Source organism: Muntiacus reevesi, chromosome 5 (genome assembly GCF_963930625.1).
Source record: "Muntiacus reevesi chromosome 5, mMunRee1.1, whole genome shotgun sequence".
NCBI lineage: Eukaryota > Metazoa > Chordata > Mammalia > Artiodactyla > Cervidae > Muntiacus > Muntiacus reevesi.
The window spans coordinates 35,641,501-35,713,189 of NC_089253.1; the positions used below are offsets into that span (position 1 = coordinate 35,641,501).

At 47.8% G+C, this 71,689-nt stretch overlaps 1 protein-coding gene across 2 annotated transcripts; it reads right to left on the reverse strand.

The window, feature by feature from the left end:
• Positions 1 to 20,930: 20,930 nt before the first annotated feature.
• SNX19 (sorting nexin 19) lies at positions 20,931 to 53,377 on the reverse strand. Of its 2 annotated transcripts, XM_065937425.1 has the most exons (11): positions 51,246 to 53,377; positions 49,153 to 49,291; positions 47,750 to 47,850; positions 47,527 to 47,646; positions 45,520 to 45,650; positions 44,034 to 44,130; positions 43,362 to 43,542; positions 40,193 to 40,322; positions 23,250 to 23,434; positions 22,440 to 22,527; positions 20,931 to 21,729 (listed from the first exon to the last, which is right to left on the reverse strand). In XM_065937425.1, exons 1-11 carry the CDS (start codon positions 52,917 to 52,919, stop codon positions 21,573 to 21,575), a joined length of 3,003 nt encoding a protein of 1,000 aa, XP_065793497.1. In that variant the 5' UTR covers positions 52,920 to 53,377; the 3' UTR covers positions 20,931 to 21,572. The 2 variants fall into 2 exon arrangements, with proteins under 2 accessions (XP_065793497.1, XP_065793498.1); XM_065937426.1 differs by lacking the exon at positions 23,250 to 23,434.
• Between the last annotated feature and the right edge of the window lie 18,312 nt (positions 53,378 to 71,689).

Consider the following 71,689-nt stretch of genomic DNA (forward strand, 5'->3'; position numbering starts at 1 on the left):
GGCTGTCCCCCGGCCCCGTCACAAAGGCCCCAGTGAGCGTGGGGACCGGGGCAGGACAGGGCCTCCAGGCAGGTCAGACTTGACGCCTGTCTTGACCCCACTGGCAGCCGGAGTCTGATAAAGACCGGATTGAGCTAGGGGTTTCTTCCTGACAGCTTAACGGATGGTGGTAATTAGGGGCCTGCATGGAGGGTGTGGAGACACATAGACTCCATTGTTGGGAGGCTGAATGCTAGAGAGGTCAAGGCCAAAATGTGGTATGAAAGAAGCTCAAAGTTTTCCAATGTGAGTTTACTGGGCATGACCAAGCACACCCATTTCCTGTGGGTTCCTGACCCAGGACCGTCCCCGATGGTGTCTGTACTGGAGCTTTGGTCCTTCAGGTTGAAGCCTCAGAGACCAGCCCCATGGAGGCAGAGGCTGAGCGGTTACCTGTGGAAGGTCTCAGCAAGCCTTGGACTTTCTTTCCTTCTCTGAGAAACCTCTTCCCCAAGACTAATAATCAGGCCGATGACAAGAACCAAAACACAAGCATAGATGTCTAGAGTTGCATTTAATCAGTATTTGTTAGGTCTGTTTACGCTTCGTTGTCAAAATGGTGATTAATGAACATGGTTTTAAGCCCAAGACACTTTCTGAGTCTTTTTAGGCCTTTTTCTTAGAAGCTGGAAGTCACAGTGTGCCAGCCATAACAACGTCCAAGTTAACGATGATCAAAAATACAGTGAGTAATGGCAGTAATGTCCTCATCAAGGAAAACAACAGCTCACGACTTGGACAGAAATCCAGGGAGTCAGCAAAACTCCCAACCACGGAGGGTTAGAGGCTGGACTTGGCAAGAGCCTTACCTGGTCTCAGCACTAGTGAGTTCATTTCCTGGGGAAGTGGGTAAAGCAGACACCTCGAAAGAGATTCATTAATCAAAGAATTAGATAATTCCAGGGTTAGAAGGGATTTTGGAGGGTACAGAGTCCAATCCTTAAACTGTGCCTCCAATATTCCTGCCAAGTAGCTGACCCTCTTCTGCTGTAAGGAGGCTGGTGTCAGAAGCTCTTCCTGTTCATATAGCCTGTTCCATTTTGGGCAGCCACGAGTTTTGAGAACTTTTCCTAATATTGGGCTAAAAGCTGTTTTTTGTTTTTTGTTTTTTTTTTTACCTCCCCTGGATCAGATCTAATGTATCCCATGGAGTTACATAGAACACATCTAAGTCCCTGCTGTCTATGTAACCAAAACCATCTATTTGATTTGCAGGGCTCAGGGCAAAGTGAAAACTTGGGTGAAAGTGTTTAGTCACTCAGTCGTGTCCAACTCTTTTCAACCACATGGACTGTAGCCCACCAGGCTCATCTGTCCGTGGAATTCTCCAGGCAAGAATATTGAAGTGGGTTGCCATTTTCTGCTCCAGGGGATCTTCTCCACCCAGTGATAGAATCCAGGTCTCTTGCATTGCAGGCACATTCTTTACTATCTGAGCCACCAGGGAAGTCCGAAAATTTGGGGCCTCCAGGTAAAAATTATTAAGAATTTGAAGATGGTGCCCGCAGAGCATTGAGCCCCATGTAGCTGGATTGGTGAGCACAACTGTATGTAACTGTCTTACCTTATTTCTGAAGGACTGAACATGGCAGAGTACAAATAGGAGGGGACTTTTTTGCACTTTGTGTTGAATTCTTTCTCAGTTCCCTCTTCCTTCCTGCAGATCCCATAGAATATTCAGGTCATTTCCATTCTTTTATCAAACTCTCATCAGATGGCTCCCTCTGCCTCCCCTGCCAGGCTGGAGGCTGGGAAGCCTGCAGAGACCTGAGCCCTACCATACTGCCTACTCGAGTCTTCCTGTCCTTCTCAGGCTTCTTGTTGCATCAGCTTTTTGGGGGTGCAAGGCGGTGGTGGGGTGCACATTCCCTATGTGACAGGTGCAGCTGTGATGGGACCTTCTGTGCTGAGGACCCGAGGCTGCCTCTCTCTCTCATGGGGCTTTTCTAGGTTCCTCTGAGCCACTCCCACTGGGCTCAGTCACTGCCACTTTCTGATGTGGGTGTCACCTGCCTTGGCTGCCGTTCAGAACATCTTCCCAGCCCGTAGCTGGAGGTTCAGCTCGGTCCTCTTGTGCCGAGGTCACCCTCCTAGCACCCCTACATGGGTGGCCCCCTTGGGTAGAGAGGCTTTCAAGCCACTTCATGGCTGGCTCTGTCCTGGGATCTGTATTTGGATCTTGGAAAACTCCTCTTCTTGTCCAGTCTCTGGTACCACTCAGGTCACTGCAAGCTTTCTCTTCATCCTCTCAATACGGCCCTCCCCATCCCCAAGCCAGGGATGGCCTCGTCCTGTCAGACCTTCTTCCACATTCTTCCCTAATCCAAGGGGTGTGTGTCGAAGCCACTGGGAACTCTCTTTAAGCTTATCTCAGTTGGCCTGAGCAGCAGTTAGGAGGATACATGCACACATAGCATTTTTTTTTTTTTTAGAGAAACCTCCAACTTTTTTGCTCCCTTCTTAAATCTTAATCTTTCCCATCATCTCAAGGAACTAAGACCATAACAAACACCCCACTTTGACAGCCTGTTGCACAACTAATGCCCTGTGAAGGCCTGGGCTGTTATGATCTGAGGTGTCCTCCCAAATTCTCAAGCCCTAACCGCCTTGCAACCATGAAATTAAAAAACACTTGCTCTTCGGAAGAAAAGCTTTGACCAACCTAGACAGCATATTAAAAAGCAGAGACATTACTTTGCTGACAAAGACCCATCTAGTCAAAAACTGTGGCCATCTGATGTGAAGAACTGACTCCTTGAAAAAGACCCTGATGCTGGGAAAGATTGCAGGCAGGAGGAGAAGGGGATGACAGATGATGAGATGGTTGGATGGCATCACCAACTCAATGGACATGAGTTTGAGCAAGCTCTGGGAGTTGGTGATGGATAGGAAAGCCTGGCGTGCTGCAGTCCATGGGTTCGCAAAGAGTTGGACACGGACTGAGCGACTGAACTGAACTGAACTGAACCCCCTTGTGCCTGTTTGTATGTGTGCTCAGTTGCTCAGTTGTGTCTGACTCTTTGTGATCCCATGGACTGTAGCCCACCAGGCTCCTCTGTTCATGGGATTCCCCAGGCAAGAATACTGGCGTGGGTAGCTGCTTCCTTCTCCAGAGGATCTTCCCCACCCAGGGATCGAATCTGTATCTCCTGCATTGGCAGGCAGATTCTTTACCACTGGGCCACCTGTGAAGCCAAACATAAGGAAAGGGATTCCACGGACTAAGAGAGCCTGGCAGGCTACAGTCCATGGGGTTGCAGAGACTTGGATACAACTGAGCATGCGCGCACTTATGTTTACCAGGTTACTAAAGAAGGAAATGACTCGGGAGTTAGCACAGAGAAGAGAGGTATTGCAGGGTGTGGGGAGGGGGAGCAGTCCCTCTGAGTGTCCACTTCCCCCAAATCTCTCATAACCCCATCCTTATGGGTTTTCTGGAGGCTTCATTACATAGTTGTGATGGATCAGCCCACTGGCCCTGCCTGCATGCTCAGTCAGTCCACTGACATCTGGTGATTAAGTTCAACCTCTAGCTCTCCTCCCCTGCCTGGAGTTAGGGTTGGGGGGAGGGCTGGAAGTGACAAACCTCTAATCACAGAGTTTGTTGTCCCCCACCCCAACCAACCCCCATCCAGAGGTCAGAGGTGACCTGGGGCTCTCCAACTGTCACCTAATTAACATAACAAAAGACACCTCGACTGCTTTCATAATAGAAAATTCCGTGAGCGCTTTAAGGAGCTCTGAGCTAGCAATGGGGACCAAGACCAAGTACATATTTCACATTATAAATCACAATATTACAGCCAAAAAAACAAAACAAAAAGGTGAAATTCAAATAAGGTCTGTAGATTAGTTAAGCATATTGGATCAAATGATAATATCCTTTCAATCATTTTACCATGATTTTATAAGATTTTCCATGAGGGGAAGCTGGGTGAAAGATGTATGGGAACTTGGCATTCTAAACGTCTCTTTAAGCACATCATTATTTCACACAGAAGCTTAAAACATAGATTCACTAAGCACCTATTCTGGGCTGTTCTCTGGGCCAAGGAGACCCTGGTGAACAAGACCAGACGCTTCCCCCGGAGGCTGGGAGCTTGCTCTGCAGAAGGACAAGTAAGCAGGTATTTTTAGTAGAGACAATAAGTTAAAACAAGACTACAGACTCCGCGCTGCGGGCTTTCCTGGGGGCGCAACAGTAAAGAATCTGCCTACAATGCAGGAGACGAGGGTTCAGTCCCAGGGTGGGGAAGATTCCCTGGAGAAGGGCATGGCAACCCACTCCAGTATTCTTGCCTGGAGAATCCCAGGAACGGAGGAGCCTGGTGGGCTACAGCCTGTGGGGTAGCAGAGTCAGACGTGACTTAGCAACTGAGCAACTAACATAAACACACGGACGCCGTTCCATGAAGAGCAGCACAGAAGAGGGTGACAGCACATTGGAAGTGACTTCGAAGATGACCCTGAAGACTGGAGTCGTTCAAATAAGAGACAGGGCTGTGGGAGTCCGGTCTGGGGCTGGCCAGGCAGAGGGACTAAGCGTGCACAGGCATGTCCTTCGGAAAGGGCGTCCTGCGTGCGCTGAGGGGCAGGAAGATGGGCACGTGTGGTGGGGCGGGGCGGGGTGGGGGGAGAATGTGAAAGCGAGATGTGTTTATGGGAGAGAACGTCGGGAGAGCAGGAACATCAGAGTCCTCGGAAATCCCTGCGGAGAGTGTGGGCACAGGAGCCCTTGGAGGGTTCCCAACGGGGCTTTGAAGTAAGATTTGAGATTTGCTAAAAGCACTGAGGCTGCCAAGGAAGGGAAGGGAAGAGGGCAGAGTCGGAGGAGACAGAAGGGCTGAGAGGTCACGGAGGTGAGAGGACCTGCTGGAGTCAGCAGGTGACCACCGTGTCTGTCCACCCACTGCTGTCCCCAGAGAAGCAGAGGGATAGATGGGGTGCCTCCTGTGGGTCAAGGTCCCGCTGGACACGGGACACCCAATCTGTACTCTAGGCCTCCAGGAAGGGCATGTGAGCACAGGCCACACTGTGTCACCCGCAAGGGATGGAAGCTCTGGGGGGGCTGCAAGGTGGGCAGGGGAGGGTCTCCGAAGTTGACTCCCCAGTCCCAGGGGAGTAAGCACCTAGGTGTGTGTGAGCCCAGAGCTCATCCTTCCTTTATGGGAAAATGTCACAGGTAACCTGACATCTGGACGGATGCTGAGCACAGGTCAGCCTCACGAGCAACACCCAGAGCAAGGGGGGATGCCTCAGGGAACATGGGGACAGAGAGTCTGCTGGTCCCAGTCACATGCTGCTCTGCTTAGGGATTTAAGGAATGGTTTGAAATGATTTCTCTTTCAGATGTGTGCTCAGCTCTTTTCCACACTCAGCTGTGTTGCATGTTCAACTTAAACCCGGGTTCAAAGTTTTTCACAAGATGTTCTTGGATTATAAAAACTAAAGAGACCCAGAAGGCAGAAATTCAAAACAAATTAGCCTCAAATTATGCAATTTCACGTCAGGGTTAAGCCTACAAATACATTCCAGCATTTCTGAGAGTCATCCTAACACATCCCTGATTTTCTAAGTGAGGTTCTGGGTATCTATCTTCAAGTCATCTCTCCTTGAGCTTCGATGACTCACTTCCATCCTCATCCATAAAGAAACCCCTCTTTCCCTCTGGCCATTTAATCCTCCCCTTCCAGGCTACATCACTTTCCAGATCTTTTCATCACTCATTCTTCTGCAGGCTCTTAGCTGTCTCTCTCCATAAAGGTACCCTCATGGCCCTCTCAGCTCTCCACAATCCACTCAGCCTCAGAAAGGAGTATGCTTCTCCCAGAACCACCTGTATCGACGCTTAGGGGTGCATTCATCTCCCAGAGCCTGCCCGTAACAGACCCTGCCGAAGGGGATCTGTGTTCTGAAGGGGATCTGTGTTCTGCCCAGGGTAGCATCTATTCTTATCCACTTAGTCCTCCTGAGAATGCAGGCCCCTGGCCTTCCCCAACCCCAAACACAGACGGTAACAATGAGTTCCTTTGGGGCCATGCCACTTAAGAAGAGAAAGCCTTGGAGAACATGTTAATTCTTATAACTGAGATATGTATCATCGCCAGGCTCTTCGGGGTATTTCAGCCAGACCTCAGTGCTGGGTTGAGCGTAGTTCTCAGGCCAGTCGTTTGAAAGCAGGACAAAACCAGACTTTATCTGAGAGTCTGAGAATATCCCAGGGAGGAGGAGAACCCTGTCTTCATCCAAAGGAAGAGATTTTTAGAGTTTTTGTTGTTGTTGTTGTTGTTTGTTTTTGTCTGTGCCTTACAGGGATCATAGTTCCCCAATTAGGTATCAAGCCTCTGCAGAGTCTTAATCACAGGACCCCCAGGGAAGTCCCTGCAGGAAGAGATTGTCAGCAGTGAAGAGTTCAGGTACCATGTTAGCAGAGAGTGGAAGTCTTTGCAAGAGGCTCCTGCTTGGGAGGGAGATCTTCAGAATTTTCTGCCACTTCCATGTAGTTTGGCGCTGGTGGGCATGTTTGTGGACTGTCCGACATTTAGTGGTGAATAAAGTGTGGTTTTATCAAGGCACACATTTATGTACTCAGATGCAAGTAAGATAAGAGTCCTGCCTTTGAAGCATTTAAACTCTATCAGAGAAAAACACATTTTAGTGGCAAACGAAGGACCACTCTACAGCTCTAACCAAGGCGGCTGCATCATGTAAGCCTGCCGTGATAACACAGAGGAAACAGCATGCCTGCTCCAGGGCCATGAGCAACTTCCAGGAGGAATTTTAAAAGTAGGATGACACTGTTGCCAGAGGCAAGATGAGAGGTGAGGCGTGGAAGGGGGTGTGTCACGCAGGGGTGGGTGACCAGCCGGCCTGGGAGAGGGGGCTGAGGGGATCCTCTGCGGCTAGGATGGACCCAGGTGGCAAGCAGGGACCATCTGGGAAGGGACACAAGCAGGGGATACCTTGGTTCCTCCCATTTTCATGATAACCGTCTGTTCTGTGCATCAGTGTTCTTTCTTTTTAGGGTCCCTTTTCCCTTGGGTTTTGTTTATTATAGACTTTTTATAGTGAGAGCTTCAAGATTTGCTTTTGGTAACAAATTATACCTCATTTGCTCTTGTAAACAAATGCAATGCTTTGGAGAAGGCCTTAATGGGAAGAGGAAAATTGAGCTGCTGTTGGCATTCCTTCTCTCTTTCCTTCTCTTGACCCCTCCTGCTCCCAGTCTCCACCTTCCCCTTGAGCCCCCAGGACCTTCCATCTAACAGGTCTTCTGAAGAAGCAGCGGAGGAGCCCATCTGATCTGGAAAACTCTGTTTCCAGTTCTGGAAGCAGCAATACAAATATTCACCTAACGGGCACGGAGCAAGTTGGTTAAGAATCTCAAGAGGGAGGTATCATAATCCTGCTAATCATGACAGTATTTTGCTTTCAGTACTCCAAGTGCTTCACCCACATTAGCTAATCTCCTGTGGCAGGAGGTGTGATTACACCCAGCCTGGAGTTTATTTTCAAAGCCATCAGGCCACAAAAATTCCGCTGGCCACAGTATTTACAGTGGCTGCTTTTCAGTGTCTGAGTCCCCACCCCTTCCTCTTAAAAAGCCTTAGAATTGGTGGAAATATATCTGTCTCCTCTCTCTTTAAAAACTAAACGTGAGGGTTGGGAGAAGAGGGCTTCTCGTCCATGCACCACTTCCCATTTAAAAGACATCTGGGCTGTCCTTGCAGATGCTTATCCCGTCACCTCAGCGATCACTCCACGAGGTCAAGTGGCACTTAGGGCAGATGAGGAATGGAACAGCAGAAAATCTCAGAAGTCATGCCCAAGAGCACGTGGGGGACCTGAGATTCGCCTCTTGAGAACTCTCGGAGCAAACGACTGGCCACTTAGCCTCTGCAAGGGTGGCTGCTTCTGTCTGAAACATGGAAGGAGTGGGCTTTGTGGACAGCCTGTAGGTCCCTGAGAGGGGGGAGCTGCACCCTCAGCTCAAGACCTGGCACATGGATGGACCTCACTGCATATTTGTTTACATGCGTGTGAGTGTGCAAGCTAAGTGGCTTCAGTCGTATCTGACTCTTTCTACCCCATGGGCTGTAGCCTGCCAGGCTCCTGTGTCCCTGGGATTCTCCAGACAACAATACTGCAGCGGGTTGCTGTGCCCTCCTGCAGGGAACCTTCCCTACTCAGGGATCAAACCTGCGTCTCTTAGGGCTCCTTCATTGGCAGGCGGGTTCTTCACCTGGGAAGCCCACATATTCGTTTACCTCATTAATGAGTCTGTAGGAGGAAGGAATCAGGCTACAGACCAAGGATTCTAACTCTTCAACATGCAAAAATATGAACCGGGACAATGTGGTTCATAGATCATCCCCTTCATATCCCCTCTGCTCATGGGATTCTCAGGACCCCAGCACCTTCTTGACTCCCCAAAGCTGGGGTACCCTACAAAGCTTCTGTTTTCCAGGAAATGGCTGGCATTCCCATTTTCCTATTTCTTTTTTATTTAATACAGATTTGGCAGAGTAAGAGCAAGTGAAAGTTAGTGTCAAACACTCCTGACTTCCATTCCTGGCTGTCACTTATTACCTGTGTCATCTCAGGAAAATCATTTAATGACTCAGAGCCTGCTCTTTCTCTGCAAAACAAGGACAGCACAGAACACCTCGCAAGAGTTCTGTGTGGAGACTGGGAAAGTGGGGTCTCCTGCTCATCTCAGTCACTCGGGGACTCGGGCTAAGGCTGGCAGGTGGCCGTGTCTAAAGGGAAAGAGAGTGCCCATGGGTCTCTCATTGGAACATTAAGTGGGTAACAGATCCACTTGGGTGTGATGGGCTAGGACCAGTCACATGGTATCACCCACCCACCCACCACCAAGCGTCTGGGAAGAGCCCTTCCCATGGGTGCCAGGAAAGCAGAGAGCCAGAAGCAGAAGGCAATTAGTGCAGCGTGTAAAGCGGCAGGTGCTCTGATGGGCATGATGTAAGGACCACATCCATGCCAGCTCTATTTCAGTTTGGATCTCATATATAAAATGTTGTATATGTGTTGTTTAGTATACTCAGGAGTGTTCGTGGCTGAAAATTCACTGAGGTATTGTAATCTCCCTTTCAGAAGTACCCACAGTTTAAGCGCAGATTTGTGGGGATGTGATATTAAACCTCAAGGAACAAATCTCTCCAGGAAGTGGAAAGATTCAGAGTGTCCAGAGGAGGCAGGGTCTGGCCAGGTCTGGGTGTAAGAGTGGCATCTAAGCACGGGACACAGAGCACCCCAGGTCTTTGCTTCCAGCCTGTGGATTGATCTGCTATTTGCTCGTCTGTTTATTCATCGACTGTTTACTGAATGCTCTGATGTGCCGGGCACCAGGGCGCTGGCATCGAGGACCATAGAACCTGCCTTCAGACACTGCACTTTAGAGAAGAAGACACATGAATGGCAAGTAAGTGGTGGTAACTGTTATCTGTGAAGAAGCAGAGAAAGGGGCGTTGGACATGCAGGGGTGCACAGGGTGGGAGTGTGCACAGGCTCGCTCTGTCTGGGGTGCAGAGGGCAGAGAAGAAATCTAGGGAGCAGGTCCTTGGAGACCGGAGTGAAGAGCACCCCTGATGGAAGGGCTTCAGTACCAGGGAGGAGCACCGTGGTGGAAAGACCAGGAACTGGGGGCGGGGTATCATAGCTTCGTTGGTTCTGCTAGGAATTTGCGCTGGTTTTGGTACTGGATGACAAAAAAACGTGACTGTGGGGATGGGTTAGGGGCTGGAGTGCCTGGATTTGAACCAGCTCTGTCCATAACAGATAGAGGAGCCAGCAAGAGTCAGTTAGCCCCTCCAAGCTTCCATCATGCCACCTTTAAATATGGGGAAGAACTCATCTTTCATGCCCTCTTTGGGAGGATTAAATGAGTTAATTTATGTAGAGCACTAAAGACCCGGCTGGACCTCCTATGAGGAGACCAAGTTGACAGTAGCAATTTCTATGAGAGCAAGTTGCTTCTCCTCTATGGGGTCCACGCCCCTCCCCACCCTGCCCACTGCGACGTTGTCCAACATAGGGCTTGCCCTTTTTGTTCCTGAGTCCTAAGCCCATCTGATCCCACAGTATGGCTTTAATTTATGTTAGGTAAACACATGGAAGGTCGAAGAAGCTGTGGGCAGAGAGAATGAATGACTTCCTTCCAGGCCTCCCAGCAAAGCATCTGTGCAGTGAGAACCCGAACTCGAGAACCCGGTTCCTCATCTGGGGCTTTCCGCAAACTCAGGCTCGTGGGGCCTGGCTGTGCTTGTGGGGCGGGGAAGCTGCATGTGGTGGGTCGCGGCAGCGTCTCCTCGGGGATTGCTCTCCCCACGCAGGGACGTCACTTGCCCAGGAGGGGTGCTGACCACCTGCCCAGCGGGGATCGCTCCCTGCTGGTGGGTGAGCTAACAGTGCCACCTGCTGGCCTCGAGGCCCCGGCCATGGCCTGACTCCGGAGGTCTGGGGCTACCTCTGGTGGGCATTCAGAAGACAGCAGCGAAACGTGGCCTGGCTATCCCCAGGGCACGATGCACCATCATGTCCCTGGGCTCTTTGCCATCTTTGATGTTTGCGTTATGCTGTGGGCCCATGCTGGAACCAAGCCTAGAAAGCAAGGCTTCATAGCAACTTAGGAGGCAGGCGACCAGAGGCACAGGATGGAATAAGATTTCAGGCACAGAGAACATGGCATGCTCCCTGGTGACAGAAGGTCCTCTCCGAGTGGCACACACAGTCTTGGGAATGGTGATGATGCTAAGAACGGTCGAGAATGATGGATAGGAGCTGGGAAGTGAAAAGAGGAGGAGGGAAAGGAAGTGGTGCTCTTCTGACTCCTCCTCCAGGACTGAAATCACTGACGCGACATTGGAGAAGAGCAGGAGCAATGTAGATGGCCTCTCCCCAGGAGGGAGGTCAACAGCAGTCACCCTTGTCTGAGCTGTTCAGGAGACACTCGGCGCCGAGTCTCCCCTCCTGGCCATAGGTCATTGACCATCACTGATGGCTCTGGCTGGGGCTCAGCCTCCCGAGTCAGCCATATTAGAATCTCCAAGAGGCTTGAGAAGGCCAACCCAGCTTGAAAAACACTTCCCTGAAAGGCTTATTTTGTTTTGGGGCAGGTCTCATGCCAATCTGTCCTGCCAAGAGATGATTGCTGTTGAACTGTTGGTTTTCATTGCTGTCAAACATAATTTTACATGTAGAGCAGAGGGGGCAGTCACCCTTCAGGGTCAGCTGGGAGAGAAGGCTTTGACAGGCTGGGAGTCTCTTAGAAGCCTCTAGAGAATTTCTTTAAAAATGAACATCAAGAATGGCTGATATCCGATGAGCAGAACAGGTGCACCCCTTACTGCAGAACTGAGTGGGTTGCGTCCGTCTGCAGTGCCCACAGTGAGATTCCACAGGTGTCTGGGGAGAAGGGCAGACGAAGGGTGGAGCCCCAGGCACAGCGTAGCTTTTGGCATACGCTTGCATTTCTTCTATTCCAATTGCAGACAATCTTGCAGGGTCCTGCCGGACATACAGAGGTGGGGAAGAATGCAGAAAGAAGACTGAGGGCAGGAGGAGAAGGGGTGACAGAGGATGAATTGTTGGATGGCATCACCGGCTCAATGGACATGAGTTGGAGCAAGCTCTGGGAGATGGTGAAGGACGGAGAAGTCTGGTGTGCTGCAGTCCGTGGGGTCGCAAAGAGTCGGACACGACTGAGTGACTCAACAACAACAAAGCTTCCTGAAGGGACTCCGGGCAGTACAGAGGCTTGCTTTTCAGTCAGCATACATGGAGGTGATAGGAGGTGAAGTGTGATGCTGCTGGCCTCGTTCTCTTGTCTGTTTTGTTTTTCATCTTAGTAAAAATTATTTGAATGCAAAACCAGTAGAAAATTGACAGATCAGAATCTGTTCAGAAGAGTTGTCATGTCAGATCCTGTTTTAGAAAAAGCTGACGGCTGGAAGTCAAAGACACTGATTTTGTGAGTGTTCACTGTAGTCCTTCTCCCTCCCTGGGACTCAGTTTCCTACTCTGTACAGTTGGGGATTGACCAGTTTTCAAAGACCTTTATAGTTCTTATGCTCTTTCGTTCTTTAAAAGGAAGCCTTAGATCATTTGGTGGTTGATTACCCATCACATTAAGAGATAATTTATATCGATTCTTACTTTACAAAGAAACATTCATCTGCTCATGCATTTTCCCACCCATTCGTTCAGCAAGGAGTGAGTGCCTACAGCATTCCAGCACTGCTGTGGGCCAGCACAGAGGACCAGCTGGGGATAAAGCCAGGTCTTGGCCCTCCTGGAGCTTGCAGTCTTATGGGGGTCGGTCACACACAATAAAAAATCGAAACATTTACAGTGTCATATAGTAACCTATTGTGCGAGCTAACGCAATGACTGCCCGTTGGTAGTAAGTTCTAAGAAGAACAATACAGCAGGATGGGATTATGGGGTGAGGACAGCTATTTTTTAGCCAGCCTGCTCAGGAAAGTCCTCTCTGAGATGAGAAGGGGGCATTTGGTGAGAGAAACGATGGACAAAGGAATGAGCCCTGGACATCCCAGCAGACACGCGGGCAGAGACCCGATGTGAGCACGGGGCCCGTGGCGGAGGTGAGGAGTCTGTTGGAGGAGATGAGGCTGATCCTGGGATCCCACCTCAGGATTCCAGGCCAGGTGTGACGGGCTGCAAACGGTGAGTTCTTCAGAGTCAGTGCTCAGAGCACCCTGCCTGGCACTGGGGGCGCTGGGAGGTAAAGTAGAGCCTCCGCGGGGAAGGGCCTCGAAGCTGGCCTTGTGCCCACGTGTGGTGGCAGAGGACAGTGGCAGGAGCTGCGTGGGATGGAAGTGGCCATTCAAGACAGGAGCAGCTCCGGGACCTGGAGGCTGGGCTTCCTACATCTGGCCCGGCAGAAGGCGTGGATCCTGGACCATGAAGAGGCTCGAGGGGACGTCCGGAGGGAGTCTGCGGGGGCTGAAGCAGGAGTGGGGGCAATGGCTTGTCTGCCGCTGCATTTCTCATAGCGGAGTTGGGGAGCGAGGCTGGCCGAGTACAGGGCCCAGGCACCCTCCGCCCCGGGCCGCTCTGGAAGGGCTCCTCCTCAACCCAGGAGCTCACCAGGCCAAGTGGCCACGCCCTGCTGCCCTCTCTTGCACACGAGCAGTGGATGGTCCCCCTTGAGGCCTCATCCTCACCAAGAAAGGGGTGGCTCCTTGTTGACCCCCAGGCCCCACCTGCGAGTGACGCCATCGCCCCCGGGACCTGCTAATGAAGGAGAGCGGCTCAGTTCGGCTGTGAGCCGTGTCTTCTGTCGTGTGACTGGCTGCTCGCCGCCCTCTGACCTCCAACCTCCAGAAGCTCAAGAGCCTCCCGCCAGGGTCCCCCTTTCTGCAAACCGACGTGATTGTCCCCAAGCGAGCCGGTGGCACCTCGGCCTGTGCTCCCCGTCTGGTCCCGGTGGGAGGGCTCGCAGACCCCCGTTTACTGGGCACAGATTGGAGCTCAGGCCATCTCTCCACCGAGAGCTGGGACATGTCAGGCTGCCCGGGGCCCGGGCCCGGCCGCCTGAGCCGGGCCTGCCAGCGCCACCGTCTGTGAGATGAAGCCTCTCCATTTCGGGACTGTGACATAGTTCCATCAGACCTGGACGGCCGGGGCGCACATTCCAGGCTCAGACCAGGGTGGCAGCAGAGAAACCTGAGCTGCGGGGAGACATTCTCAGGCTCGAAACTCACAAACCCGGGAGGGAAAGGCACTTGATCAGAAAACGACACCATTCGGGTTATTTTAATGCCCCGGATTTGTGCTGCCCTTTCAGCGGGGCCCCTTCTGCCGCGGGGCTCCGCTGCCAAGTGACCCTGGGGCAGGTGACGTTCACTTGTTTTTCACTGAAGAACAAGGTCATGTCTGGCTCCCGAGCTGTGGTCTGTCTGTGGTTTTCGAGCACACGCCGTCCGCTAGGACGGAGGCACATATCGGGCTCTGAGGCTCTGTGGCTGGCCTGTGTGGCTGCCGGCCTGGCGTGAGCATGCGGAGAGTGCTCTTCCCTCCCCTGGGACAGCTCCCCCAAACTTCTCCCCGTGTCAGGCCCTGTGGTCCTGGACACACCATCTGGGCAAGCTCTCAGACTGTTTGAACTTGCAACCAAGGGGAAGGGATGGTGGTCCCCTACTCGGGGAGCCCACCCCAATCTTCCTCATAGAATACCAAACATGGAGTCAAGGATAAGAAATATCACCTATTTAAGGATTACATATAATCTTAAGTTGATGTCCACTTTGATTGATCAAAGAGACAGTTAGACTAGGGACAGCCAATTGGTCCACAAAGACTGGTAAACTGATACAGGAGAAAAATTTAGGGGCTAAAGAGAAAGCAACTTTTGAGTTGCATAAGAAAGGAAAAATGCCAGAGATATGAAGTCTTTTTAAACCCTTTTTTCCCTGTTATTATTTAGTTGGTTTTGTTTTTAAGGAAAGGGTTTCAGAAATAAACACAGGGAAGGAATTGGGTGAGGCAAACAACTGGTTCAGGCTGTCTGCTATGAGCAAGACTAGATGAGGAAAATTTCTGTCTCTTGGGAAGCTGCTATAGAAACCCTAATCTTGTAAAGCTCTCAGGTCTGTCCACCCCAGCAGTGGGCGTTCCTCCAGAGTGCAGGCCTGCTGAGATGCAAGCTCTGGCCTTGCTCCTCTCCAGACTGCTGCAGGGAAGTACTCAGCCCCGCGCTTCAAGCCTCCAGGCCCCGACGCTACTGCCATCTCTACACACACACTTACTGCCCCCTTATCTCTCCAGACAAGCTCTTGCCTGGCCAGTAAATGCCACGTGCCACTCACAAGCCCACATCTGCACAAGGCTCTGCGCGAGGGGATGACTTATGTCTCTAACATTAGGACAACATCTTCTTCTATGTCGTCCAAACAGAACGCTGGAAAGGAAACACTCGGGTCCTCACACTTATGCAGGACGTAGGAAGTGCGGGGAACAGATCTGGTATTAATTACCCAGGGTTCTACCCTGAGTAAGTGGTTAATCCCGAGGAGGTTTACACTGCAGGCTGCCCAACCCGCCCCCGGAGTGGATACACTCCAGACTGGCTCCTGAGACTGTCTCACACCACGTGTCGTGCACATGTGCACTGGCCCAGGGGCAGACTTGGTTCCACAGCAGACGGGGGCCCCCTTCCACGGGCCTGCTCTGAGATAGCACGTGACCCAAGCACTAGGTTGTCTAGGGTTTCCCCCTTTCCCTGAAATGCGTCATTGTTTAATCCTCAGGCTGAACTTCCTCCTTCACCTGCTGTTGCTCTCTTTCAAGTCATGGCCTAGAGGCTCCTACTGGGGCCCAGAAACAGCAGGGGACTTTATCCCCCAGGGCCGACACGCTGACCTGGAGCTACTCCGGACGTCTTAGATTCCTGAGTTTTCATTCTGATGGCAGCTGCCCAGTTTTGATTTGTGCTTGGGCTCACAGTTGCAGCAGTGAATGTGGCGGGGAAGACAGCAAACACCTGTGAGAGTGACGCGGCATTTCCGTAGTCCTCCTTCTCTTGTGGTTATTATTGCGTCTTTGAAGGGTCTTCCTTGCAGCATCTTAAGACGCGACTTAAACTATCAGAGAAGGTATGAAATAAAAAATTTTAGATCTGGGAGCAAAGGATTTCCAGAAAGCAAATGGAAGAGAGAGCTGTGTTTGTCCTCACCATAATTGCACTCCTTACAAATTTGCATCTGGGGCAGGAAGCAGTTGAGGCTATTTCTTGCAGGCAGAATTTTGTTTTGTCTTTCAATCCCAGTAAGGTAAAGAGCAGGTGAAGGTGGAGGACTTGGAAAGTAGACAGGGTGTGCTGGGTGTTTTTGTGGCTGGCTAATTTTAAAAACCATTTTCAAATCAGGACCAATTTTCTTGAAGAAGCATATCGCTTTAGAACCTTACGACAGCCTACACACTTAGACCACAAACAGTACTGTTATAAAACTGTGTGGGTTTTGGAACAGGAAATAGGAAAATGAACTTCTTTCATGTGATACTTGCTTTAGAATAAAGATGTAAGGTCCTAAAAGTGAAAATTTGCTTCCCCCCCCATTCCTATTTTGTCCCCAGCAAATTCTTCTTTCATTAAACTTATTCACATATTCTGCCTCCTAAAAGTTGATGAGTACAATGTCCTTAATTGAATGAGCGTCAGTGACAATCATGCAGCAGGTAGACAGGAGGGTTGAGGAGGCACCAGTGTGTAACAGGAGCAGAACAGGAATGATGCTCCTTGACCTCAAAGAATTATAACCTCTCTCTGAAGACCCCATATCTATGCACATTGATCTGAGAGGCAGTGTAGCTAACTCGGAGTTACCCAATCAGATAAAGCTTCTAAGAAGAGGTGGCATGTGAATCGGCTCTCATGATGGAAGGTGCCCACCTGTGCAGAGTTGGAGCAAGGAAGGGGACACACCTGAGCAAAGAGCATGTGCCAGAGGACAGAAGTAGGCAAGAGCAGGGAACAGGCCCCCAGACTCCTGAGAGACCATCTCCACAACACACTCCGTCCCCGAATAAGAGACCTACCACCCATCCAGGCCACACAGTTCTCCCAGAGACACCCTGAACCCTGATGAAAGGGCCCCTCACTGTTCTTGAAAGAACCTGGCTTGCCACCCCCGGGTTGACTTGGGATTCCATGTCTTCGTAAAGGACAAAAACTCCAAAGAAAGGGTTGCTTTTGTTCTCAATAAGTTCTGTCCTCCCTAATGGTACGGTTTGAGATGAAATGCAGACATTTTGCTAAATCAAGGCTCATCTTTTTGATAGCAACAAGCAGCAGAATGATTCTTTATCAAGGGGCATAGGCAAAAGGGCTGATGCCCTGGGGTGACGGATCACCACGCAATGCTACCAGGCACAGAGATATCACAGCTTCTGTGTCCATGTGAGTGGCTTTATCTACAATCTCAGATTTTTGTGTTTGTCTATTTTGGTCTTCACCCTCATGGATTAATCCAAGTATCTGGCCTGCTTGAATTGCCACTCTCTCTTGCTCATAATAATATAGTGCAACAGTAACATGGAACACACAGGGAAGAAAGGATAAGTCAAAAGCATGCACATGGCCATATAAAAAATAAACAAGGAGGATTGTATCCCTCTTCTGTCCATGGAATTGTTCAGGTAAAAATACTGGACTGGGTTGCCATATCCTCCTCCAGGGTATCTTCCCAACTCAGGGATTGAACCTGGTCTCCTGAATTGTAGGCAGATTCTTTACCATCTGGGCCACCAGAGAAGCCCTTACTGTATATCACAGGGAACTGTATTATCTTGTAATAAACTATAACGAAAAGAATCAAAACCTAAAAAATGGATGTATTCATATAACCAGATCATTTTGCCGTACACCTGAAACTAGTAATATTGTTAACCAACTATACTTCAATTTAAAAATTGTCAAAGTGTGGACTGCTTATGTAAAAGCTGCAGATTTACCTTCTTAATCCTTATAACACTTTAATGCTAAAATTAGTCTGCATCTCCTAAACAAACACTGACCAGTGATAGTCCTATTTGGGATTAGAATAAGTAGACAAGGTCACTTATGGTTTTCTGAGTCTTGATTCTATTGTTTTCTTTCATTTTTTCCCTCCCAACCCTCTACATCCTGGAAACGGTGTGCTAGTGACTCATACAGAAGCGTTTATAGGTAAGGTTTGAAGGATCGAGATGTGTGGAGAAATCAGATTTTGTCGTGTTGGTGAAGACATCAGAGCCGAGTAGTTCTCTGTATCCTGTCATGTTTGTTCTCGTTTCCAAAAAAGTCGAGTTCGAAAGTACTTTCAGACCAGAGACAGGTGAGAAGCAAGAGGGACGTGGTAGGAGGGCTCAGCGGGACTGAGACAAGTGCAGAGCGTCGGTCCGGGTGACTGTTGGTGCCCACACTTCCTCCACTGCATTGAGCTTGCCTTGCTTCCAACCCTGCTGCTGGGTCACAGCAGGAAAAAGGTGTGATGATCCACATTTGTTTCTGGCTGGACACATTCCTCTGGATTTGTTTTTCTGCCCCCACCTTTAAACCAGACTCTGCCGCCTTTGCATTCTGAGTATCAGGCAAGTCTGAGGGTCTAGACATGATGTTTGGGGTGCCTCCCCTCACTGGCTGTCTCCTAAGAGATATTGTTTTGTGTGAAGCACACCCTCACCCTTAAGGCAGGTTTGCTGTCTGGAATTCACCCTGCAGCAGTTTTGTTCTCTGGTCCACAAAGGCAGTGTTCAGCGAGCACTGCCCTGTGATTTCTGGCTCTCCCAGTGGAAACAGAGGTGCTAAGTTTTGGCAGAGCCTGCCCAGCTGGGCTCCTATGCCCACAGTATCGCGGTTTCCCTTCCTCCCAGGTTCCCATTCTCATCTGTATCTAGAAGGGCTGGCTCACCTTCCTCCCTCATCCTAAGGAAACACGCCCTGCTCCAGAGCACAGAAGACGAGAAGCAGGTTCCGAGGGGGCTCCCCAAGCCTGGCATCTCCGCTCCCCCAGCAGAGGGGAGCAGGGAAGCCACGCCGCCGACACAGCACAGCAGGGCCACGTGATTCACAGGGCCTGCTGTTACACCCGAGCTCTTTCTGTGCTCAAAAAGGCGGTAACCTTTCTGTTCCCTTTACTGAGAGAAATCTGTCTCTGCGAAGGTGACCTTCCCAACATATCTGCATCCTCTGCCAAGAGGCAGAGCGAGGATTCCAATTGGGGTTTTATCACCTGAAGTTCACTACACTCCACAGACCCTGAAGCCTCTGCATGTGTCAGCAGCAGCAGCAGCGAGGATGGGCTGGGAGCACTCAAGGGGTCAGAATGATGCAGGCGGGAGTCAAGTCTCCAGGGGCAGGACCAAGCAGGGCTGTTCGGGTGTGTGATCAAGGTCCAGGACTGCTGATGAACGCTCCCAGGATTCTTTCATGACCCGCACCATGTGGATGTAATGGACCCCAGGTTCCAGGCATACTGCACCCTCCCAGCCCAGGCGGCTCCAGCCTCAGCTCTCACTATACCCTCCCCACACGCTGGGTTTGCCCAGTGACCACGTAGCTTATTTTTTAAATTTCTCCACTGCAGCAAAATATACATAAAATTCAGCATCACAACCATTGTTGTGTACAGTTCGGCAGTGCTACACAGACTACATATATGTGAAAACAGGTCCCCAGAGCTCTTCCTCCCAAGCAGCTGAAGCTCTGTCCCCACTGCACCCCCGCCCTCTGCCCCACGACCGCCTCCTGCTGTCCTGAGCCCGACCACTCCGGGCAGTGGGTAAAACAGGTGTCTTTCGGGGGGGCCACTCTCCATGTCTTCAGCCATGGTTCACTGTTGCATCTGAACTCCCCATGCTTCCATAGACTAACTCTTATTAAATCCTTCAGGAGTCAGTTCAGATAGAATTACAATCTCAATTAAGTGCCTTTAATATTCAGTGGTGCATTAACTGCACCCAACCGGAGCTGTCTGGGTTCTAACCCCTCAACACTCCAAGTGTGGCTAAAGGCCTGCGTTCTCGCTGGCTACCCCTGGGAGCTTGTGAACATGCAGCACCCCAGGCCTCTGCCCCGGCTCCAGGTAACTCTCGTGCACACTTGACTTCAACAAGCACTGCTCTGACTCACTAGGATGGGGTCTGCAGTCTACTCCCGGGCTAAACCCAGCAGCTGCCGTGGCGTGACCATCGCAGGAGCACGCGCTGCGGCTGCCCAGGCCCCTGTGGGAGAGTTGAGTGGCTACGGCAGAGACCACCACGTGGCCACACAGCCCTGACCTGGAGTCTGCCAGACCACAGGCTCCTCACAGGTGAGAACCCGCCCTCTTGTGTGGGCTGGAACAGTGGCTCTGCGTGTGGACTCTGCCATTTCCTCAAGCACCTGTGGCCATCCCCACCTCTCTGTGCCTCATGTGCCTGTGAAGTGGGGACACAGCAGAACCACCTCCCGGGGCTGACATGTGGGTGAGGGAAGGTGACGCATGTGAAGAGCTTCAGGTGGCATGTTTGGCAAACGTCACTTAGTTGAGCACAGGGGGGCGTTGGTGGTATTTTGGCAGAATGACCCCTGCAACAGACACTGTTGGTCAACACTCGACCTCTGCTTCTTCCTTGCTAACATCTGTTTTCTCAGGTATCTAACCTTCCTGGCGAGTGACCTCCCCAGGTGGAAACACTACTAGAAGCCAATTGTGTTCAAGCATCCTCAATGTCATGGATTGGCTCAGGGCAGGTGGTTCCGGCCAATGAGTCCTGAGGACTCTTGAAGGGTTTCCAGGAAACTGTTCCCTCATATTTTAAAAGAAAACATGGTGGAGACGCCCCCATTCCTTCAAGGATATTATCATACATGGATGTGATGCCCTGAACTGCAGCCAACTGTGAAGGCTGGTGGTCTGAAGACGAGCTAATGTGTTTACAAGGCAAAACAAAAAGATGAGAAGAATCTGGACCCTTGATGAGGTCCGAGGTGCTGCATCTGCCAACCCGGGGCCTCACCTACTCAGGGACTGGTTTGATGGAAAACAGTAAATGTTCTTAGTAACTTCAGCCTAACGCATGCTAACCCACAGAGCCAGAGACCACGTTGACACACGTTTTTACTCTGCCCAGGACCTAACATCTGCTGTCGGGTGCCATGAGCGAAGGAGAGTGGAAGCGGGGAATGAACGAGCAGGGGCAGGGAGAGTGACAGAAGCAGGAATGTTCCAGGCTAGTGCAGGTCCAGCTCTTCACTCGTCACAGCTGAAATGAACCTGCCTGCTGGGTGGGTGAAGGAAGCCAGGGAAGGCCAGAGGCCAGCATGCACTTGCTCTGGGGAGGGGCTGGTACAGTCTGCAGTGCAGCCCTCAGGAAAGGGTGGAGGGGTGGGGTGGGTGGGCCCCCCGGAGCTTTGGTAGTCTGCCCTGCAGAGAAAGCTTCCTAGGGCAGCAGCCGAAGTCACGTCCTCTGCAGGCCGGGATGCTGGGCAACACCGGTGAGCACAGAGAGCCCCGAGAAGTGTCTCCCTCCGTGGGCTGTGGGGGCGCTCGAGAGACCAGTGCTCTGGCTTTCGAGAGTGCTCCTGGATGGACTGTGTTTCCTGGTGGGAAGAGAGAACTCAGAAAACTGTCTTCTCCTCCAAGAGAACTCAGCTGTGGGGCTTTTCCCGGTCTCCCTGGAGCCTGCCTGGGGGTGGGGGTGTCAGGCGCACGTGTGCACAGGCCAGGCTACCGGCAAATAGTGTCAGGGAGGCGGGCAAGGGGGACTCGTTCCTCTCCCCCATGGCTGCCTTCTCCAGAGGAACCAGGATCCACCCACCAGCGACAGTCCACACACCACGAGGAGGCCCGGAAACGGACGTGCGTGCAAAGGTGCATATACGCCATCTCCTGCTACAGACCAAGTGTGTGTGTGTGGCGGCGGGGGACGGGGGACGGTGCTACTGAGACCCCAGGCCTCCTGAGTGAAGCCCTGTTCCAGAGGGTATGGTCTTCTGCTTGGTCTCTGGGTGGCAGAGTGATCCACCCTTCCTAACCCTCGAAGAGATGGGACAATGGCCTCTGGTTAAGGGGAGATGCCCGTCCTCCTGGGGTGTCTGCGGCGGAGCTGGTTACGGCAGATTCTTCAGCAGAGGCACTGAGCTCCAACAATTCCAGGATGATGTCCCAGAGGCAGTAAATCAAATGCCTGAAACAAACGAACAGAACAACTTGGGGGAAGGTCTGGCCAGGTCTCAGGACACCAGATCCTGTTGATGACATTTATCTCACCTCCCCATTGCCCTTTACTGATATCCTCAGTGGACTGCAATGTCTCAGCTGTGAAATAAAAGTCTGCTGAACAAAGGAAGGCCAGGATTGCAATGAAGGTGGAAATGGTACTTGAGATGGGATTTAAGGAAATTCCCTATTTCTTTACATCTAGCATGTCGGCACTGCTCTGAAGAGTTCTGAGCAAGGGGAATCCCTGTAGTAACAACTTACCAGGAACCTTCAGGTCACCTGTGATGAGGCAGAGACAGGACGTGAGGAGTAAGAGTTCATGGACACAACGTGCTCAGGGCAGGGCTGAGAGGGGAGGGAACGCGCTCTCAACACCAGTGGAATTCTCCACCCCTGGGCACTGGCCAGGAGACCATGACCTCTCTGTGCTGAGGACTGTCAGCGCCTTCTCAGGAGCACACACAGGGTCTTGCATCGAGTTCTTCCCAATGCAAATGTGGCTGGTCCCACCAGTTCCCAACCAACTGAGCCCTGCTCAGAAACCAGGGAGACGGTCGTTGCACCTGCGTCCGGGGCCCAGGGCAGGAGACACTGCGGTCCCAGTCTTCTCAGTACAGCCGTTCACCCAGAAACCCGGGACCCTCTGAGACCAGAGATGGCTTCAGCCGTGCCCACCTGTTGATGAGGGGCTGATGCAGTGACTCCAAGACCAGACTCCAGCTCAGCCGGCATTTGTTCTCCCCGAGGATTTCTACGATGACATCTGAAGAGGAAAGGTGGACATGGTTTTAGTTCACCACGAAGCCTTAGCCTCTGCGGTGACCGTCTCCTCAGGATGTCTGCTGTCTTTATTCACACTGGGTACTTCTGGTCCATCTCTGAACCACACAGACAAACTAAATCCTCAGCAGACAGGGAAAAGCCAACAAAAATGTTTCTTAAGTTAGATACCTAAATAAGAACGGGCCCCAGCAGACAATTCTGTAACCTGTCGCTGCTTCTGACACAATGGTGTACACTGGAGAACAGAGGTTAACAAGGGTAAGGAACACGGTCTGGGGAAGAGTCTACTCTGTACCATCCTTCCCCCAGCATGACCACAGGCAGCAAACTGCCTTCCCTGTCCTCCGAAAAGATCATACAAAGAGAAGGAAGAAGCCCTCTTCGGAGCTTTCTTCTAGCTGAGGACCGTGCACTTTACTTGTCGGTCCCTGGTCCCCAGGCTGGGCTTCTGCAGGTACGTCATGCTCCTCCCTGGTTCACAGGGCTGTAGTCCTCACCTGCCCCGAGGACGCTTCCCGTTCCCTCAGCATCCCCAGAAGTCCCAATCACTTTCCTGTTGGCCTCAGAAACGGCAGGTCAACGCATTTTCTGAGTCCTGCCGCAGATAAGGCCCTTTGAAAACAGCGCGGAAGGGCGTGGGGTAATGGCAGGAAAGCGGGGTGGGGAGGAAGGCTATGGCACCATCAGCCTCTCTGCAGTCACCTGGTAGGACACCCATCAGGCTCTGCAGAGCCTGTTTCTCAGCCGCTGCCTTCTGCTCCGGGGTCCTCACAGGCCGAGGACACTTGGGCAAAGCCCCGTCTGGCCAGATGGACTCCTGGAGGAGCCGAAGGTATTGCACCCAGCGCTGTGGACATGTCAGATGAGCCACCTGCACCTCCAGCCACCTGCGGGGGGAGAGAGAAGGGTCAGGGCAGTGTGGAGGACCCAGAGCCAGGGCAAGGCGTCCAGTCAAGGAGGACAGAACAACGCCGAGTCAGCGCCAGTTCCCACAGGCCGGTCAATGGCGTGGGCTCCCACAACTTGAAGATGAGTGACGACAGGATTATAGTCATGCGCTGAGTATGAGCGCCCATGTGTCAGGGGCTGAGAACAGAGCATCTGAGGGCTGCTGGCTCCGCGGAGGTGGCACCTTTCCCACCGTCCTCCAGTGAGGAGCACCAGGACGGCGTCAGTGCTGGGTACACAGTGCAGGGTCTGCGGACTTTACACAAACCCCTCCCTGTGGCCACCCATCCACGCCCCCACAACCTGTCCTGAGGACTCCCGACATCACCTGTCGCTCCTGACAGACTAGGCCTTCTCCTTGCCAGCAGCAGAACTCGGTCCCTCTGGCAAAACCTGGTCAAACCCCGGTCAAACCCCACGTCCTCCACAAAGTCCTTCCTGAGCATTCCACCCAGAAATGCTCACTCCTTAGGCCTCCTGCGGTGCTCCTTCTACAACACAGACTAAGCACTGGTATTCCAGTTTGGAATATTAATTACTGCCTCATATATTGACAGCTCGCCTTTCCCAACTACACTGTAAGTACTGCAAGAGTTCCCCGCCACAAAATCTCCCCACAGTGAAATGTCTGTTGACTGACTGGCAACTGCTCTTGCTACAGTGAAAATGCACCCCTCCGTCCGTCTTGCTTTCACAAATGAGTCAAAAACTGAGAGGGCAGGTATTGCAACCTGCAGGGCCTGCGAGGCATCTCCACCTAAGCTCTTTCCCTGTCTCTGCAGGTTTCCAGAGCGGTGTGGTCACTTGCTGAGGTCCGACACTGCAGAGGCCTCCTTCGCGGGGCCCGTGTTGAGAATGGCATGGCCGTGACGAGGATGAATGGACTGCTGGCAACGTCACTCACGCAAAGAAGACTTTATTTGGTGCTGCACCACACAGCCTGTGCCATCACTCCAGACCTGAGCTGCCTGTCGCCCATCCAAGAGTGGAGGGGGCTGCCAAGGCAAACTTTATTTAACCTCCACTCTGCCAGACAGTCTGCATTCCGCTCACGCTAGGCATTCCAGCTTTGGGGGCTGCACTCCCCCAGGCCCAGGGCTCACAGATGATTCTAAGAATAGGAAGTCTGAAAGGTAACGGCAGGGCAACAACGGCAGACATCGATGGAGATCAAGAGCGGCACAAAGCTGGCCCGGAATAGCAGTCACCATCTGGGCTCCCAGGTGGTTCAGTGGTAAAGAATCCGCCTGCCAGTGCAGGAAACACAGGGTTCAATCCCTGGGTTGGGGAGATCCCCTGGAGAAGGGAATGGCCACCCACCCCAGCATTCTTGCCTGGAGAATCCCATGGACAGAGGAGCCTGGCAGGCTACAGTCCGTGGGGTCACAAAGAGTTGGACACGACTGAGCGACTAACACTTTCCCTTTCAGCCAGCATTAGCTCTAGCTCAGCCTCTCGTTCACAGATGCAAACAACAGACTGGCTTGCCCTTCTGTTTGACCTTCAGTTTGTCTTCTGGAGCCAGGAGCACTGGCGACTCTTCGCAGGGACCTCAGCATCCACTCAACTCTTCCTCGACTGAGCATGACAGCAGCAGCCCTGGGCGCCCGGCCCCCCTGTGGGCCTGCTTTACTTTAATGGTCATTCACTCAATGGGAATAGGACCTCGAACTGCATTTGGGCAAGGAGGTCCCCTCTGCTCCCTCCCGTGGTGACCAAGCATCTCATGAACACATGCTGGATGCAGAACAAATGTTAACATGTGGCAAGATACAAATTATACAAACCTACTGGACTGTAACCCATCAAACTCTCAATGTGGATGCTGGGAAGAAAAATCACAGTATGAAAAAGCAGGAATAAGCCCCTGATGAGGAGGATGAGTCAGTGAGTCAAATAAAATTGTCAGAGCTTAGCAGAACTAATTGACAAAGACATTTGAGGTCACCAAGCAAAACATCAGCTGCTGAACAAAACAAAGGCGCCGGTAAGCGCCCTAAGCCCTGAGGCACAGACTAATAAACAGAAGGGCCTAGAAGCGTCTGTCCTGGGAATGGGAGAGACAGGACTTGTGTAAACCAGCTGAAATGAAACCAACTTTGGGTCTAAAGAGAGGGGTGCACTGCAGAAGGGGGTGCTGCGAGGTTCCGTGCTCCTGTTCTTCCCCATGCCCCACAGGCAGCAGACAAGCCGCACCCACACCACACAGACGCTTCCCTCCCTTTTCAGGGTCCTCCTCCTCCTCCTCGAATGAAACAAGAGGCTGCCTCCGGGGCACTGGGATGAGCCTGCTTTCGTTTCCCAGCCGGGGGAGAAGGCAGCCTGTGGAGAAGACGCAGGCAGCAAACTTTTGCTCACACAACGTCTGAGGTGTGGCCTCTCGACACAAGTGACGAGCATCCCTGTCTGGAGGGGAAAGCGATCAAGTCCAAGTCCAGAGAATCACCACCACCACTGCTGCCCCACCCGCAGACAGTACAAACCACCTGTGCGCCAGAGACCCCTCTCGAAAGCAGGCTTTATCACTACACACGATGCCCCCTACACGTCATCAGCGGCCTGCTCCAGGGATCTGTATAGTCTGCCCAACACGCTGCACAGAAGCAGTACTTGGTCAACAAGGAAGACCACAGGGATTTCTTCATCCAACCATCGCTTCTCTCCTTCAACCCATTTCCCCTTCCGCTATTTCAGAGTGAAGCTCCGTGCACACCACCCTTCTTTATCTAACACTGAACTCCCTCGGTCCTGGGCTGAGGCACAGGAAGCCAGCAGATGAGGCTCTGGCGTGAGTGTTAAGCGACCGATACCCTAACCCCCATCCTTAGCCCCCTTGTTGTTGCTGTTTAGTCACTAAGTCGTGTCCAGCTCTTTGCAACCCCATGGACTGTAGCCTGCCAGGTTCCTTTGTCCATGGAATCCTCCAGGCAAGAATACTGGAGTGGGTTGCAATTCCTTCTCCAGGGGATCTTCCCGAACCAGGGATCGAACCCACATCTCCTGCATTTGCAGGTGGATTCTTTACTGAGTCACCTGGAAAGCCTCATTAGATCCCCGCATCTCTCCACTCCACATGTCATCCTTCTGTTCTTAACCTGGGGGTGGGGAGGTTAAAGAGAAATCTGTGTCTTGAAGCACAAGGAATGGAATCTGAGTTTGCAGTCCAGTGTGCCATAATAGCTCCTCTAGCATCAGGTTCTGGAATCTGCTGCTACCACTGTTAAGTTAGGAGCTCCAGTTTCAAGGTGGAGATACACCCACACATCCCTTGGACTATTTACTATTTACAAATTATTTATAAGAAATCATTTACTAAATACAAATGTTATTGTTGATGTAACACAAGATGCATGAGGTAAATATGCTAAAATAAATATGGAGGAGAAGAGCTTCAAATAGCACTGGTTTTATTTTCTACTACTATTCCAGTTCTGATATTTGATTTAGATATCTTCTTCTACCTTCTAGCTTCTCCCCCAAAAAAAGAAGAAAAAAGGCAGACTACATCTGTTCTGTCAGGCCATCTCTGAAGGACTCAAGAGCACAGAGAAGACATTCTAGGGGCCCAGAACAGGCAATAAAAGGAGAAAAAACAACAGCAGATGGACACTGAGACATGTAAGAGCCTCCAGTGCCAGACATGGACGGACAGAGGATGCAGAGACCAGGGCATCCATTACACTGGGAGTCCATGGCCAGCCCATGCTCAAAGGAACCTGGTCTGAAATAGCTACACACAGAGAAAGGAAGCGGTGGCTAAAAATGAGACAGTTTAATACTAGGGCTTAAGATGGCACTTCAAGGTTAGCAGAAGGTCATTTTCCATCAAAAGAGCAGAATCAAATCTCAAGAGTAAGGGGAGAAAGCTTTAAGGGACCACATCTAAGCCAATTAACCAAATTCCTCTCACGCCTTTTCTAGGACTGCCGCCATGGCTGAGACAGGAAGGCCCTGGATAAGTATGGCTTCATGGGGTGGGGGTGCGGTTTGGGCATGGCTTCCCAGGTGGTGCATGTGGTGAAGAATCTGCCTGCCAATGCAGGAGACACAAGAGATGCAGGTTTGTCCCCTGGGTCAGGAAGATCCCCTGGAGAAGGGCAGAACCAGACACAACCTCACAATGTGCCCCGACCAGCAAAGGATGCGGAGAATGGCGCCTCCCTCAAGGCAGACACCATACTTGTATCTATACAGTCAAAGCCTGTGCTGGCTTTGGGGGCACACACACTAAAGCACTGACTCATCACAGTATGCAGCCAACCAGAACCCCAAGTCCACGTATGTACTTTAACCAGAAATCACAGACTCCTGTTAAGTCTAGGCTTGTCCTTTTGTACTATACTTGTGTAATTAAAAAAAAAAAAACTAAATTCTGCTTAATAATATTTATTTCTGTTAAATCCCATTTTGTTTGCTTTAGACCATTCTCTTCTGCAAGGAGATCAAACCAGTCAATTCTAAAGGAAATCAGTCCTGAATATTCACTGGAAGGACTGATGGTGAAGCTGAAACTCCAATACTTTGGCCATCTGATGCAAAGAACTGACTCACTGGAAAAGACCCTGATGCTGGGTAAGACTGAAGGCAGGAGGAGAAGAGAACGACAGGGGATGAGATGGTTGGATGGCATCACTGACTTGATGGACATGAGTTTGAGCAAGCTCCAGGAGTTGGTGATGGACAGGGAAGTCTGATGTGCTGCAGTCCACAGGGTTGCAAAGAATCAGACATGACTGAGTGACTGAACAGAACTAACTCTTCTAAAGTCTTTTGAATCTTGACTTCTGTCATCCAGAGTATTAATTATATCTCTAAGATCAGAGTTACTTGCAAATTCACTGACAAACAGAATAAGTTCTATGCTTTCACTAGGAAGTGCCCTCTAGGCTATCAAGTTATTAGCTACCTGGGCTAAAGATCCTCAGATAGCCATGGACCACTTAAAAGTCCCACAGTCCAGACCGCGTATGTCCATATGAATATTAGGGAAATATGGCACAATCTTGTTGAAATCCGCAAACAATACAACAACCTGTGCACTTCCTATCATTTAATGGTCTACCAATCCTGCTAAGACAGAAAAAAAAAAACCTTGCTAACAAGGTTAGCATTCCCACTGAATGCACGCTGGGTTCTGGGGCCTGTGTTTCTCTTCCTGAGAGTTCATTAGACATCTATTTAATAATTCACTTCAGAAATTTCTAGAGGTAAAAGTCAGGGACAGGAGCCTGTATCCATTTTTTAAAAGGCTAGACACTTGTCCATCTCCAAGCAACACATCTCTAAATGGAAATTTTCTTCATGATCTTAGGTCTTCAATGAAAAATGCAAATTCTTTCAGTTCTATGGAACAGAATTCAACTGGTCAGGTACCTGAGTTATAAAGCAGGGGGAACGCTCTCTTATTATTTCCATTCCTATTTTGGTCTTCAATTCTAGTTCAATCATGCTTGCTCACTTCTTCCTATTATACCCTTTCCTTTATGTAAAAAAAAAAAAAAAAAAAAAAAAAAAACCAGAAATGAAATACCCCAGGCAAAGAGTATACCAATTTGCTGTAGAATAAATGAATAAATGATTTCTCAAGGTAGCCAGTTAATACTACAAGGTCTGTTCCAAACAATTGACCTTTGTTGTTCCTGTTTTAAACTTTTTTCCCTAACATTTGCCTAAAACACCTTTCCTCTTAACATTTATCCACTATGTCAGCTCCTTCTGAGTTCAAGTTTAGTGGACACCGCTCTTACCAGTTCTAATTTCCGCTGTTTGCCTTACTCAGTGCATGTCTCTTTTCTCTGTTTTTTTAATGTACGTTCATCTATAATCTGATCTCAGTTAACCACTTTGGTTTCATCTGATGCTGATTCTTCTCCTTCCTCAGAGTCATGTGTTAATTTGTTTATTCCATTTACTCAATATATATCGGTTGAGCTTCTTAAAAGTTACAAAAGAACAAGATTCTGAAGTTTTGATGGCAGGGATCTCAGTTCATTTTGGTGTCTTCCTCAGCATTTACTGGAATAGTGCAATTCACATAATAATGCATCAAACATATACTGAATGAATCAACCTTATTCCAAAACGCTCCGTGATAAACTTTAAGTTCATTTGTTATTGAGGCATATAAGACGGATTCTCTGTTATGTTCTTCTGTGAATTCTAGTTCACTTTCGTCTACTTTCCTTTCTGTCAGCTGTTTCCCATTCTATTCAGTTTTAGTTTCACCTCAGTTTTCCTTGAAGCTGCTACTTCTTTGCTGAGTCGATGGGTGTCCTGCCAAGGAAGCCCTTCCTGTGGTCCTCGAGTTACGTTCTCACTGCAGTTGGAGTTAGGAGTCCACCACGTGGGCATCACGTGCCAGAGTAAGAAAGTTTACAAACCTTCCCTCTGTTCCAGCTACACAGTAAACTGTTCAATCCACACTTTCCTCTTTCTTCCAAAGACAAAGTTTACAGGTAGAAGAAAGGATAGAAATCTAGGCCTCCAGGTCCTTAAGTTTTCTACTCGAAATCTAAAACTTATTAGAGGTATGATCCATGCTTCCTCATGTGTCATCATCTATCGTCACACAAAAGTAAGTAATAATCCATTGACTTAACAAGCAACAAGGAACTTTCAGCATCACAAGTCAGATATATTATTTGGAAGGCTACTATGCCATCTGCTAGCATTGCTTCTCAATCCACAAGGGATAAACAGAGTCATTCTTGATTTTACCTCTTCTCCAACCCTAGCCCACGTGCCCCCTGCAACATCACCTAATTACTGAAACAGTTACTAAATCCGGTCGAGCTGACCTCCTCAGTACTCAGGACCCCATAAATTCATCACCCTTTATGATCTCTGCAGCACCAATCTTTGCTTAGGTACTCATCACCCCTTGCCCAATTTGTCTCCCTGGTTCAAATATTGCTTCCTTCAATTAATCCTTGACAGCACTATGAAAATGATTTTTCTAAGTTACTAAGTTGATCATGTCATCATTTGTTTAATTCTGTACATGTTTTGCTAATGAATAGAGATGAATACTATGTTCTCTGAATAGCAACAGGGCTCTGTATGGTCAGTGCCTATTGAACTTTGCAGTGGAATCTCTGGCCACGCTGGCTACACGTCACACATCCCAACCGTCCCAGACTTCTCTGAGTACCACACATACACTGTCCTGCTTCACTGCTCTACCTTCAACGCTCTGTTCTCCAACACCAGCTCTCAATTTCCCTTCATCCTTTAAATCCTATCTCAGAGGTCATCTCAATAAATCCTCCCTGAATTTCTCATAATTTACTTAGTCCCTTCTCTTAATCATGAACAGAGCTGTTTTTAAAGTCATAACTTTATACTGTAACTCCTTATTTATAAGATTGCATCTCTAACTGGATACTAAACTTCCTAGGGTAGGAACTTGGGGTCTTTTTAGAATTTTGATCATTTAACTCAGCATCTGGCACACAGTAGGCGATCAATAAGTGTTAGTTACTAACTGAACCACTGCTGTAAGTGGGACAAACACTGGCCTTAAAGCCAGGCACACAGCTCACGCTAAGCTGAGAAGAAGGCAAACGTCCCAGTACTTAAAGCAGCAAAACAATACTGAGCTCTTAGGTATTTGTGCTGATGGAGGACAATAATAAAGGGAGACAATTTAGAAATCCTTTCTATTTGGCATTTTATATGTATCTACATAAATGTTTGGCAGATGTATTGTCCTAAGAACTTTCTATTCAGGCTAATATTAAAATTAAGCTGTGTGCCAATACAGCAACTGTAGGGTAGATATTAAATGAAGAATACTGGGTAGTAAGTCAGCTGTGCTAGAACTCAGAATTCATCATGAATAACCCGCACAATCACACCTGGTTCTGCACTCGCTGGGAGAAAAGAGGTGGAGGGCAAAGAAGGGGGTCAGCCATGCTCCATAAATCCGAGAAAGGACAGACAGCTGCCAACAGTCTAGGTTTTTATCAGTTTTCCTGACAAACAGGCCCAGAGGGTAGAAGAGGCTGAAAATCAAACAGAAGCAAGAGGGTTTTGAGGACTGTGAGTCATGTGTGTATTTTGGGAAGTGCCCCCGATGGATGGAACAGCATTGAGCTGAATCCAACCCATCACTTGAAGCTAGCGAGAATAACGTAGCAGGATATTTGGGTAAAAAATGACCAACAGCAAAGGTCTGGCTACCTTTCTAACAAATATGGAACAAGGAATCACTTGTGGGCTCAGCGCTCATGGGATAAGAGAGTCTGATTGCATATGGAGATCTTTAGAAATCTGTTCTAGACTGAGCATCATGACACTCAGGATTCCAGTTTCAAAGTGATCACACAAACCTATGTCCCTCTGAAGGCCTTCAGGACAACTGTTCTCAGCCTCACACTAGGCTGTCATCAACGCACCATAAACCGGCTCTGAGATCAGGGCTAATAAGCCTCAAATCTGGGAAAAATCAGCCACACATTTTTGATATGTCTGTTTTTTGTGTGGCCCCAGTAAGAGCAACAGCAGGACATGTTCCGTACAATCAGTTATTCCCTCCATGATTCTTGGAATCTCTCCTAGTCCAGAGTCTCCTGTCTGGAAGAGACCATCAGCCTTTTCACCCCAATGCCACACATAGAAGTGACCCACACCCTTCTGGGGAACAAAGCTCAGTGGCCAGAGAGCCACGGAGGCGTCTCACAGCGCGCTGTGACAAGTGCCGGCGCTGGGGAGCCACACGCAGGCTGGCGGCTGGCTTGGCCACAGAGACGCTGAGGGAACTGAGCTCTGAGGGCCTTCTCAGCGGACTGACTCTTGCCCTGCCTTCTGCACAAAGTTACCAGATCAAAGGAGAAAAAGTGAAAGTGTTTGTGAGAGCACTTGTGTGTGTGCGCGCGTGTGTCAGAGAAAGGCTTCTCTGGATCCTCTTACAAAGCTCTACCAGGTCTAGGGAACTAAACGAAGGGGCTAAGGAGCGAACTCTGCATTTCATGCTTTAGTTTCCCCTTCTGTAAGACTTACTCTCCTGGCAGGCTCAGGGAAGTGTCAGAACAGTGAACCATCTGAAGGGGCGGGGGTGGAGGAGGAAACAAGCCGGCTGACAGTCAGGGGCACAAAGGAAAGGGTGCACAAGCCACCTCTGGATCGCGGGGCAAGACAGCAAACGTTGCATCACTACCACCACCAGGGTGAGGACTACAACTGCAGCTCCCTCAAAGACTTGTAAAGAGGTACTGTTTATCCTGTGGTGCCACCTGGAGACCAGATGGAGAATTCACACCTAACTGCCCCAAGCTGCAGGAGTCCAGCAGGCCTTCCATACTCTGCACGCGCGCGGGCATGCACGCACACACACACTCTCTCTCTCTCTCTCTCTCTCTCTCTCTCAGAAAGGGGCTGGCTGAAAATATGCAAAACATGTTTAAAGGCAACTATTAAAAGTAGAAATAATGTCCCTTTCCCTCTTTAAAAATGTTCCAGTGTCTGGAGCATTCTTTATCCTAAACCATTCTAAGGGATTCGTCTTGCAAAATCTAACTTTAAACACTTTCCCCTCTAAAGCCTACCTAACATTTACCCTCAAGAATCCTTATGACTTTTTTAAACTGTGTTTATGGTCTATACTGTGTCCTTTGACCTTACACTGTTCAGTATTTCTAATGGATTCTTATGGGTTATTTATTTTCTTAGGCTGAAAGGACCTTGATGGAGAAAAGGCCTGAAGAGCTAGCAGTCAGCAAGTCGACACAGTATCAAATCTCACAAAGACTTTTCAAAAATTATTTATAAAGAGGTCACCATAACAAGAACTAAATAAAGTTAGTTTCCTAGAAAATAGAGTGTTGGGAGTACCTGGCTTAAAAGGAGTGCCCTGGTTCTGAAACGCTGGATACGACTTGGAGAGATGTTAAGTAGGAATGTGAGGAGGACAGGACGGAGTTCACAGACAGCTAAAATGGGGGAAGACACCTAATTTGAAGGATGCAGAAAAGGCCATGTGTCTCACAGGGTCTTTGCTCCTAAAAGATCACAAAGCAAGCTCACCCCAAAGATCTCACCAAAAAAACCATCGCAAGGTAAACAGATTCTCTATCCTACAGCAGATGTGTGACTGCCCCAGGGAACGAGAGTCACCAAGGAAACAGGACATGGGGCTTGTAGAGACGGACAAGAACTCACATTTACTGATGCCACTGGATGACAGGCATGCAACAAAGGCTTCATCAGTTCACGAGCAAGGCACCATTACTCCCACTCAGAGTAACTGAAGCAAAGATGAGTCACAGACAGCAAGCCTCAAAGGAAGATGTGAATTCAGATCTGTGTAACTTCAAAGACCATATCCTTACTTTCACACGTGGAAAGACAGAGGGTGAGAAGGCAAAGCAGCAGGAGAAGCTTCCAGAAGGTCCAAGCTTAGGTGGGAGGCCCAGGATGGAAGAGGGCACTTTGTTCCTCTGGAGAAGAAAGAGAAGGCTGCTGGGGTGGGAGACAGCCCAAGGCCCAGCCATGGCTCTGGGAGACGGGGGGCAGCTGCCCAATAAAGAGCTGGGGGGGAGGCAGGCAAGGGGGTTTCCATTTACATCTGTGTTTCCCATCCCAGCGGTGCCAGGAAACTCCTAAGATTCTCACTAGTGATGAGAAGAGGGACCGATTCGACCAGAAGGGCACGTGACGTTCACTCAACAAAAACTTACAAAGTGCCTTCCGTGTACACAGCTAAGTGCCTACAACAGGATGGTGAGTAAGACACAGTGCCTGCCCGCCAGATGCTTACAGTCTGAACCTGTCCTAAAACCTGCTTCAGGCTCCTCTTTGTAGTTACAGATTGGCAAGAGATACCAATAATTTGACTTGGAAAAAAGGTTTTGACGCTTAAATACATCATGATGCTCTGGTCTTATCTTAACTGCTGCCAATTCTGCACCTGCGAGTGTACGAGAGTGTAAGAGCATATACCACACATGGAAGTACAAATGCACATTGAGCTGTTACAACCGTAAAGATGATTCAGGTAGGAACTGTCCGCACACACAGGAAACGCTGAGCTTTGATCCTGTGATGGGTCATTTGATCCTGTGATGGGTCGAATAAGAGACGCCTAAGAAATATGGTGGCGGGGGGGCACTCATAAAACCGGAGACCGCTGAAGCCCATCCTGACCCAGTCTACGAAGTCAGAGCTCCCCTTTTTCAAGGTCTGGTGGAAAAGGTGGGGGACAAGTAGTGTTCCTCTTCCTAAGGAAGCACGATACAACCTGAGCAAAGCCACCACTGCAGGACATAGACTTCAGCCCCTAAAAACCAGGCCAGGGCTGGAACTAGAGGGCAAGGATGTAATTGGACAGGAAAACTAAACTGGGTTTGAGATCATTTTGTAGCTCTTGCAAACGTACGCATTTTTCTATAGAAGCTGTGCCCAGAAAGAGATCAGGTGTAAGATAACACTAGGCACCAGAGCGGAACTGAAAGAGAAATTTATGGAACAAAGGAAAAAACCATCATCTATGTGTCTTGAGAAACTGAATCAGAACTGTGATAACCTTTTTCTGACTGGGACTAGGACATAGGACAGAGATACTAAAGGGAGACTACATAATTTCTGATCCAGGAGTGTTTAAGAATAAAACAGGGATGGAAATGAATTTATATGCTACCATCAAACATGTGTGTCTCTTGGACAGAAGTAGGACATGGCACTTGCGGGTGAGGTCAATCCTGTGGCCACTGCCTCACGGGGAAGCTTGCTCAGTGGGGAGGCCGCAGGCGGTGGTGGGAAGGAGATGGGGTTAAAGACCAGGGTGGCTTGGATGGAATACTGGGTGTGGCCCTTACTATGACTCTGGGAAGATTAGTTAATCTGAATAGCACTTTGCACACTTAAAAAATACATGTCTATCTCAGAGAACTGAATTGCACCTTAGTGTATAAAGTCCACGGCTGCTTACCTGATATAGTATTTAGTCAATGTCAGTTCTTTTTCGGGTGCAGTTGCTCATGCCCTTTCAGTGGTGGGCCTGGAGCTGCCCGTAAGACATAATCAACACCAGGAAGACTATTTATCTATCTGCTATTTAGACATGCCAACTGAGAAATAGGCTCCTGAGCGGATTCCACTCAGAGAACACCTAAGGTTGTGGAGTGACCAGAGAATGGATGACAAGAATTCCTGGTCATCACTTGTAACTGCCCGCTGCCAGCATGGCCCTCTGCAATGGGCACACACACCACCCATACGTCATCTGCTGAGCTTGCCTGGGAGATGGCTCGTTGAGACCTCTTCCCTCGGAAGATGATGCCATGGCCTGGCGCAGGGTTCGGAGCTTACCACTGAATTTTCTCCTGGACCCACAGCCTGCTCAACAACATAACCTGACATATTCTTTTTCTTCTTCTTCTCTATCTACTTCCTGACTTCGTGTACTTTTCTACTCGCCTACGTCCACAGGTCACACAACCTTCTCTTTTTTTCCCACCCATCTGCCACACTGCTCTGTTCCCACGTGCCCTCAATACACACACACATGCTCATTCGCTCACTCACTCACTCACTCATACTCTTTAAGAAACCCTGACGCAGACACAGACACCAGGAATGTGTCTGCTGCCATCTCTGGGGCCACGGGGAGGGCAGGGCCACGGGAGGTGGCACTCGTGTACTCTCCTGCTAGCCTGGCTCGTATTTTTATCATGGCTTTGCTCTGGGCACCCAGGCGGGGATCTGGGCCAGCTTCTTCTCATTCCTTCACTCTACATCAGGACTCCAGAATAATCTCACCCTTGACCGTGGCTGGATGCTCCTGCCCCATACCTTCTCCTATCAATGGGGCACAGTTTTCTCTCCTTTCTCTCCCTCCCTCCTACCCAGCCAGTGTCTGAGTGTTCCAGTCCCTAAACCTGATTCTGACGCACTCAGGGACACTGTCAGCTTCTCCTGCTTTCTGAATGAGTGGTCTGCATAAGCTGGATTCACGCCTTGGCTTAGACTGCTCCCCCCACCCCTCTCCCCTCCTTTTGACTCTAACTCCAAATAAGGAGCACTCCCTCTTACATAATTGGATGTTCCCAGCACAGAAGCTGACATACGAGGTCAGGCGCGCATGCGTGCAGACTTGTCTTTGACTTAACAATGCCTTTTTTGGGCATCTAACTTCTCCCCAGCCCCCTTCCCCCGCTCTCTCCACAGTATCAACAATCAAGGGAGATTTACGCAGTTGGCTCAAACTCTTCCAACCTTGGCTTGGAAGGAGGGGTCATGAGGTTGAATTTACTCTCTTTTCCCTGGCAGGCCAGGGACAGAGGGATTGGGCGGGGGCGTGGGGGGAGGGTGGTGTGGAGACTAAATATGTGCAAGAGAGGGAAAAAAGTGACAGCACGCATGCTTCAGAGCCGGGAGCAGTCCCTGGCGTCCTCAGCAGTTATGTATATGGGTCTTTAGAGAGATCAAGGAGAATACAGAAAGCTGGAAGCAGAAGAAATGAACTTGTCTTCTTGGAGATGATAATGCTGGAGGTTGGACAATGATGACATTTTTAAAAGGGGAAGCGTCTTAACTCTAGATGCCGTCTGGGATGGCAGTGTGTCCAGGCCAACCAGAAAAGTGGCAGCAGGTACTCATGGCATCAACATCAACTCTCCTTCTCTTTAGAACTTAGAGAATCCAGGTGCTCTGCAAATGGATGCAGCTTAGCAACGTGTGGTTTCAGAGAGAGAGCAGCCATGCCGCCTCCTGGGCCTCAGTCCTGGGGACAGCCTGGGAGAGGTCCACCCTGACCCCGGCAGGGACCAACCACACCTCTCTGGGGGTAGTAAGGACAGGTGGAAGGGGCGCTGCAGCTTTGGGGAGGTATCACATTCCAGAGTATGTGCTTACCGAAGCAAAGAGAGCTCAGGAATTCAGCACTGTGCAGGCCTCTTTAAAAATAAAAATGCAAGCTGTCCAGGGGACAAGTGACACAGACTGGCTTTAGGGTGCCGCAGAGGACTCTGTGTCGTATGTGAGCGGATGCACATCCAAATGCAGTTTTCATTTTACAAACTGACTGGCAGTCTCCTCCTGGGGAATGTGGGCTTCTGAGTCAAAGATTTGGGGGCTGGCTTTTATCTTTTCAAGTCACAGGGCAAACGTCTGATCCTGCAGCCGAACACCAGACAAACCTGGGGTCGAATTGCCTGTACATACTTTTTAGCTCTGTGATCTTGACCTAACAATCACGATTCTTTGCAAGCCTTAGCTGCCTCACCTTTAAAGTAGGGATTATAAGGCCTCTTTCATAGGGCTTCTGAGGGGATTAAATGATGTTGGCGCAGCGTCTGCACAAAGTCAGCTCTCCACAGATGTTGGCTGGATGGTGGATCCTGAAGCTAGTAAGACCATCAACGTCTACACTCTGAACCTGAAATAAGCCCTGTCTCTTCCTTGGGGAGCCAGCACTCAGAACTTGCTGGTACAGACCACGGGCCACAGGCATCAGGTCCTCTGAGCCGCTGGAGGGGGCGCTGGGAGAGATTCCTTCTCCATGACCTCCTGACTGCTGTCTTAAGGAAGCTTCAAGAACAATGTAACCCAGCACAAGATACTTGAGAAGAAGGTCAAGTGTATCATTAAAAAGCTGGGAATAATGCTTTATAGAGAAGATGAAAGGCAGTGAAAAGAAGAAGATGAGACTCTTCATTTAACTCTAATTTGTAGAGGCCCAGGGCGAGGAAGGTGTCAACAGCTGGGTTCCTGTTTCTGCTGCAGCTCATACAAAACTAAGCAATCTTAAGAATAAAGTTCTGACAGGAAGAGATTTGAGGCAAATCAACAAGTACAAAATGTCATCACCTGAAAACATCTAGGGTGAACAAAGGTTAACAGACCACAGTCATGGAGAACTGTCCAGAAGTACCTAGACACAAAACTCTGTTCTACAATCCTCACTTTACCTTCATTCAAATTCACTAAAACATTCAAAATTTTTTCCCTTTCACAACAGAAAAAGGTGTCATCCATGTTTTTTTTAAGTGAAAAGAGAAGCAGGTCAAGGGGGATTCAGCCATAAGCTCTCTCTCTGATGTTTAGGGCATGAGCTACATTCACCAGACAGCCATCCACCCAGCTAACCCGAGGTGTGGTTCCCGTGGAACTGTCAGGGTACGGGGGTGGAGAGGGGATGAACTGAGCCTGACTCCAGGCTCTTCTCATGAGGAAGAGCAGCCCTGACTCCAGCAGCTCTGCATGCGGGGAAGCAGGAGTGCCCGGAGAACACTACCGCCCCGGGACAGAGCCTGTGCTGCAGGGGGCCTGGGGGCTGTCTCCTGCTGCCAGACCCGCAGACACTCTGATCACCGGCACCAGGTCACCCGGGGAAGGCCTCACAAGGCCGTACTGCTGAGAGAACGGGTTCTGTGCGGTTCAGAGAGCACACAGCAACAAGAGCAGTGGAAGCTGCAGCTGGAGACTGACCCGGGTGGGGCACCCGGAACAGGAGGGAACTTGGGGCCACAAGCTGGAGGAATCAGATACAGAATACACTCCTTATCCTTCCATTTTTCTGAGTCGCAAGTACGAAGACCTAACATGTACTGGAACACTTTCTATGCACCCAGACACCTGTAGACTGACACCATGACGATTCCAAAGCTCAGAGAGACGACACACAGCATAGTAGTGGCATGTTGCAGTGGATAAGAATGTGGGCTGGGGAGATTCACGCCTCCACCAAGTACTCACTTGAACATGGATAAGGCCCTCAGTTCTCACCCTCATTAAACCATAAAACACGTGAAAGGAGGGACCCGTGTCTGTTTTGTTCATTACTGACCAGACCTTAATATTTTCTCAATGAATAAAGGAAAATGACCAAGATAGTTGCCCAGTAGGAAAGTTAATGTTAATGGATTTCCTACTTATTGTAGAATAGATACATAATTCTTTTTTTTTTTAATAAAACTGTTAGTTTCAGAGCATGAGTCACACGCTAACAGAAGGGTTCAGGACTTGGCTCCCAACTTTGGGATCTGCCAGGATGCCTCACACGGGAGAGGTCAAAGCATGAGCGGCTACAGCTCAAGCACTGTGTGTGTCTGTCTGGTTCAGAGACAGTGTCCCTGGACTCCTTCAGTTGAGCAAAGCTTGTATCAGTTTCATGGTTAGGAAGCCAGCAATAGAAACTCCATCTGCATACAAGTTTTTCAGGAAATTCAACTGGTGTTGGGATCGTATAATCCAAATTTTAAATCTCAGTGTGTATTCCCATCACCATGCGTCAGTGCTTCTCCAGCTGTGACTATGTCCACCCCTTCTGGAGAAACTAATCTTTACTAGGGAGCACGCGATGGTTTTCTTTTCTTCCTCGTTGGCAGTCACAGTGATTGCACACACAGTGATTGTTGGTGAAGAGACACGCCCACTGTAACAAGGTGAGCGGCACAGGGCTTGGGGGTAACCTGGGGGAAAACTGACCCTGGCGCAGGAGGAGCTCAGCTGAGGCAGCGCCTGAATTCAGGGGATGATGCTGGGGCTCCTGCAGGAGCAGGCCCGTCCGCACCTCAGATGACCACGTGATGCTCTGCAGCACGCGTCACCCCGCAGCCCGGGACAGAGGTTTTCTTTTCTCTCTTGGCTGCAGGTCTCCTGGACTCTACACTTTCCCTCTCTAGGGCAGAAATCAGAAACCACCTCTCACCTCCGTCCAACCTGAGGCTCTAACCTGAAGGGGCACCCAGCAGGCCTACCTCTGGATCAGGGTCCCGAAGACAAGATGAAGGACTTTCTGCACACTCTCTGTACACAGCCATCGCCACTGTTCCATGAGCAGCAAGACAAGCAGGTCCAGGGCTGTGTCGGCCAACTCGGTCTCTGTTCCTGGGGATGGAAAGGCATCTGGAGTAACTCGGAAGAGACCCACACTCAAGGACACATTTCAGGGCCCTGCATCTGCTCCACCTTTATGTCAATCATCTCACATCTGTGTAATCTATCTGTAGCCAAGTCAAGAGACGCTTACTGCATCTCTACAAAGTTCAGTGGAAGGTTCTGTCTTTCCTTACAATTTATGTTCCTAAGTCACTGAGTAATTTTTTATTTATAAAATCTTTAAAAAGATTTTATATATAACTATTTTGCCTACTTTCCTGCTGTTTCTTCTGTATTTCCCCCAGGCAGCTGAACACATTTTGTTCCAAGTAAGAGCTCACAACTGGTGACAAACTGGAATTGGCAAGGCCTAGTCCCTTTCCCTTCCATCCACTCGCCTCCACAGGGCAGCAGGGAAATGTGTGGGGCAGCAGATGTGGGACTTGTTTTCCGTAAGCAAGTGGCTTTGAAAGCAACTCCATTACACAGAGCTGAGGGTTAGGATCCAGGAGACCTCAGTTTGATTTTGAGATAACATGTGGTTCTGGGAAGAACACTGCACTTTTGGTAAAAGGCCATGATGATTACTCATTTCTTTCCTGTTTCAAAGACGGCAAGGGCCACAAACACGCTCATACCCACGCTAAGCAGAACTTTTTCAAACAGATGTATTTTACGGATGGAAGCGTCTGTTCTCTAACCCTGTTCATGGGGTCCCCCTGTCACATCTGACTTGCCTTTCAGGAGACTGCCCCAGAACTACTGAGTGTTCCTGAAAAAAACCCTCTTCTATCTGGTACTACAGCTGTGATTAAAGTTATAATTAATCACAACAGTCACTGTATTAGTCTAGGGCCAGTGGGTTTTCTCTGTGCAAGTGTGCCCAAGCACTGCTCACTTAAGGGTTCTTATAGAATGTGAACGATGTCAAACTCGGGTAAATGTGCTGGAACTGAATCTTACTTTCTTCTTAATCCCATCCAGTATATACTCTCCTTTTTTTCTGTACTTCAAGGGGGCATAGGAGCTGATGTGTCTGCTTTCTGGTTATTTGCTCGAAATGTGATACTCAGCTCCTTGGAAAAATAGCATTCCTCAATGTCCCTCTTCAATTCTCTTCTCTTTGCAAGTTTAGCATTTACCTACAGCTGCACAGCAACCCACTCCAGGATTCTTGCCTGGAGAATCCCATGGCCAGAGGAGCCTGGCGGGCTGCAGTCCATGCAGCTGCAGAGACACCACTGAAGAGACTTATTAGCATGAACACATGCAGAGCTGCCACCATGTGGTGACAAGTGGTCACAGCAGTAACAATAAGTGAAAGCAACAGGGTCCCAGGTCCTCTTGGTGAAAGTGGTAAATTATCATGAGAGCACATGGAGCCTCTCACGGCTAAAAGAACGGCACAGGAATAAGTGACCCCTTTAGAGAGAGAATGCACAACATTTAAAGACTAGATTTTGGCTAGAATTACATTATCTTACCCATCCCGTCTTATCTATAATTTCTCATAGTTCTCTTGATGCTTTTGTTCTCATTAACACTTGGTTTACTTAACCAGTGAGACGTGTGAAGAGCTGGGGTTGTAAACTCCATCTTTCACAGAGTTGAGCTGAGGTCCACAGTGTGGACTGACCGTGGGCGCCTGAGAAACAATGGTGAAGTCAGGCTTTTTTCCTCTTCTGAGCCCAGGATTTTATGATCTTTTGTTTGCAAGGGAAGCCTTTGTCTTGCGGGATTTGAAAGACTTTGTTCTCGGAAGTTCTGGCACAGCAAATCTACCAGTATCCAGGCTTCCTAACTCTCCCTCTGCAGAGAACGCTGACCTCCGGGAAGCACACCTGCCCTGCCTCAAATGCTCCTGAGGACAGAGCGGTGTCCTCACCTCATCGCCCCCTTCTCTACCCTGGGTGAGCAGGCGGCATTGTTGGCCACGGCAATAAACACAGCAGAAAGAACAGATCCAGAGGAAAAGAGAATTCAATTTTGTGCAAGTTGTATTTCAGCTGCCCTGCAGTACATCTGGGCTTCCCAGGAAATACTAGTGGTAAAGAATCCAACTGCCAATGCAGGAGACACATGAGATATGGGTTCAATCCCTGGGTCAGGAGGATTTCCCTGGAGTAGGGAATGGCAAGCCCACTCCAGTATTCCTGCCTGGGAAATCCCATGGACAGAGGAGCCTGGCAGGCCACAGTCCATGGTGTTGCAGAGAGTCAGACACGACTGACAGACTGAGCATACAGTACACCTAGGTGGAGATTTCCGGTAGGCAAGTGGAAACACACCTCCAGGACTGAGGCATCACCAGCACACATGTCAGGGCTGACGCTGATCAACAGAGGAGTTCACAGGACAAGTGTGCAGAGTAGGGACAGAATGAAGCTCTGGAAGGCTAAGGAGCCGACAGAAGGAACAGAGGAGGGACGACAGGAGAGACAGGAAGACCAGAAAGTGGTACCACAGACACCCAAGAAGACAGGTTCTAAATGAAGGGAGCAATCCACAGAGAACGCCAATGTACATTCAGTTCAGTTGCTCAGTCGTGTCCGACCCTTTGCGACCCCATGAACCGCAGCTCGCCAGGCCTCCCTGTCCATCACCAACTCCCAGAGTCCACCCAAACCCATGTCCATTGAGTCGGTGGTGCCATCCAACCATCTTATCCTCTGTCCCCTTCTCCTCCTACCCTCAATCTTTCCCAGCATCAGGGTCTTTTCAAATGAGTCAGCTCTTCACATCAGGTGGCCAAAATACTGGAGTTTCAGCTTCAACATAAGTCCTTCCAATGAACACCCACCCAGGACTGATCTCCTTTAGGATGGACTGGTTGGATCTCCTTGAAGTCCATTAGGAACAACTTAAATAATGATACTACTATTAACAGAAGTATGAGCCTTATCTCGCTGGACTGGACGCCCTGCTTACGCCCCAAGTTCTTCTGATCCACTCAGCCCTGGGACTGTGCTGTTCTGTGCCCTGGCACCCGAGAGAGCCGCCCAACAGTCACAAGCCAGCAGACACACTGGGCTCCCCGCTGTCACTCACCTGGATCACTGCTGCTGAGGCCTTGGGCTGGAGAGGCTGCATCTGACACGCGACCGCCCACACACCCCTCAGCGGTCTGTTCAGAATTTCTTCCGGGAGCGTCTGCTGGCTGCACTTCTAGTAATTTTGCCTGTTTTTCAATAAAGGATTCCATCCCCGACACGGAGAGGGTCTCTGACTCCTGAGGAGAGAGCAAGGGCAGTGTCATGGGCAGGGTACAGGGAGTGGGGGGCACCTGCCTCACTGTGGCTCCCTCGCTTCTCTGCACGTGTCTCGAGCAGAGGACCCCACTGATCCTGTGACCACCTAAGGAAAAGGTGCTTGTTTTAACCTAAACTGCAAGAAGAACAATGCCTCCGTAGTTTAATTTGCTACAAAAACTGTATTTCCTTCCAGGAGCTGGCTTTCTCATTCTATCATCTATTATCCCAAGCCTACTACCCTTGAGAAGCCAACCCCTCTTGAGAAGTCAACCAGCCAGCCCAGAACTCACAGAATTCCAAATCAGTCTGAGAAAATACTCCTAGAATAAAAACCACAGACCCGGATGTAGGTTGAGTCCTTTAGGAAGGCACCAAAGTCCTTTCTGATTCTGGAGAACATCCCAACTGCCTATAACGGCAGGACTGACCTCCTAACTGATGATCCCAAGAATTCTCTAGGGCTTCTCACCACACTGCTGTCCTGGAGACAGTAGAGAACCTTCTCATGTGCCTCAGTTATATTCAGTGCTGGAGCAATTTTACTGGATGAGAACCTCAATCTGGATCTGGTACAGAAACAAAGAGCAGAAACAGTGTGTAATTCGTGGTCTTGATCCCCATACGAAGGGCTGACAAGTATGAACACCTCAAAACAGGCATGTCCACACTTGTTCTTGGAAGCTTACGGTGGTCAGAGTTGCCAAGAGACGCCTTGCCCTGAAATCCCCCAAACAATAAATATTCTTACACACAGTCCAACTCTTGCACTGAGCTATGCTTACGATAGGGCTTCCCTGGTGGTTCAGAGGGTAAAGCGTCTGCCTGCAATGCGGGAGACTGGGGTTTGATCCCTGGGTTGGGAAGAGCCCCTGGAGAAGGAAATGGCAACCCACTCCAGTATTCTTGCCTGGAGAACCCCATAGACAGAGGAGCCTGGTAAGCTACACTCCATGGGGTCACAAAGAGTTGGACACGACTGAGCGATTACACACACACACACATGCTTACAACGCGCCTGTGAACGGGCTTTTGCTAATGTAAAATAAGGACTTGTCCATCACAGTTGTATCCCACAGGCTTAGAAGAGTGGCTAGCACATACTGTGCACTTGTTAAAAATTTGCTGAAGGTTAAATAGACAAGTGCCACAGACCAAGGTTGTCCTTGCTCTTCACACCTTTTTGCACATCCACTATTCCCCTTGTGTTCCAGATAAAACCAGAGAAGGAATCATGAGGGCTAACCTCAATGTTTCCAGAAAGAGGGTTCTTATAAGCACAGACAACATGGTTACCCTTCAAAATACGGGCCCAGTGAGGAGGGGAAGAAAAGGCTAAGAATTGTGAGGGTTATTGCCAGCCCATAAGACATGAACACAGAGAAAACGACAGTGAGACAGACACATAAACATTCTCCAGCCCCCTGCCTCCCACCAGCACTGTCTCTGTAACGGCCCAGATACACACAGGAAGTATCCGGGAAGGGAAGCGGGGTGCCCTTCCTCTCCGCCTGCTGGCTGTGAGAGCTGCCAGTGCAGGCTGGAGTAGCGGCAGTGACCGGTGACCCCCTCAAAGGTCCCTCCTAGCCCGCTCCTCTGTACTGCTAGTGTACCCGACTCCTGAGCCAGAAACCGTGACAAACGGAGATCAGTGATAAGCCTTCATTCTCAAAAGAAAAGAAACGCTTCAATTTCCCAAGGGAAAAAGAAAAACAGAACATCCGTATTCTAGAGTTTTCCTTCTAGTCAAAATTACCCGGTCAGTTTGGCCCTGGGTTCCCAGGGCAAGACTAACATGAAGCCAGGCTACCTCTGCAGGACCTTGGGCTTGGTCCACAGTCTGACTTTGCATAAAAACAGGCACAGATGACCCCTCCCCTCTATTCTAGGACCGAAGACCAGCGATGGGCTTTGACTGAAAACTGGGGATCCCCTGAGAACTGGGAAGGGTGTCTCACTTGGCAGCCTTCTTGCCTTCTGTCTGGGGCTTATTGTCTGTCTCGGCCTCACTCAGCTCCTCTGTGGGGCTCTGGGGCTCAGAGCGAGGGAACGCTGTCTTCAACGTGTCCACGATAGCACTCACCACCATCTGCAGGGGGCAGAGACGTGGGGTTAGACAGGCACCACCGAGCAGCAGCAGCTGTCTCAAGGTGCTTTCTGCACCCTGGACGAGCAGCCAGCTGCCCAGTCCAGCAGGGCCTTCTCCACGCGCACGGTGAGATACCAGCTAATGTCTCAGTGGCAACTCTCTCCCCTTTCCTCCACAGCCATGAAAACCTTCTCCCTCACAGAGTTAAGACAGACGATGGATTCCACGGGAAAAGAAGCCAAAACAACATGACAAATAAAAATCTGGGAGTTCTGCAGGCTGGTGAAATGCTTTTCACTTCCAATTTCTTTCTTTTCATATAGAAGAATGATTTTTAGTTTTCAAATAAATACTTTCACCAAGATGTGACAAAGGGGAAGTGATACAGGTAAGAATATACAAAGAAAAGGAAGAGTGAAAAAGATTATCAAAATAAGGAATAGTCTAAAAACTTATATGATAAAAAACAACAACAAAAACTGGTTTTCCAGTTAGTTCAAACAATTCCTCTTCTTTAACTATAGAAAGAATGGCAAAAATCACTCAGGTTAAAGTAAAGGATCTGGAATTCATACAAACTTCTCTATTTATACGGATGAAATAAAACAATCTTTGCTGAAGAGTAAGAGCTATCTCTATTTCTCAGAATGGGAAAACGACATACAGATTTTTGCTAAAAAGAAAGAACAAATGAAACCCTAAAATATCAACGAGATGGAAGGAAACATTGACTTTTCCTTTAGTAACTCTCGCTACTAATCAACATTGCTGACTCAGGGCAGCACAATGCTTGCTTTGTCTTATCCTGTCAGTCCTCCTTGGGGAGCACAGCCGGCACAGCCAAGACTGAAATGGTCAAGGGGGACCGCAGTGAGACCAGCGGACAGCAACTCAGGGAAAGAACACAGCGAACTGCATGGATGTGGAGAATGTAGCTGAGAAAATACAGTTCGCTCTCCAGGTTCACAGAATGCTAGTCTGCCGGGAGAGCCGTACCTGCTCACTCTCGTATCATTAGCAGTGAGTACAGTGCGTGGCTGTGAGCGGGCGCCCGGGGAGCAGGTGTGAAAATAAAGATCAGTGAAGGTAAAAAAAAAAAACAAATCAGTGAAGGCACACATCAGCACGGGTTAGCAAACCTGCAAGGAACTCCGAGGTTTCACCTCGTTTATCCCTTCCTAGTCTGCAGTCTTCTCATAGCAGTGAATGTCTCCCAACATCCCTCACTTGGAGTCCCACTTTATCATTTTATCTCCTAAAGTCTAGATTGGAAGAGGAAACCCCTCTCTTCTGCCAAAGAGTCAGCGCTTTCTAACCTCTCACAACACATGCATTTTTGATCAGCACAAGCCTCAGACTTCTGTCCTGGAGACACGAGAATCAGTGAGCAATCACTGCTCACAGGCTCCAGCGTGGTGCTCAAATGCTCTGCTACCGTCTCCAAAGGTTCCGAGATACCATCTGGAACCTTGTTCTCCAGCAGAGAATCACCACACAAATCTAAATCCTGCCTAAGGGGGCCATCCTGAGTGACCAACGTTGGGAATGACCTTCATCGCCAGAAGAGGCCTTCCTGCCCCCGCCTGTCTGTGGAGATGTGGACTGATGCTTGCACCCGTCCCCTGGAATCACAGCGCCATGACACCCCAGGAGACCTGTGCACGCTTACAGTGTTGGGAGCACTGACACGCACGGTTGCTCACGGTCACTCAGCAATGCTGACCTCACCAGGCCTGGAACAGGTCTTGAAAACCCCAGTCCATGTGCCACTTATTCCTCTGTGCTGCTCCCCCTTCCCCCGGTTCCCTTACCTTTCAAACAGGCCTCCCCCACTCCCTGTGAGAAACTAAGGCTGAGCACGCAGTCCCGCTCATACCTTGTCTATTCTGGAGACCACGAACGGCTTCTTGACAAAGGCAATACGAGCATCTGTGTTGAGAGCAAGGAACTCCTGCATCTCCTCACTGTTAGCGATCTCAGGAATGGCACAGAGTTGCTGCAAAGACACGAGAAGGACTTCAGAGAGAACCTCCAGGCCCCGGGTCTCCCCACCTTGGCTTGGGTGTCTGGTGGCTACAGTGACAGCACAGGATGCTGACCTTTAGAAATGATTCCAAGAGGCTCTTGCGGGCTTCCACCCTGTCACTGTCCATGTTTCCAAACGGAAGATCTGGAAAGAGCTTTTTGGGGCCCTTCACATCTTTAAAAAAAAAAAAAAAAAAAAAAGTTAATTGATTAGCATTTACTAAGAGCTAGTCCATTTATTACCCATCACATATATAAGACACAGAAATGACAAATGTATTTCCTGGGGATTTTTCCCCTCACCTGTGAACTGAGCTGAGAAGTGACCTGAGGTTGGGGTGGGAGCTGGGTACCAAGGCCTGGGCCTCATCCCTTCAGAGTCCCTCCCCTGAGGCCTCCCCTCCACGGGATTTTTTTTATTTCAGGAGTTAGAGATATAACCCAAGGACATAATACAGACAGCCTACTTTCATTATTCATGATAATATTAAGGTATAAGAGTTCACTATAGTAGTGATGCATAACAGCCCTGAAGCCTAACCGCCCAAGTTTAAATTTTGGCTCCAATCTCTACTGTAATAATGGCCCTAGGCAACCTGCTTAATCTTTGCTTTTTTCTGTAGAATGAGGATAATGATAGTATCCATCTTGTAGACTTTTATTAGAACTAAATGAACTAATATGTGTAACGTGCTTAGTAGAGAACCAGGCACATATTTTCAGTATTAACTATTGCTATTAAGAAAGAAAACTTATAACTGAAATCCATGATTTATGCCACAACTTAATAAAAATGTTTGAGTAATCATGGGCTTCCCTGGCTGCTCAGCTGGTAAATAATCCACCTGCAATGTGGGAGACCTGGGTTTGATCCCTGGGTTGGGAAGATCCCCTGGAGAAGGGAATGGCTACTCAGTCCAGTATTCTGCCCTGGAGAATTCCATGGACTATATAGTCAGGGTCAGACATGACTGAGCGACTTTCATTTTCACTTGGCATTTTCTTAAGAAACAGAGTAGCTGCTCACCAGCTTTTATGGTTTGAAGTAAATTTTATGTTTTCTTACTGTTCCTGTGCCTTATCAGAGCCAAACGGCACACCAAGAAGCCTGTCATTAAAGGAAAGGCGGCAAGGATTTCTGGATGACAGTTTAATATTTAACAGCAACCAGTCTACGAACCTGTTTAACTCCTCACAGGCACAGGTGGAAATATGAAAGTTTCTTTCTTAAGCTTAAACTGGATGGGGCCCCAGAGCAAGGCATTCAGAGGCAAAACAGTACCCTGGATAGCATGTCACGAGTGCTGCCCAGCACTAAAACCCCAAACACCTAAAAGCAAACGGAAGGAGCACGGGACCCTCAAGGCCACGTTCTCCCTTCCCACCCTCTTCACAGACAACAGGCCTCCAGCCTCTCAGATCAGGGTGGCTGGATGTGAAAAGCAAGCAGGCATTCTGGGGCTGGGGAACTCCTGACTTTTGATGAACTTTCGGAGATCCGATCTCTCCTCCAGACGGGTCTGCAGGTTCAGGAACTCGCGGTAGCGGCGGTTCACGGTGTGGTAGGCCACCTGCTGCAGGCCGCCGCTGTTCTCAGCGTCGAGGGCCGTCTCGTACTGTCGAGAGAACGTCCGTTGGCTGCACCAGCTCACCGGCACACAGTGAGAGCAGGGCAGGGTCAAGGGAGCACGCGCTTCCTGTTCTGTCCCCGAGCCGCTCAGGTCTGACTGCCTCGCTAGGCTCTAACCAACAGCTCAAATCCCAGGGGGGCTGCAGTATGCAATGAGAAGCCTTTCCCAACAGAGGTGGCCCAGGAAGTGGGAAATGAAATTCTACTGCCTTTCACTCCTCCTTCCATCTCAAAGTCCTCCCTGCAAACACTGTTTACTTACAGCCACTTTCAAATCCCAAAGACAGAGGATAAAACAGAAGGTACGACACTCATAATGATACTGGCTCTCTCACCCCTAAATTATGAGGCTGAATGTTATGGGGAGATAACCATCTTGTCATTATCCTCAAACCAGTGATTATCTATTTTACTTGAGGGAAGAACAAACAATCCAAAACAGCTGAGAAACAACAATCATTTGTTTGCCTGGACTACACTAAAGGAACATGTGTTTTTGTTCTGCTTGGGGCTGATTAATTACTATTCTTGGAGAGACACTAAATCTTTCTTCCCAAATACAGATCATCTGTCTGTATGATGAGAAGACATGTGAAGACTGGAGATGTTTTATGGGGTCACAGTCGGCTCTCATCATATGTGAGGAGGGCTGGCATGTGGGAAAAGACAACAGTGCTGAATGTACCCCCAGAGAGAATGCCCCGAACAGCATGAAAGCTGCAACTTCATACCTACAGGGGGAGACTGTGTAAGATACAATGAATGCTGTGGGAGAAGGATACATGTGCTTGTTCTCATCAGGAGTAGGTTAGTGTTCCTGTTTGGTTAAGGTATTCTGTGGGCAAGCAGTGGAAGAGTGGTGAGACTGAGGCTGGTGTTGAAAGCTTGTCTAGAGGCAGACAGAGGTGTTCATTATGAGCTGGAATGAGCAAAGCAGTCTCTCAGGCCAGTACTGAGAAGGAAAGGCCTAGATAAGAGATGCCTGTGGAATTCAGGTGAGGGGTCTCATGTCCAGAGCCCCTGAGAGCAATGATGCTCTCTGTGGTTATTCTACTCCGTGAAGGACACTATATGATACAAGTACGTCTCCAAACTTGGCTAGGCCTCAGAATCTCTTGGGTTGCAGAATCTGCTGTCAGAATATGAATTCTGACGGGTGCTAATGGATTTTTAATGAGAATTTCCCAAGAATGAATGGATCCCAGGATTCCTTATTTTTTAAAAATACAACTCTCTGGGAAACTTGGAGGCAGCCTATATCAAAACCTGATAGCTCAGCTGGTAAAGAATCCGCCTGCAATGTGGGAGACCTGGGTTCCATCCCTGCATTGGGAAGATCCCCTGGAGAAGGGAAAGGTTACCCACTCCAGTATTCTGGCCTGGAGAATTCCATGGACTGTATAGTGCATGGGGTCGCAAAGAGTCAGACACAACTGAGCGACTTTCACTCTATCAAAATCAGCTTTAGGGAGATGTTGCTTGAATCAAACCAGCCACCTGATACAGACACCCCCTTCCTATCACTTCTGCCAAGCAGTTCCTATTACCACACTTAAACATCTCCAGGGAAAGGGACTTGCCACCTTTTGCGATATATACAGGTAAACAATCTTCCTTTCTAAAACAAAGTATAAAGGATATTAGTATTTAAAAAAGAAATTAGCAAGGAAGGAGTCTGGAAAGGATTTCTGGGCTGTATCCATTGGAAAAATATGATTCCCAACACAGTGAGAGCCCTGAGATTCTAGGAGGTCTGTGAGAGTGTCATGGAAGCCTACTCCGCTTCACTCATGGGCTTCAGACCCTCCACAGTGATACTGGTTGAATTAACCAGAGTAAACTTAAGTAAGAGCAGACTTCCTCCCTCAAACCACTGGCTTCACTGACTGCTTTCCAAATCCATTCCCAGACCAGAGGTGGCCGCGCACTAAGTCTGTTACCTTCACCATGTAGAGCGTGTACAGGTGGAAACCGGTGCCACTGTGCTCTCGAGCAGTAATGGTGCCAGTGATGCGAAGGTTCTGGATGACCACGGGGCCATCTGGACTGCCCAGGGACTCGAAGTTGAAGGCGGCTGAGCTGAGGGGTCCAGGTGGAGAGGAGGAAAGCAGGACCTGTGGCAGACTGGAGTCCAGGGAGCTCCCACCATTGGTGAGATCTTTCTCTAAACACGAGGGGCGTGGGGGACATATCCTCTCCGGACTGGGCAGCAAAGTTGTGAGAGAGGCGCCATTTCCCTGCTCTCCCTCCTTGTCCGCTGTGTCAATCTGGATCTCTGGGCAGGAATTCAGCATGGAGGCAAGCAGGCCCGGCTCCGTTTCTATTCCTGGACCCTCCTCAGCTTCCACTCCTTCTATTCCTTCGGGTCCCTTGCCATCCTTAGGCTCCAGAGGCTGGGAGCCCCCGAGGGCACACAGGGCATCCTGAATCCTGGCAGAGAGGAAGGGGCCTGGGGTCATGAGCATGATGGTTTCTTTGCCCAGTTCAGACAATGGGGACTCCAGCTCTGCATCTTCAGACAAGAACAGAGGCTGCAGGAAACGAGAAGAGCTGTTTCCGACTTTTCTCTCCTCGAGCACTCCCCCCAGATCTCCCTCCAGCGCTTCATGGCCTTCTTCAACTTCTGGGGAGGGGTGTGAAGGCCCATCTGGCTCACTACAGCTTAGGAGCATCGGGGCTGCTGCCGGAGAAGGGGCTTCTGCGAGACCCTGGACCTCGACAATCAGCGGCAGAGATGTGGGCACTGAGGGCTGTTCCAGGGCACTGGATGGGCAGCGTGGATTAGCCACTCCTGCTGGCTTAGTCCTGGCCTTGGAGAAGATGCCCACGAGTACAAGGTGGATCCAGTCCGGATCGGAGAGCTTGCTGATCAGCGGTAAGATGACATTGCAAGTAATGAGTTCCACCACTATGTGCCTGCCGGTCCGGGTCTCCAAGTGAGGCTTCGGCACTAGTCCTTGAAGCAACACGTTCACGATGCCCCGTGTGTAGGTGACCTCAGCGCTAGGGCTCTGCACTGCAGGGTGTGGAGCGCTGGCCCGGCAGTAAGCCTCCCAGAGCTCGGAGGGCTCCCCTGGGCCACTCTGTTTCCCTGTGGCCTCCTTCGCCTGAATATAGCTCTGCAGGTGACAACCGCAGAGAGTCAGAACCCTCTGGGCAAGAGCATGGCTGTCCACCCTGGCCATCCTCCTTCGGAGCTCCTGGACCAGCCCTCGCATGGCTGCCTCCATCTCCTCCTCGAAGGCTGGCTCCTGGCTCACCGTGCGGTACCAGGACGACACGAAGTCCCGCATGATCATCCGGATGGTGCGGTCGATCTCCTGCTCCAGCTGCCTCTCCGCCTCGGGATTTGGGGGGCAGACGGCCATTGGGATGAAGCGCTCCAGGTGCAGCCGCCCTGAAGCCCCCACGATGGCGTCAGAGCCCAACCATCCTCCCAGAACCAGCAGCAACGCAGACAGAAGGCAGAGAAGCCACACGTTGACCAGGAGGTGGATGACCAGGAGCCAGCCGAGCACGGCCCCCAGGGCCAGCAGCTTCCGGCTACTCAGCAGGTGACTGACGCCGGGCCCGGCCGGGGGCTCCGGCGCCAGGATCTCCGTCTCTGTCTTCATGGCGGGCGGGCGGGGGGGTCCCCGTACCAGAGCCCCCCTCCCTCACGTCAAAGCCAGGGATGGGGGCGCCGAATGTGGCGCGGACGCCGATCAGGCCTGAGCCGGGTCGCGGGCCCTGACGTCCTACAGGCAAGGCCGGGCGACAGGAGTGGCTCGGAGGCTCGGCCTCGCCGCAGCCCCGTCCGGCCGGGACGCTGCCCTCGAGGAAGACCCTGCGACCTTCATGGTGCGGGATCGCCGACCTGCGGCCTCGGAGACCGGGCAGGGCCGTGGACCCACCGAATATATAGTGAGTCCACCATCGAGGTGCCCGCAACCGACTCGCGCACCGTCTGGCTGAGCCCCGCAGCCAGTGAACGCGGTGGCGTCTCCTTCGCCGCCTCGGAGGGGCCCTCGCCTTGCTGGGGAAGCCGGGCAGCTAAGCTGCTGTTAAGGCTGCCGGCCGGCCGGGCGCCGGCGACTACTTCCGGGTCGACGTCAGTCGGAGCGCGGCGTGCGGGGAGAGCGCCGTGCGATCCGCTCCCCGGCTCTGCTCGGCGCTGCACGGCGCCGCCTGGTGGTGAGGAGGCGCCGTGACTACACAGCGCGAACAGGTCTGGGCGCTGAGATCTTGCAGAGCACTAGCTCGCGCTAGCTCATTCCTAGCGGTGCGGATCTGCAAGCAGTCTTGCAGGTAATGCCTCTCCGAGACTCAGTGCGAGCTGCAGTGTTTAAATGAACTCTGCTAACACCTTCTGCCGTTTAGGCAAGCTCAGTAATCCAGTTTGTTTTAATCTCAAATGGGCATTTTTTCGATGGCCTGATACACTTTAACATTCACCCCACATTCCACAATGCCCCTCTCTCATCCCCGATGCTTAGCTAACCAAACTTGAGCTCAGGAATTGCAGAATACAAGGCATAAAACATTAATACAGAAATAGATGTATTCCTAAAATTTCATAATACTATATAACAAAATCATTTTTGTGGTTTGGGTTATTCGTCAGTAGCTTCACCCCGAGCAATCAAGTCGTTTGATTATCTTTGTTCAGTCCCTGTGATAGGTGGTGTGGAGGAATAGAAGTGGTGAAGGGTCCTCAAAAACCTTGCAGATAACTGGGGAGATGAGTTCTTGGGTCCCAACTGAAAATTTAATAATGCAATTCAGTATGGGATATGGTGAAATGCAAATTATTATATGCATGAGGGCTGCAAATTATTACACAGTAGTTTGTAGTGGTTAAGGGGAACCTCACAGAGAAGGGATCCTTTCTGCTGCCTCTTCAAGGGTATTGTTCAGTCCTGAATTGTTGTTCAGCAACTGAACAACAGTCCTATCCAATTCTTTGCGACCCCATAGACTGCAGCACCCCAGGTTTCCCTGTCCTTCACCATGTCCCAGAACTTGCTCAAACTCATGTCCATTGAGTTGGTGATGCCATCCAATCATCTCATCCTCTGTCGTCCCCTTCTCCTCCTGCCTTCAATCTTGCCCAGCATCAAGGTCTTTTCTAATGAGTTGGCTGTTCGTGTCAGGTGACAAAAGTATTGAAGCTTCAGCTTCAGCATTAGTCCTTCCAATGAATATTCAGGACTGATTTCCTTTAGGATTGACTAGTTCGATCTCCTTTCAGTCCAAGGGACTCTCAAGAGTCGTCTTCAACACCACAGTTCAAAAGCATCAATTCTTCAGCGCTCAGCCTTCTTTATGGTCCAGTTCTTCCATCCATACATGAGTACTGGAGAAGCCATAGCTTTGACTAGATGGACCTTTGTCAGCAAAGTAATGTCTCTGTTTTTTAATATGCTGTCTGGGTTTGTCATGGCTTTTCTTCCAAGGAGCAAACATCTTTTAATTTCATGGTAGCAGTCACCATCTGCAATGATTTTGGAGCCCAAGAAAATAAAATCTGTCATTGTTTCCCCATCTATTTACTATGAATTGATGGGACCAGATGCCATGATCTTAGTTTTTTGAATGTTGACTTTTAAGTCAACTTTTCCTCTCTCCTCTTTCACCTTCATCAAGAGGCTTAGTTCCTCTTCACTTTCTGCCATAACGGTGGTGTCATCTGCATATCTGAGGTTATTGATATTTCTCCTGGCAATCTTGATTCCAGTTTGTGATTCATCCAGCCAGGCATTTCACATGATGTACTCTGCATAGGGCTTCCCAGGTGGTGCTGGTGGTAAAGAACCCGCCTGCCAATGGAAGAGATGCAGGAGACGCAGGCTCAATTCCCTGGGTCAGGAAGATCCCCTGGAGAAGGGCTTGGCAACCCATTCCAGTATACTTGCCTGGAGAATCCCATGAACAGAGAAGCCTGACAGGCTCCAGTCCATAGTACTGAAGCGACTTAGGACACAGACACATAATGAGTACTCATTCCCACCTGTACCTGAAAAATACATATACCTGAAAATACACATGGAAAACATCATATAATAATTTTCTCTCTCCATCTAACTTTACCTCTTGATTTATCTGTGTCCCTGCAGTTGACATTATTTCATTTGTTTAAAGTCAGAGTTATATTTCGTTGTATGAATGTATTACTTTTTCTTTATCCATTTCTTCATTTGCTTACTTCCATACTGGGCTATTTTGTGAATTGCTGTGGTGCGTAATGGTGTGCATGAGTTTTCCAAAATCTGATTTTCTCCACATTCGCTCCAGAAGTTGGACTGCCAGATCATATGGTTCATCTGTTTCAGCCATTAAAATGCACAGCTAGATATGCCCCCCCCCCCGCAACAATTACCAATAAAATTTCACCAGCACTACTTAAGAGTCTTTTTTCTTCATCCCACTGTAGCATTTTTTGTCTCTAGATTTTTTTGAGAGTGGTCTTTTGGACTTCTCTATGGCGATAGATACAATGGTCATCTGGGTTAAATTCACCCATTCCAGTCCATTTTAGTTCACTGATTCCTGGAATGTCGACATTCACTCTTGCCATCTCCTGTTTGACCACTTCCAATTTGCCTTGATTCATGGACCTAACATCCCAGGTTCCTATGCAATATTGCTCTTTATAGCATTGGACCTTTCTTCTACCACCAGTCACATCCACAACTGGCTTTGTTTTTGCTTTGGCTCCATCCCTTCATTCTTGCTGGAATTATTTCTCCACTGATCTTCAGTAGCATACTGGGCACCTACCAACCAGGGGAATTCCTCTTTCAGTATCCTATCATTTTGCCTTTTCATACTGTTCATGGGGTTCTCAAGGCAAGAATACTGAAGTGGTTTGCCATTCCATTCTCCAGTGGACCACATTCTGTCAGACCTCTCCACCATGACCCGTCCGTCTTGGGTGGCCCCACACGGCATGACTTAGTTTCATTGAGTTAGACAACACTGTGGTCCACGTGATCAGATTGGCTAGTTTTCTGTGATTATGGTTTTAGTGTGTCTGCCCTCTGATGCCCTCTCACAACACCTACTGTCTTACTTGGCTTTCTCTTACCTTTGACGTGGGGTATCTCTTTATGGCCGCTCCAGCAAAGTCCAGCCGCTGCTCCTTACCTTGGATGAGGGGGTCTCATCTCACACGCTAGTAAAGTAATGCTCAAAATTCTCCAAGCCAGGCTTCAGCAATATGTGAACCGTGAACTTCCAGATGTTCAAGCTGGTTTTAGACAAGGCAGAGGTACCAGAGATCAAATTGCCAACATCTGCTGGATCATCAAAAATACAAGAGAGTTCCAGAAAAGCATCTATTTCTGCTTTATTGATTATGCCAAAGCCTTCGACTGTGGATCACAATGAACTGTGGAAAATTCTGAAAGAGATGGGAATACCAGACCACTTGACCTGCCTCTTGAGAAACCTGTATGCAGGTCAGAAAGCAACAGTTAGACCTGGACATGGAACAACAGACTGGTTCCAAGTAGAAAAAGGAGTACGTCAAGGCTGTATATTGTCACCCTGCTTATTTAACTTATATTCAGAGTACATCATGAGAAATGCTGGGCTGGAAGAAGCACAAGCTGGAATCAAGATTGCTGGGAGAAATACCAATAACCTCAGATATGCAGATAATACCACCGTTATGGCAGAAAGTGAAGAGGAACTAAAAAGCTTCTTGATGAAAGTGAAAGACGAGAGTAAAAAAGTTGGTTTAAAGCTCAACATTCAGAAAACTAAGATCATGGCATCCAGTCCCATCACTTCATGGCAAATAGATGGGGAGACAGTGGAAACAGTGTCAGACTTTATTTTGGGGGGCTCCAAAATCACTGCAGATGGTGACTGCAGCCATGAAATTAAAAGACGCTTACTCCTTGGAAGGAAAGTTATGACCAACCTAGTTAGCATATTAAAAAGCAGAGACATTACTTTGCCAACAAATGTCCATCTAGTCAAGGCTATGGTTTTTCCAGTGGTCATGTATGGATGTGAGAGTTGGACTGTGAAGAAAGCTGAGCACCGAAAAATTGATGCTTTTGAGTTATGGTATTGGAGAAAACTCTTGAAAGTCCCTTGGACTGCAAGGAGATCCAACCAGTCCATCCTAAAGGAGGTCAGTCGTGGATGTTCATTGGAAGGACTGATGCTGAAGCTGAAACTCCAATACTTTGGCCACCTCATGCGAAGAGTTGACTCATCGGAAAAGACCCTGATGCTGGGAGGGATTGGGGGCAGGAGGAGAAGGGCATGACAGAGGATAAGATGGCTGGATGGCATCACTGACTCGATGGACATGGATTTCAGTAGACTCCGAGAGTTGGTGATGGACAGGGAGGCCTGGCGTGCTGCGGTTCATGGGGTCGCAAAGAGTCAGACATGACTGAGCGACTGAACTGAACTGAACTGATGGCAATAGATTGTTGTCATTTTGATTGCCTTGTGTCTAATTATTCACCTAATTGAGAACCTTTTCTTGCACTTTCTTAAAAAAAATTATAGATTGTATTTACCTCGTGATATTTTCTTCTGATAGTTTGACCTATTTTGCATTTTCATTCTTTATCTCTGGAGATTTCATGAGATCAAATGTCATGTAGAGCCCAGCAAGTTTTGTGAATATTAAGTACTAGAAGGAAAACCTTTAAGGTTGCTGTTGTGGGGAATTGCCACAGGACGACAGGCCACCCTCCCGCTTGAAGGTGGTGACCCTGCCAATGAAAACTTTATGACAGTTTTAATTTGGATCTGTACAATATTCTGGCACATACTTGAACCAACACCCAGAAACTTTATTTTAAGGATACTGTCTGCCTACCAACAGCATAGACGGGTTCCATCTTCTCCAGCCCCTGTTATCCTGGTATGACATATCAAACCTCAAAAACTCTTATCTGTTGCTATGAATATCAGTTTCATTTTAGCTCAGCTTAAACGGAGAGGCAAAAACATCAGGGGAACTATTTTTTCAGGTTTCTTCAGGGAGAAAAATTAAACTTAGAAGACAAAGTACATGCAGTTAATGGGCTCCATGAGTCACTAATTGTTTGCAGGAATTTTTTTTTCAAGTGTGACCTTTCATTCATAAAATAAGAAATACAGAATTAGAAGAAACTAATTCGAAATGATGGCTTGTTTCTACCTAGAAAAATCTGAATACTAAGGAACCAATGGAAACCACAAAGATCAGGGTGCCAAGGTTTTAAGAATAGTTTAGGTTCGCAAATAATAGTATGCTTGTAGTCTCAACAATACATTTTTCTCTGATAAAGAATATACTTTTCCAGAAGTCTTCCAGTGTGGTCGTCTCCTGCTGTTAAGCCTTGGATGCTGGAATCAGGCCACTTCCTGTCTTTACAGGACACTGGGCTGCACTCTAAGAAATTCCTGGCTCTCCCCTGGATCCTGACCATCACCTGGCTACATAAGTGGTAACATTTTTGTTCTGCCAGTTGAAATGCTTACTGACACAGATTCTTTCAGTTTCCTGATGTGGGTGAAGTCTGGAGCCCAGGGATGATTTGTTATTCAAGAAACCTACAAGCTAGTCCACACGAGGGTGAGCCCCCTCCAACAGAGAGACACCCTGCACGTGTGTGACCTGTGCCTCTGGGGAGAGCAGCTTTAAGATAGTCTAAGCCTGACCAAGGTCTGTGTACATGATAGATTTAGACCTCTCCAAGTCCTGTCTACACTGAGGATGTTTAGACATGACCGTGTACTTTCTACAATGGGAATGTTTAGACCTGACCCTGTTCTGTCTACACTGGGACATGGAGACCTGGGTAGAGACCTGGCCTGCCCTCTGTCCTGGAAACTCCGCGCCTGCGTCTGGATGTCAGAGCTCAGACGTCGGGGGCCTGGAGCTGAGGTGGGCTTCTCTGGGCATCGTGCTCTCCTCTGAGGGGGTTCCATGGCCCTCCCAGGGGCAGTGCTGCGGCAGGCTCTGAGTCTCCCCCTGCCAGGTTCACCCTCCCTGGGGCATGGAGACCCCTCAGGTGGGCTACCTGGTAACCATTCCAATTTTCCAGCGCATTTGGGTTGAGTAGGGAGGCAGGCTCACCCGGTGAACTGATTCCAGGGATCGGGCAAGAAGTCCGCGGGCAGCAGGTGAGGTTGCCGCTGTGACCTCCTCCCGGTCCTCTCCTCAGAAGAGGCCAGAGCTGCCCCCTGTCCCTCAGCCCAGCTCTCCTGTTTTCTCCTCATCTCAGCGGGGCAAGGCAGACAGAGCCTGCCAGAACCAAGGTAGTGTGTTCCCTCCAGCACGAGCTTTCAAAGCAGCAAAAAATCACACAGAACCACAGCGACAACAGGAGGGGCCTGACCTCTCAGGGACCGTTGTGGGAGAGGAGAGGACCCTTCCCTTCTTTCTAGGGGCCCGGGAGGCCCCAGGACCTGGCTGGTTACACACTGGGGGCCCGCTGGCCACAGCCGTGGTGTCCTGACTGAGGGGGCGTGAGACCCCGGGTGGGGGGTCTGGGGGCGGTGTGAGCCTCACCCCATCTGTGAGGGTCAGGATCGTGTGCAGGGAGACCCACACACAGAGCTAAGGGAGAGGGAAGAACATGCGAGAGCTCACTTGTGTTTAGGAATCAATACTTTAGTGTATTCACTTTATACAGGCCTGTACCTGCTTGCCTCTTTACCCCTGAGAGGTTCCCCCTCCCTGGGGCGCCTGGGGACTCCCCAGGTGGGGGGTCTGGGGGCGGTGTGAGCCTCACCCCATCTGTGAGGGTCAGGATCGTGTGCAGGGAGACCCCACACACAGAGCTAAGAGAGAGGGAAGAAACAGTATGGTACTGGCACAAAGACAGAAACATAGATCAATGGAACAAAATAGAAAGCCCAGAGATAAATCCACATACCTATGGATACCTTATCTTCGACAAAGGAGGCAAGAATATACAATGCAAAAAAGACAACCTCTTTAACAAGTGGTGCTCGGAAAACTGGCCAACCACTTGTAAAAGAATGAAACTAGAACACTTTCTAACACCATACACAAAAATAAACTCAAAATGGATTAAAGATCTAAATGTAAGACCAGAAATTATAAAACTCTTAGAGGAGAGCATAGGCAAAACACTCTCCGACATAAATCACAGCAGGATCCTCTATGAGCCACCTCCCAGAATATTGGAAATAAAAGCAAAAATAAACAAATGGGACCTAATGAAACTTAAAAGCTTTTGCACAACAAAGGAAACTATAAGCAAGGTGAAAAGACAGCCCTCAGATTGGGAGAAAATAATAGCAAATGAAGAAACAGACAAAGCATTAATCTCAAAAATATACAAGCAACACCTGAAGCTCAATTCCAGAAAAATAAATGACCCAATCAAAAAATGGGCCAAAGAAATAAACAGATATTTCTCCAAAGAAGACATACAGATGGCTAACAAACACATGAAAAGATGCTCAACATCACTCATTATCAGAGAAATGCAAATCAAAACCTCAATGAGGTACCATTACACGCCAGTCAGGATGGCTGCTATCCAAAAGTCTACAAGCAATAAATGCTGGAGAGGGTGTGGAGAAAAGGGAACCCTCTCACACTGTCGGTGGGAATGCAAACTAGTACAGCCACTATGGAGAATAGTGTGGAGATTTCTTAAAAAACTGGAAATAGAACTGCCATATGACCCAGCAATCCCACTTCTGGGCATACACACCGAGGAAACCAGATCTGAAAGAGACACATGCACCCCAATATTCATCGCAGCACTGTTGATAATAGCCAGAACATGGAAGCAACCTAGATGCCCATCAGCAGATGAATGGATAAGGAAGCTGTGGTACATATGCACCATGGAATATTACTCAGCCATTAAAAAGAATTCACTTGAATCAGTTCTAATGAGATGGATGAAACTGGAGCCCACTATACAGTGAAGTAAGCCAGAAAGATAAAGACCAATACAGTATACTAATGCATATATATGGAATTTAAAAAGATGGTAACAATAACCCACTATGCAAAACAGAAAAAGAGACACAGATGTACAGAACACTTTTGGACTCTGTGGGAGAATGCGAGGGTGGGATGTTTTGAGAGAACAGCATTGAAACAAGTATACTATCAAGGGTGAAACAGATCACCAGCCCAGGTTGGGTGCATGAGACAAGTGCTCAGGGCTGGTGCACTGGGAAGACCCAGAGGGATGGGATGGGGAGGGAGGCGGGAGGGGGGATCGGGATAGGAAATACATGTGAATCCATGGCTGATCCATGTCAATGTATGGCAAAAACCACCACAATATTGTAAAGTAATTAGCCTCCAACTAATAAAAATAAATGGGGGGAAAAAAAGAGGGAAGAACATGTGAGAGCTCCCATTGTTTAGGATTTATTACTTTATGATATTCACTTTATACAGGCCTCTTACCTGTTTCCCTCTTTACCCCTGAGAGGTTCCCCCTGCCCGGGGCTCCTGGGGACTCCTCAGGTGGGCTACCTGGTAATTACTCTGGCATGAACATGGCGAGAAGGGGGGCAGGCACCCGGTGGATTGACTACAGGGCATATGGATCAGGCAAAACGCCAATGGGATCAGGTGAGGTTGCTGCCATGACCTCCTTCAGGTTGACCGTCCTACTCAGCAGAGACCAGCCCTGCCCCTCGTCTTCCAGCCCCGTCTGGCGTGTTTTCTCAGCTCCTCAGCGGGACAAGAAAGGACCGAGCCTGCCAGAACCAAGGTAGCGTGCTCAGCATGATCATGACAGCTGTAGAAGCAGTTAATATCACAGAACCAAAGGGAAAGGGGAGGACTTCTCTGGGACAACGTGGGGAGAGGAGACCGACCCTGCACTTCTTTCTACCGTCCCAGGAGGCGACAGGAACCCCCTCGTTTCCGCCTTAGGGGTCCAACCAGCAGAGACCTGGTGTCCTAACCAAGGGTCGTGGGGCCCCAGGTGCAGGGCCTGGGGAGGTGGTGTCACCTTGGAGACTGTGGGCGTGTGTCCCCGGTTCAGTCCTGGGGATTGTGTGGGTCTCACCCGTGCATGTGGGTCAGGAACCTGTACCTGGAGACCCCCTGTCTGCTCTTTACCTGCTATGTGTCTTGTCCCCTCTGAGATTCCCAGCCTCTGAATTTAGGGTGTTGCCCTGATTAACCTATGGTCCTTTTTCTTCTCTTCATCTTGTCGCATTCACATGAGGTCAGGCAACTTCTCATGGGCCATATTAATATCACAGCACATCACAGATTCAATTCATAGGGGTCACCACAGTCTGGCGTCCCCTAGACCAAGCCCAAGTAATTTAATTTGTAGTTGAATTGTTATTTTATATTGGAGTAAAGTTTGATTTCTGATGTTTAGTTTTAGGTGTGCATGAATTTGACTCAGTTATACATAGCCTATATCTAGTCTTCTGTTTTTTCCTCATGTAGGTTATTACAGTTTGTTCAAGAGAGTTCCCTGTTCTATCCAGTAGGCCCTTTTTCATTATTGACTTGATATATATTAGTATGTATATTTTCATCCCAAACTCTTAATTCATCCTCCCTTCAAACTCTCTTTTGATAATATAATCATAATTTGGCTTTATCAGGCTGTGAGTCTGTTTCTGTTTTGTACATTAGTTCATTGGTATGAATTTATAGATTCCACCTGTGCGTGATATCTTAGGGTATTTGTCTGTCTCTCTCTGCCTTACCTCGCATAGAATGGTAATTTCCTGGTTCAGTTCTGTTCTATGGCTGCATAGTATTCTAGCGTATAGATGTGCCCCGTGGTCTTCATTTTTCTGTTAGTGGACATTTGGTGGGTTCTGTGTCTTGACTATTGTAAATAGTGCTGTCCTAAAAATCAAGATACATGTGTCATTTTGGAAGGTGATTTTTCTCTGGACCTAAGCAGAGGAACGGGATTGCTGGATCATATGTTACCTCTATGGTTAGTGTTTCAGGAAACCTCCATGCTGTTTTCCACAGTGGCTTCACCATTTGCCTTCCCACCAAGATTGTAGGAGGATTCCACTTTCTGTACATCCTCTGTGGTATTTATTCTTTGTAGATCTTCTTGATGATAGCCATTGTGACCAATGTGAGGTGATACCAGTTGTAGTTTTGATTGGCATTGATTTAATAATTATTGATGTGGAGTATCTTTCCATGTGCTGTCATTATTTTATACCTTGTGAGTACAATTTGCCTCTTGAAACTGGCTTCCTGAAACTTGGCCCTGTTTGGAATTCTTTTCCAATGATTTATCCCAGGACATTTCTTGAGGACAGGTGTCATTTAAAGCCCTGTTGGACTTGTGAGCATTAGGAGCCCTTCAGCATCTGTTTAATGGCTTCCCTGCTGGCTCAATGGTAAAGAATCTACCTGCAATGTGGGAGACTTGCAGGAGACATGGGTGCAACCGCTGGGTTGGGAGGATCCCCTGGAGCAGGTAACGGTAACTCACTCCAATAGGCTGGCCTGGGAAATCTCATGGACAGAGAAGCCTGGCGGGCTACAGTTGATGGGGTGCACACAGCCAGACAGGACTGAACGACTAAACAACAAAAACAGCACCTGTTTTAAGGTGTATAAGGTGTATATAAGGTGTATATAAGGTGTATATAAGGTGTATAAGGTGTATATAATGTGTATAAGGTGTATAAGGTGTATATAAGGTGTATAAGGTGTATAAGGTGTATATAAGGTGTATATAAGGTGTATATAAGGTGTATAAGGTGTATATAAGGTGTATATAAGGTGTATATAAGGTGTATAAGGTGTATATAAGGTGTATATAAGGTGTATAAGGTGTATATAAGGTGTATATAAGGTGTATAAGGTGTATATAAGGTGTATATAAGGTGTATATAAGGTGTATAAGGTGTATATAAGGTGTATATAAGGTGTATAAGGTGTATATAAGGTGTATATAAGGTGTATAAGGTGTATATAAGGTGTATATAAGGTGTATAAGGTGTATATAAGGTGTATAAGGTGTATATAAGGTGTATATAAGGTGTATATAAGGTGTGTATAAGGTGTATAAGGTGTATATAGGGTATATAAGGTGTATATAAGGTGTATAAGGTGTATATAAGGTGTATATAAGGTGTATAAGGTGTATATAAGGTGTATATAAGGTGTATAAGGTGTATATAAGGTGTATATAAGGTGTATATAAGGTGTATAAGGTGTATATAAGGTGTATATAAGGTGTATAAGGTGTATATAAGGTGTATAAGGTGTATATAAGGTGTATATAAGGTGTATAAGGTGTATATAAGGTGTATATAAGGTGTATATAAGGTGTATAAGGTGTATATAAGGTGTATATAAGGTGTATAAGCTGTGTATAAGGTGTATATAAGGTGTATATAAGGTGTATAAGGTGTATATGCTGTATATAAGGTATATAAGGTGTATATGCTGTATATAAGGTGTATAAGGTGTCTATAAGGTGTATAAGGTGTATATAAGGTGTATAAGGTGTATATGCTGTATATAAGGTGTATAAGGTGTATATAAGGTGTATAAGGTGTATATAAGGTGTATAAGGTGTATATAAGGTGTATATAAGGTGTATAAGGTGTATATAAGGTGTATAAGGTGTATATAAGGTGTATATAAGGTGTATAAGGTGTATATAAGGTGTATATAAGGTGTATATAAGGTGTGTATAAGGTGTATAAGGTGTATATAAGGTGTATAAGGTGTATATAAGGTATATAAGGTGTATATAAGGTGTATAAGGTGTATATAAGGTATATAAGGTGTATATAAGGTGTATATAAGGTGTATAAGGTGTATATGCTGTATATAAGGTGTATAAGGTGTCTATAAGGTGTATAAGGTGTATATAAGGTGTATATAAGATGTATAAGGTGTATATAAGGTGTATAAGGTGTATATAAGGTGTATAAGGTGTATATAAGGTGTATATGGTGTATATAAGGTGCATATAAGGTGTATAAGGTGTATATAAGGTGTATATTAGGTGTATAAGGTGCATATAAGGTGTATAAGGTGTATATAAGGTGTATATGGTGTATATAAGGTGTATATAAGGTGTATATGGTGTATATAAGGTGTATATGGTGTATATAAGGTGTATATAAGGTGTATAAGGTGTATATAAGGTGTATATGGTGTATATAAGGTGTATAAGGTGTATATAAGGTGTATATAAGGTGTATATAAGGTGTATATAAGGTGTGTATAAGGTGTATATAGGGTATATAAGGTGTATATAAGGTGTATAAGGTGTATATAAGGTGTATATAAGGTGTATAAGGTGTATATAAGGTGTATAAGGTGTATATAAGGTGTATATGGTGTATATAAGGTGCATATAAGGTGTATAAGGTGTATATAAGGTGTATATTAGGTGTATAAGGTGCATATAAGGTGTATAAGGTGTATATAAGGTGTATATGGTGTATATAAGGTGTATATAAGGTGTATATGGTGTATATAAGGTGTATATGGTGTATATAAGGTGTATATAAGGTGTATAAGGTGTATATAAGGTGTATATGGTGTATATAAGGTGTATAAGGTGTATATAAGGTGTATATAAGGTGTATAAGGTGTATATAAGGTGTATAAGGTGTATATAAGGTGTATATAAGGTGTATAAGGTGTATATAAGGTGTATATAAGGTGTATATAAGGTGTATATAAGGTGTATAAGGTGTATATAAGGTGTATATAAGGTGTATAAGCTGTGTATAAGGTGTATATAAGGTGTATATAAGGTGTATAAGGTGTATATGCTGTATATAAGGTATATAAGGTGTATATGCTGTATATAAGGTGTATAAGGTGTCTATAAGGTGTATAAGGTGTATATAAGGTGTATAAGGTGTATATAAGGTGTATAAGGTGTATATGCTGTATATAAGGTGTATAAGGTGTATATAAGGTGTATATAAGGTGTATAAGGTGTATATAAGGTGTATAAGGTGTATATAAGGTGTATATAAGGTGTATAAGGTGTATATAAGGTGTATATAAGGTGTATATAAGGTGTGTATAAGGTGTATAAGGTGTATATAAGGTGTATAAGGTGTCTATAAGGTGTATAAGGTGTATATGCTGTATATAAGGTGTATAAGGTGTATATAAGGTATATAAGGTGTATATAAGGTGTATAAGGTGTATATAAGGTATATAAGGTGTATATAAGGTGTATAAGGTGTATATGCTGTATATAAGGTGTATAAGGTGTCTATAAGGTGTATAAGGTGTATATAAGGTGTATATAAGATGTATAAGGTGTATATAAGGTGTATAAGGTGTATATAAGGTGTATAAGGTGTATATAAGGTGTATAAGGTGTATATAAGGTGTATATGGTGTATATAAGGTGCATATAAGGTGTATAAGGTGTATATAAGGTGTATATTAGGTGTATAAGGTGCATATAAGGTGTATAAGGTGTATATAAGGTGTATATGGTGTATATAAGGTGTATATAAGGTGTATATGGTGTATATAAGGTGTATATGGTGTATATAAGGTGTATATAAGGTGTATAAGGTGTATATAAGGTGTATATGGTGTATATAAGGTGTATAAGGTGTATATAAGGTGTATATAAGGTGTATATAAGGTGTATATAAGGTGTGTATAAGGTGTATATAGGGTATATAAGGTGTATATAAGGTGTATAAGGTGTATATAAGGTGTATATAAGGTGTATAAGGTGTATATAAGGTGTATAAGGTGTATATAAGGTGTATATGGTGTATATAAGGTGCATATAAGGTGTATAAGGTGTATATAAGGTGTATATTAGGTGTATAAGGTGCATATAAGGTGTATAAGGTGTATATAAGGTGTATATGGTGTATATAAGGTGTATATAAGGTGTATATGGTGTATATAAGGTGTATATGGTGTATATAAGGTGTATATAAGGTGTATAAGGTGTATATAAGGTGTATATGGTGTATATAAGGTGTATAAGGTGTATATAAGGTGTATATAAGGTGTATATAAGGTGTATATAAGGTGTGTATAAGGTGTATATAGGGTATATAAGGTGTATATAAGGTGTATAAGGTGTATATAAGGTGTATATAAGGTGTATAAGGTGTATATAAGGTGTATATAAGGTGTATAAGGTGTATATAAGGTGTATAAGGTGTATATAAAGTGTATATAAGGTGTATAAGGTGTATATGGTGTATATAAGGTGTATAAGGTGTATATGGTGTATATAAGGTGCATATAAGGTGTATAAGGTGTATATAAGGTGTATATAAGGTGTATATAAGGTGTATATTAGGTGTATAAGGTGTATATAAGGTGTATCAGGTGTATACAAGGTGTATTATTGTTCTGAAGCAGCTATTTACTCCCTGCACACCCTCCACATTTCTTTTTTGGGAACTGTAAGTTTCTTTTTCTAAGTCTGTGAAGCTATTTCTCCTTTGTAAGGAAGTTCATTTGTATGCATTTTTCAATTACACCTAGAAGTGATATCATATGACACTTGTCTGTCCCTGTCTCCCTTATTTCACTTGGAATGATCATCTCAAGCTTCTTTCCTGAAGCTGGACTTGACATTATTTCCTGTTTCTCTATGGTTGAGAAATACTGCATTGTGTACATGTACCCTATCATGTATCCATTCAGCTGTGATTTCTACGGTTAGCTTGCTTCCCAGACTTGTCTATTGTCCCTTATGGGGCTGAGATTGCTGGGGTTCCTGTGTCTTTTAAATTTTTAATTTTCTCCAGGTTTATGCCCAGGTGTGGGATTACTGAGTCTAAAGTATTTCTATGGTATTTTTAAATGAACCTCCATACTGTTCTCACTACTGGATGTTCATATGTGGATTGCGACCAGCAGTGCAGGAGGGTTTCCTTGTCTCCATACCCTCTCCAGCATTTATTCTTTTTAAAATAATTTTTTTCATTCATTTGTCTTTGGTTGCTGAGTGTAGGCTTTCTCGTCTGCGGCAAGGAGAGGCTGCTCTCTAGTTTCACTGTCCAATGGCCATTCTTACCTGCATGGTGTGATACCTTGCTATAGGTTAGATTTGTATTTCTCTAATGTTTAGCAATGTTGACATCTTTTCATGTGATTTTTTTTAAAGGGTGTGAGTTAAACTTGCATCCTGAAATTGGCTTCTCCTCTAACTCCTGCCTTATTTTGGATCCTTTCTCGATGCCCAGTCCTAAGACGTTTCTCGAGAGCACGTGTTTTCTTCTGACGGCCCCTGCAGCCTTGTGAATATTGAATGCCCAGCAGCAGAGCTCTTCATGGTGTTGTTACTGAAAAATGGCAGCAAGGCAATAGTACTTCATGCCTTAGGCTTCTTTGTTTTGCTGTAACTTCCTTGTTATTTTCTGTTGAAATCAAGTGGATTTCTGGCGTTGTCTTTGCTTCAGGCATACAGGAACTAGATTCAGTTACACACAGGTGTTTATTCTTTTTGCTTTTCCGCATTATTTGATTACAGCGTGTTCAATAAACTTCCCCATGCTATTCAGTAGGTACTTTTCATCATCTATTTGATACATGCTAGTGTGTATGTGTTAATTCCAGTCTCTTCATTTCTCCTGCCTGTATCTGAAGACTGAGGCTCTTCAGAGGGCAACAGGCACTCCAGGTCCACCGCGGAGACTCGCTGCCTGCCCTCCGTTCTCAGCTCCCTCAGCCCCAGGACACTCCAATCTTGACAACCACACCGGTCTGGCTCCAGGGACATGCCATCAGCCCAGGTCAGCTTGTCCTGAGGGGAATAAAGTAGGAATTTCTTTTTCATTTTTTCTCTTTCATCTTGTCATTTGAACTGGAGTGTACAGGTGAATTACAATCTTGTGGATGTTTTGATTTTTCCTTTTCCTTCTATAGGAAATTGTTTCACTTCTACATAGATGTATGATTTGTTGGGTTTTTTTTTTCTTTATAAGTTAATACAGAGCGTGGAGTACGTTTCCTTGTGTTACACAGTGGGTCCTGGTCACTTATTTTATCAATAATAGTGTGCCTATGCAAAATGCAAAAGTAGGAAGTCAAGAAAACCTGGAGTAACAGGGAAATTTGGCCTTGGTGTATGGAATGAAGCAGGGCAAAGGCTAATAGAGTTTTGCCAAGAGAATGCACTGGTCATAGCAAACACCCTCTTCCAACAACACAAAAGAAGACTCTACACATGGACATCACCAGATGGTCAACACCAAAATCAGATTGATTATATTCTTTGCAGCCAAAGATGGAGAAGCTCTATACAGTCAACACAAACAAGACCAGGATCTGACTGTGGCTCAGATCATAAACTCCTTATTGCCAAATTCAGACTTAAACTGAAGAAAGTAGGGATAACCACTAGACCATTCAGGTATGACCTAAATCAAATCCCTTATGAATATAAAGTGGAAGTGAGAAATAGATTTAAGCACTAGATCTGATAGACAGAGTGCCTGATGAACTATGGACGGAGGTTCGTGACATTGTACAGGAGACAGGGATCAAGACCATTCCCATGGAAAAGAAATGCAAAAAGGCAAAATGGTTGTCTGAGGAGGCCTTACAAATAGCTGTGAAATGAAGAGAAGTGAAAAGCAAAGGAGAAAAGGAAAGATATTCCCATTTGAATGCAGAGTTCCAAAGAATAGCCAGGAGAGATAAGAAAGCCTTCCTTAGCGATCAATGCAAAGAAATAGAGGAAAACAACAGAATGGGAAAGACTAGAAATCTCGTCAAGAAAATTAAGAGATACCAAGGGAACATTTCATGCAAAAAATGGGCTCAATAAAGGACAGAAATGGTATGGACCTAACAGAAGCAGAAAATATTAAGAAGAGGTGGCAAGAATACACAGAAGAACTGTACAAAAAAGATCTTCATTACCCAGATAATCACAATGGTGTGATCACTCACCTAGAGCCAGATATCCTGGAATGTGAAGTCAAGTGGGCCTTAGAAAGCATCACTACGAACAAAGCTAGTGGAGGTGATGGAATTCCAGTAGAGCTATTTCAAATCCTGAAAGATGATGCTGTGAAAGTGCTGCACTCAATATGCCAGCAAATTTGGAAAACTCAGCATTGGCCACAGGACTGGAAAAGGTCCGTTTTCATTCCAATCCCTAAGAAAGGCAATCCCAAAGAATGCTCAAACTACCGCACAATTGCACTCATCTCACACGCTAGTAAAGTAATGCTCAAAATTCTCCAAGCCAGGCTTCAGCAATACATGAACAGAGAACTTCCAGATGTTCAAGCTGGTTTTAGAAAAGGCAGAGGAACCAGAGATCAAGTTGCCAACATCTGCTGGATCATTGAAAAAGCAAGAGAGTTTCAGAAAAACATCTATTTCTGCTTTCTTGATGATGCCAAATCCTTTGACTGTGTGGATCACAATAAACTGTGGAAAATTCTGAAAGAGATGGGAATACCAGACCACCTGACCTGCCTCTTGAGAAACCTGTATGCAGGTCAGGAAGTAACAGAACTGGACATGGAACAACAGACTGGTTCCAAATAGGAAAAGGAGTACATCAAGGCTGTATATTGCCACCCTGCTTATTTAACTTATATGCAGAGTACATCATGAGAAACGCTGGGTGGGAAGAAGCAGAAGCTGGAATCAAGATTGCAGGGAGAAATATCAGTAACCTCAGATATGCAGATGACACCACCCTTATGGCAGAAAGTGAAGAGGAACTAAAAAGCCTCTTGATGAAAGTGAAAGAGGAGAGTGAAAAAGTTGGCTTAAAGCTTAACATTCAGAAAACTAAGATCATGGCATCTGGTTCCATCACTTCATGGGAAATAGATAGGGAGACAGTGGAAACAGTGTCAGACTTTACTTTTTTGGGCTCCAAAATCACTGCAGATGGTGACTGCAGCCATGAAATTAAAAGACGCTTACTCCTTGGAAGGAAAGTTATGACCAACTTAGATAGCATATTAAAAAGCAGAGACATTACTTTGCCAACAAAGGTCTGTCTGGTCAAGGCTATGGTTTTTCCACTGGTCATGTATGGATGTAAGAGTTGGACTGTGAAGAAAGCTGATCGCTGAAAAATCGATGCTTTTGAACTATGGTGTTGGAGAAGACTCTTGAGAGTCCCTTGGACTGCAAGGAGATCCAACCAGTCCATCCTAAAGGAGATCAGTCGTGGATATTCATTGGAAGGACTGATGCTGAAGCTGAAACTCCAGTACTTTGGCCACCTCATGCGAAGAGTTGACTCGTTGGAAAAGACCCTGATGCTGGGAGGGATTGGGGGCAGGAGGAGAAGGGGACAACAGAGGATGGGGTGGCTGAATGGCATCACCGACTCAATGGGCATGAGTTAGAGTAAACTCTGGGGGTTTGTGATGGACAGGGGGGCCTGGTGTGCTGCGATTCATGGGGTTGCAAAGAGTCGGACATGACTGAGTGACTGAACTGAACTGAGTGCCTATAGGA

Excerpts from the sequence above, each read along its gene's own strand:
- SNX19 (XM_065937425.1), bottom strand. The coding sequence starts at position 52,919 with ATGAAGACAGAGACGGAGATCCTGGCGCCGGAGCCCCCGGCCGGGCCC. Across the intron at positions 44,131-45,519 it reads GAAGGCAAGAAGGCTGCCAA|ATCCAGATTGAGGTTCTCAT; the intron begins GTGAGACACCCT and ends TTTCTGTACCAG. Across the intron at positions 43,543-44,033 it reads GTCTCCAGGACAGCAGTGTG|GAGTCAGAGACCCTCTCCGT; the intron begins GTGAGAAGCCCT and ends CTCTCTCCTCAG.